The sequence below is a fragment of the Mustelus asterias genome, chromosome 15 (genome assembly GCF_964213995.1).
Source record: "Mustelus asterias chromosome 15, sMusAst1.hap1.1, whole genome shotgun sequence".
In the NCBI taxonomy this organism is placed as follows: Eukaryota; Metazoa; Chordata; class Chondrichthyes; order Carcharhiniformes; family Triakidae; genus Mustelus; species Mustelus asterias.
In genome coordinates this window covers 15,983,618-16,047,923 of record NC_135815.1, presented here as the reverse complement: position 1 = coordinate 16,047,923, position 64,306 = coordinate 15,983,618, and the positions used below count along the sequence as shown (strand labels likewise).

The 64,306-nt window shown below is 43.8% G+C and overlaps 1 protein-coding gene across 1 annotated transcript; it reads right to left on the bottom strand.

Moving 5' to 3' along the window:
* Positions 1-5,044: 5,044 nt before the first annotated feature.
* Positions 5,045-32,109, bottom strand: fam98a (family with sequence similarity 98 member A). Its single transcript, XM_078229561.1, has 8 exons — positions 31,688-32,109; positions 27,134-27,282; positions 25,812-25,946; positions 21,925-22,106; positions 13,740-13,820; positions 10,868-10,984; positions 9,081-9,248; positions 5,045-6,874 (listed from the first exon to the last, which is right to left on the bottom strand). Exons 1-8 carry the CDS (start codon positions 31,723-31,725, stop codon positions 6,119-6,121), a joined length of 1,626 nt encoding a protein of 541 aa, XP_078085687.1. The 5' UTR covers positions 31,726-32,109; the 3' UTR covers positions 5,045-6,118.
* Positions 32,110-64,306: the final 32,197 nt, after the last annotated feature.

Genomic DNA, 64,306 nt, shown 5'->3' with positions numbered 1-64,306 from the left:
GAGAAAATGCACACAGACACGGCAGACTCTGCGCAGATGGTGACCCAAGGTCGGAATTGAACCTGGGTCCCTGGCAATGAAGCAGTAGTGCTAACCACTGTGCTATCGTGCTGCCCCACCTCGACAGAAATACCACCCCGAATTCCTATGGCATTTCAGTTTTATGAAGTTCCGAGGTTTGCTTTGAACGTTGCAAAGATCATTTGGAATCAATGGTGTTGTCAATTTTAGAATACAACACATTGGTGAACTGTTTTGAATAAATTTACAGGAGTTTTAGCATTCTATATTTGAAATTTACAGACTCCCAGGTAAAGTGACCATTTGGACATCTCACACTGCAAATGCTCCGAGATTGCGCTTTTGACATTCATGCTCACAGTTCTGTGAAACCAGGATTCCGCTAAACGGTTATCACAACTTATTGGGAGTTTCATTGTAGACGTTGGTCAAGCGAAAGATGAGAGAGAGGGGAACAAAGTTGTGAGTCAGGACAATCGCGATTATAATTAAAAATAAATAATCTATGTTTTGATACCACATTAAATCAACCATTTCCAATCAACATAATATCCACAACATGAATCAAGAGATTATTGATCAGGACTGGAAGTCCCATAGAATTCCTACAGCACAGAAGACCCATCGAGTCTGTACTGACCACAATCTCACCCAGACCCCACGCATTTACCCTGCTAATCCCCCTGACACTAGGGTCAATTTAGCATGGCCAATAAACCTAACCCACACATCTTTGGACTGTGGGAGGAAACTGGAGCACCCGGAGGAAACCCATGCAGACACAGGGAGAAAGTGCAAACACCGCACAGACAGTGACCCGAGGCCGGAGTTGAACCTGGGACCCTGGATTCGTGAGGCAGCAGTGCTAACCACTGTGCCACCCCATGAATCGACAAGAAATCCCAGGTTTTGAGACAATTTAAAGCACAGAGTGTCCATTGCTGGCCCTTACAGTAATCCAGAACTACTCCCATTGCCATGCATATTCCTCTGTTTCAACTATTTATACATTTAATTACATTTATCTTAGTTCTCTTCCTAAAGCTAAACATCGATGTTGTTGCAGTTATCACTGGCCTTCCCACATTACTCATTGTACACAAATGGGACAGTGCTCATTTTACACTTGCAAAGGTAAAAGCTAAATTAAATGGACAGAAAAATCTCCCCCTTATCAGTACAACTTGCATTTATAGAGAACCACTAACGCAGTAAAATGGCCCAAGATATTATACATGAAGATAGAATTAAAAGCAATTCTTACTACTACAAAAAGGCACTTACTTCATCCAAAAGCGCGTGGAAAAATACACATCAAAATGACGATTTAAATAAAATCCATCTTTTGCTGCAGGTAACAGTAACAAAAGTCACAGCTATTGTCATTGTATGGTGTGGCAGTGAGCGCCCAGGACTGTTCCATGAATGCCTCATCCTCAAAGCCATGAAAGTCCAAAGCAGGGTGTTCATGATGCTTGGTTTTTGAGTTGATGGGCCCCAATTCAAAATGGTGTACTCGAGTATTAATATTTCGGTATTACAAATGCAAATTCTGCATTTCTATTGCTTTTCAAATATAATGCAATAAAATGACTAATTTGGAAACAGCATTAGGATAAGGGCAACATTTCTGTAATACAAACACCAATTATAAAGGTAGTTGAAATTTGACAAAAGTAGAATCTAATTGTGTAAATCAAAGACAATACCAAATTCAAGTGTAGGACTGTGCACAATTATAGAAACTATATTACAGGTGACTAACTATGTTAAAAATTGTTACTTCATAGTAGTACAGAACTTGAGTATTGCTGAAAAAGAGAGGCATGTCGAAGATTTTAATCTTACACTCATCAGGACAGAAATGTAAAGGGAACAATTTATACCACACAAGCTGATGCTCATTGGTTAGCAAGAGGACTATGATTGGTAGAGTCCTCTTAGCAACTTTTCATGCAATGCAAATGGCTATTCTCATTACATCCAGTATTCTTGTGAATCTGATGAGTGCAAGACTAAAAGCTTCGACATTGTCTCTTTTTTGGCAATATTTCAAAAATATCTCTTCCGTATTTTCTATAAATGCAGCTAATACATGATACCAATTAATCCACACTGGACAAAAAACATCGGTTCGCTCTCTCACCCAACACAATCAGGTGTTCCACCTACACGGAACAGATGAACAGCATTGCACTTTGAGGATGAGCCAATCAATTCAATTGTAGGAGTACATTTTTAAAATGAAACACACCCTATCCTCAAGGGGAAGCAGTTGCATTGTCACTAAGCCAGTAAATCCAGAAAGCCAGGGTCGTCCTTTGAAAACCTGGGTTCGAATCACAGCAGATGGTGAAATTTGAAATAAAGCTAAAGAAGACCATGAAGGCTTGGCGATTGTCGTAAAACCTCATCCGGTTTACTAATGTCCTTAAGGAAATCTGCTGCCCTTATTTGGCCTGGACTACGTGTGACTCCAGACACACAGCAATGTGGTCGACTCTAAAATGTCTTCGGAAATGGCCTAGCAAACCAGTAAAGTTCATCAATTAACCTCAAGTAGACTTACGTTAACACTACAATTAAGTTACTATGAAAATCCCCAAGTCGCCACACTCCGGTGCCTGTTCGGGTACACGGAGGGAGAATTTAGCATGGCCAATGCACCTAACCAGCACATCTTTGGACTGTGGGAGGAAACCGGAGCACCCGGAGGAAACCCACGGAGACATGGGGAGAACGTGCTGACTTCACAGACAGTGACCCAAGCCGGGAATTGAACCCGGGTCCCTGGTGCTGTGAGGCAGCAGTGCTAACCACTGTGCCACCATGCTCCCCAACTCAGTTCAATGGCAATTAGGGATGGACATTAAATGCTGATCCTGCCAGTGACGCCCACATTCCATGAACAAATAAAATTTGTATTAATATCTTAGTCAGAGTGGCATTGTACAATACTAAGATTGGTTTGATAACCATGAGAGCTATCGTCTGTTGCTCCATTCAAAGAACTTGCTTCCAGTATAACGCAGATTACTTGTGATGAGGGGCGAAATAATGTCTTTCAGCACAATGTTTGGCACTGCAATGTCCATGCGATGTTTATAAGTAAGCCCTAGACAGAAAAGCCTATGGTTACACCCCATCGAGGTAGGCAGGGAAGACCTGTAATGCTTGGAGAGCTGGCCTCCCAGTGCCAGGCCGGGTCTGAAAATTCTGCCCAAGATGTATTTTGTTAAGACATTTGGGCATTTATTTTAACCTAGATAGTTTGCTAAGGAATCAAATACAAAATCCGAGGGGTGCCTGGAAAGGCTAATGACTGTCACAGGGAAAGATCAACCCAGGTTCCAAGGGGGCAAAGTCTTTTGATGGTTCTGTCCAGTTAGTCACATTCAGGCAATACCTCTCTTTCCAAATAACTTTGCACTTCAGTCTCCATGATAGCTGATCTCACCAATTAACTTTACTCAGTAGCTTCTGACATAAATAAAAATGACTTTTATCGGGGGAAACAAAACTCTCTTTCCACAATGGAATACGAAAATCACAGGAAGCCATTCCACAACCAAATCACTTGCTGGTGCTGGGCAAGATCTTTCATTCGAGATAGTACTGTTATCACGGGTTAAAAGTTCCAAAACTTCACTTGTGCGTCGGATTCCCTTATCTAAAGGGTTTCACCTCTCCACCTTAGCATGCAATTATAGCCCCTAATGTACATTTTAATAACCAGGTTTAGATTTTTTGTAGCAATTTGTTGACTTATGTTAGGGTATAGCTCCAAAGGCACTGGTTCCCCCCCCCACCCCTTTACCTCAGTCCATACTTTGCTAAGTGAAGATTCTTTGTGTATTAGCCTGCACAGCAAGTACAGATAAACCACTTGATTTGTGTACACATTGCGGCGTACCGGAATCTGTCCTCGTCAAACCGAAAGTGCCCGAAAAATGGCTGGATTGCAATTTGAGGGGGGAACGTTGGCCGATCTTCCCGTCCGCCAGCCCAGACCTACACACAGCAGCATGCTTACAAGCCACCCAGCTGATATCAGGTCACAGCGCAAGGCGTCGGGGGGGGGGGGGGGGGGGGGGGGGTGAAATTGAACAAGTTTCTGATGCAATTAACTAAAGTATTTCTGTGTACTGAGCAGGAAATTAGTTCCCACACAAATAAAATTATGCAAGTACACTTGTTAATTAACAAAATGAGTTTTTATTCAATTATCTGTACTACATTAGATTAGATCTACATTAAGTTCCACTGCATTATGTTTTTTTCCAGCCGGGTGGGATTAAACATCGTCAATCTCTAAAATCAAGCTCGAGTCTTAACGGACAATCTTAGCAGGTGATCTTTAGACTTAAATGTAGTTCAGATTTTTGAGCCCTTTTAAAACTGTACAATATTTATATTCTGCTTATTTAAATATCCTTAGCAGCTTATAGTTTTCCCCCACTGCTTCTGGGCAAAATAGTGTTAAATTCTCGATTTAAATTATAAGTTTTTTTCTTTTGAAAAAGCACATTACATACAAACAAACAGATGATTCTAATGGTTGACAAACTCTTTTGCGGGTGCTTTTGGTTCCTACAGAGAAGTCTGTGGGACAGTTTTAACCAAGGTAATCATTTAAATGAGCAACTTAGAAACTGGTGCTAAAGATCTCTTCAAAACGAGACGCAGAAACTGAAAGGAGAGCAAATTAAATAATACTTCCCAGCGAGAATAGCACCAATGGGCAACCAATTCTTATGTTGACCAAGGGCTGTTACTCCCAGCTTACAGTGACCTCTAGTGTGCAATAACTGCCAAAAAAACTCCAGTGAGCTGCGTGTATGAGATGGCCTGTCTGTAACCTATCCAGAATACAATCATGTCAATTACGTCTTTATATTACTCAAAAGGTCACTGTGACTGCAACGGCTGCGGATAAATAAAGCCAACAGGCACATATCAACAGATGCGTCTGCTTAAACCGAAGAGAGATTAGCGTTGAAATCACAACACAAGAATGTGTATGTAGGGTAACTTGTTTCACATTCGTTTTTATTTCCAGCTCTTTGACCAGGGGTTAATATTCAGCCACTGCCTCAGTTTCCAAATGACGAAGTGTGTGCCATGTATGATCCGGCTCACGCCATTGCTTCAACGGGAACAAAAACAATCGAGTGTTTTACAAACAGCCAGCCATTCTTGGACAACGTTCTTGCTTGTCTGTACAATTATAGGCATTGCGCATCGTAATTTAAGGCTGAGCCTACACATTAGCCCTTTCTGTGCTGAATATCCTTTGCAGCTTTCAAATTACACACATTTGCAGGAGGGATGACATACAGTAAACTTCTCAGAAACATTATAAGTTAGAAATACGCAAAAAAACCATGGGTGCCACCCCAACCACAATTTCTCAATTCAGTGTCTGGCTCACGTACACATACAAACACACACACACGCGCTTTCTTTTAAATAAACGGTGTTGAAATCCTCTTTCGATAATCAAAGAATTCCTCTCATCACCCGAGATAACAAAAAAAAACCCCAACAAATCCCAACAGTGGAACAGCAGACAGATATCGCTCACCTCTCACACCATCAGTCACGCCGCTTGTGAAGTTTACAGTCATGTGCAATTACGAGCCAGCAGGAAGTTACCATGCGGCTTAATCTCCAGAACAGAAGAGAAACATTAGCTCTGCAAATGTTTTTGTTGAAAGCGCCGGGTAATTGAAAGGGGTCTCCAGGCTCATTTTGGGCTTAAATGCTAGGTCTGTAGTGCACTTTCAACAAACTAAAGAGTTTTTTAATCCTGCCAGTGGCAGTAACACATGCAGAAAAGCAGAACTCTTGACTTTTTTTTTTGCTGCGCTTCAAGTAGTTTTAAGCCTAAAACCCATTTTGTGAAGAGTGGGGATAGGAGGTAAAAAGAGGATTACAAGCCGTCACTCCCGCTTCCCATTGTTTTGCAAACAATCTGCAACACTGCTGATTCAATACAAGGTATTGGATTTTAGTGGCATTCAACAGTTGGTAACTATTATATGGCTGAGTCGGTGACTCTCGTAGGAAGAAGCCAATATTCAAGACTATTAAACTATTAGCTAGAATACTGCCTACCTTGATAGAAACCAGAAGCATTATACTGTTGGCCACCTTGCTGGAAATATTGCTCAAACTGTCCTCCCTGGTTGTAGTTTAGTCCACCTCTGTTGACCCACCCACCACCCTGTCCCCCACGCCCTCCACGACCCCCACGACCACGACCTCCTCGACCTGCGCCTCGTCCTCCACCCTGATCATGGCCGCCATCCTGATATCTGTTGTCTTGATGTCCTTGGTAACCACCTCCTTGATAGCCACCCCCTTGATAGCTGCCACCACCTCCATGGTAGCTACCTCCTTGATAACTGCCAGCGCCACCTTGGTAGCCACCGCCATGGTAACCGCCACCATGATAACCACCATGCCCCCCTTGATAGCTAGAATCCTGATGACCGCCACTTCCATCTGACCATCCGCTTTGAACTTTTCCTCTGCCTCCTCCACGTCCTCCTTGTTCTGTCCTATCATATCCACCACGGCCCCCACCTCGCCCGCCTTGGTCATATCCACCTCTTCCTCCACCTCCATAAGAGCTTTGGTCATATCCGCCTCTGCCTCCACCTCCGTAAGAGCCTTGCTCATATCCGCCTCTTCCGCCACCTCCGTAAGAGCCTTGGTCATATCCGCCTCTTCCTCGTCCACCGCTGGACTGGACATTGTCTGGTCTCTTCTGCCAAGGTGGCATCTCTGGTGGAGGAGCCTCAATCTCATTTGGCCGGCCGCCTCTATCTGGCACTCTTCCCATAAGTACCTGCGAAAGGATCAAACCAAGGAACAGAGGTCATTGGAGATTTGACAAGTTTCTGAACGATATTAGTCCTGGTCAATCAGAATTTCAGATGCTATAATGTAAAGTGCTTAATATAAACAGCTCATTTTTCCAGCACACACAATCGATACTCAAATAGACAAGATAACTCAGAACAATATAATACAGGATACTGCTATTTGGCCCAAGGGCCTAAGCCAGCTAGTTGTCATATTTGTCCCATTCCTCTGCAAATTTCTCCCTTGCAATTATTTATCTAACTGCGCTTTGAAAGTTGTTATTCATGCTGCTTTAACCATTCTTTCAGGCAATGCATTTGCTGTCACAGCTAATCCTACCACCTTCATAGACTGGCATACATGCATGCCCAAGCATTTTCCTACATTCTCTTTAAAAACTGTATCATTGACTTTACAATATTACTTTTCATCTGTCTTACCAAAATGTATCAATGTACATTCACTGCATCAAATTTCATCTCCACGTATTTATCCATTTCAATCTATGCTCTGCTGATATCTCTTACTATTCTATTCACTGTTTACTAGAGTTCTGGTTTTTAAAAAAAAGTTTATTTGTCACAAGTAGGCTTACGTTAACACTGCAATGAAGTTATTGTGAAAATTCCCTAGTTGCCACACTCCAGCGCCTGTTCGGGTACACTGAGGGAGAATTTAGCATGGCCAATGCACCTAACCAGCGCGTCTTTCGAACTGTGCGAGGAAACCGGAGCACCCGGAGGAAACCCACACAGACATGGAGAGAGCGTGCAGATTCCACACAGATAGTGACCCAAGCCGGGAATCGAACCCGGGTCCCTGGTGCTGAGAGGCAGCAGTGCTAACCACTGTGGGTTTTGCGTCCTCTGCAGACTTTGAAGTTCAGGTCATTAACATATATCAAAGAGAGCAATGGTCCCAACACTCACCACTGAGGCACACCATTGCACTGTGTCCTATGGCCCACATTATATATCCAAGCAGCCACTGCCCCATTAATCCTACAGGCTTCAATTGTGCTGTTGCGTGTTACATGGGCGGCACGGTAGCAGAGTGGTTAGCACTGCTACCTCACAGCTCCAGGGATCTGGGTTCGACTCTCGGTTTGGGTTACTGTGTGTGTGGAGTTTGCACATTCTCCTCGTGTCTGCGTGGGCTTCCTCCCACAGTCCAAACATGTGCGGGTTAGGTTGATTGGCCATGCTAAAATTACCCTTAGTGTCCTGGGATGCGTAGGTTAGAGGGATTAGTGGGTAAATATGTAGGGATATGGGGGTAGGGCCTGGGTGGGATTGTGGTCGGAGCAGACTCGATGGGCCGAATGGCCTCTTTCTGTGCTGTAGGTTTCTAAGATACTTTATTGAATGATTTTTGAAACTCTATATACACATTAGTTGCATTGCCTCATTAATCCTCCCCTTTACAAAGAACTCAAGTTAGTCCAACATGATTTGCCTTTAACAAATCTATGCTGGCTTCCATTTAACTTGTATTACATTAAGAAATAAATAGGAGGCATAATATTTCAATTAAGGAATGTGAACAAGAGAGAAAGCTGCAGGTAATATTTTATTATGCTCCAATATCATTTTAAAGAAAAACAATTTGCAGACAAGTTGTTACTTTTTGCTCTTCTGATACAGTTACTGATTGTATTTATTCACTGCAAGAACATCGTCAGACATTATAAAATCATAGACACATAGGGTGAAATTTTGAAAAGCACAAAATATTATTTAAAACAGAAAGAAATTCTCCTGAAGTCTGGGCCAACATTCCTCCCTTAAATTAAAAGGATTAGAAAAACAAAGCAAATCAGATAGACCAGGCTATTAATCTCAACTGCTGCTTGTGGGGTATCAGGGGGTTGCCACACTTGCCTGTGTAAGTGTCTGCACAGTAATTCACAACAGGAAGTGCTCAGGGACATTTCCGTGAGCCGTTAAATAAATACAAACTCGGGGAGAAGCCCGAACACTAAATACCTGCTCTATTTACCTACCTGAAAAGTTAAACAATCGAATCTGAAGCTCAGATTGATAACTGCATCCATGGTTAGGAGGCAGCAACATAATTAACATTTCAATTCCGTTGGGGACATGACTCACCTTTGTATTGGGGCGCATTTGGTATTCATGATATTAAGCAAGACTCCAGTTTTGCCGTTAGTGACAAAGTCGAAATGTTACCTTATTAACGGCACATGCAGTCTTCTCCCGGATTGAGCCGCTGCTGGTTCGCATAATCTTGGACAGGTCCTCCCGAGCAGCTAGCAGGTGTGCAACACAAATGGTGCTTCTCGAATTCAGAGTTGCACGTTTGGGCTGGTAAACTTTGGCCAATTTTTCAGCTTGGCTCTGCACAAAATGGAACATATGGAAACCAAATCAGTATCAAATGTAAAAATGGCTGGATCACAGTTTGGAAATATACATACTTAGAAATCAATTCAAAATTCCTTGAATATTCAACTGGCAATGTCATTTCTTAGCACAGTGCATCTTCAATATACTGCACCACAAACGGGTAACTGGTAGGTCTGTGCTCACAAGTTCATAATTAGTTCCTGCATCAATCACACCATGCATTAAGATGACAATCTCTTCACGATAGGGAGGAAGAGATGGGAAATTACTGTGGCATTCTGAGCAGTTAGAGTGAAAAAAATTGGACCATGAAAAGATACAAGGGTTGGGTTTTTCAAAGCAAAGCCAGTTTAAGAGAACAAGTCAAATTTAAGAAAGGCTGTTATTAGAAAAAAATGCTGCAATTGCATCAGTGTAATTGGGTGGAAATGGAATTAAGCTGTTTTAAAAAATAAATCAAATGGCTCGCAAAGCTAGCAGTCGAAATGCTTTCAAGGTGTCAACATTACTGCTGCTGAATATTCTTGCGCCTTTCAGGCTTAAAAAGACAGAATTAACTCAAACTAGTAAGGTGAAATTTTCCTTTCCGGTTGCCATATTGTTAAGCGGGGTGAGTTTGAGCTACTCAGAGTGTGTTCCTGTTAGCAGGCTGCCTGCAATCCGGAGATACTAACGCCAGCTACCTCTATCAGAAAGTGACATTTCTAATTTACCAATTCAATTTCATCAACGTATGCCAGAAGTGGGAACATTTGCATTCTCAACCGTTGATTTTCCTGCTCTTTACATGCATGGACAGTCCATGCAAAATTTCTTATTGATCACTATTACACTTCTTACAAGTGCCAACCTTTCCCCTCAGCTTCTCTCTACCCTTGCACAATAGAGAGCACATCTTGTCGAACTGCATTACAGTGTGGTACGGCAGTTACTCCATTTCTGACTGGAAAGCTTTGTAACGAGTAGTCAAAACTGCCCAATACATTATCGGCACCCAGCTACCAGGCATCAAGGACATTTATCACAAACGCTGTCTGCGGAGATCTCTCAGCATTACTAGAGATCCCAGCCACAGACTGTTTGCCCCCCCCCGCCACCTGGGAGGTGCTACAGATGAACTCGAGCCCGTACGACCAGGTTCAGGAGCAGCTTCTTTCCCAGAGCTGTTACCCAGCTGAACTCGGTCCTTTAACATATCCCCAGCCAATGGGCATTGTGCAATATGCATGTATACACTTAATGACTATCGGCACTATTTTATAATGACAACTTGCATTGGCTTTTTCTTTGTATCTTGGGAGGCTGCAAGCTTGCTTTTTGTTGTATTTGTGCACTATACCATGACAATAAAGTTGAATTGAACAAGTTCCTTCTTTTAAGAATTAAAGCAATTGATAGTGTCCAGGATCAGTCAAAATTGTGTAAAAATTCCCCTTAGTACTAGATGAACAGATTGCTTTCCTCCAGTGAAGTCTCTCAATTTATACATTGTAATTTGGAGAAGGGCAGTTTTGTTGTGAAATTACAATCTTCTTGAGAAGTTATTTTCTTAGCAAGAGCAACTTAATTTGGCATAAAAGGGAAACAGGATTATTCTGTAAATCCAATACCTTAGCTCGGTCAGACCAGCCAAACGACTGAATGGTTACATCCATTCGCTTCAGTAACATCTTGCGTCGAATTTCATATTCATTAACCAGGACTTGATTGATGGCTTCTAATTTTTCCTATAAATAAACAGAAGGTAGATTATTTCCTTCAAAATACCACAACAACTACAAAGAGAAAGACTTGGAGCCACTCAAACACTTGCTTTGCAAATAATTTTGGAAATCCAACTGGCTTCACTCAAAGTCAAATGACAAGTAAAACTGACGGTTTTGTACATAAAGATTCTACATCATCGTTCCAGCACCAAAAGCACACGATAAAAGGAAGACAAGCAGGGGCGGCACGGTGGTCAGCACTGCTGCCTCACAGCTCCACGAACCCGGGTTCGATTCCCAGCTTGGGTCACTGTCTGTGTGGAGTTTGCACGTTCTCCCCATGTCTGCGCGGGTTTTCTCCGGGTGCTCCGGTTTCTTCCCACAGTCCAAAGATGTGCGGGTTGGGTGGAATGGCCATGTTAAATTGCCCCTTAGTGACAAGGGGACTGGCTGGGATTGTGGTTGGTGCAGAAATGATGGGCTGAATGGCCTCCTTCTGCTCTGTAGGATTCTATGATTATGCACCAGAGTGGTAGTGAAATAGATTGGTTGGTCAAAGAAGATGTATTCCGCCCACCCCACCATGAGGTGTAATGACACTCATTTGTACACCTGAAAGGGTGGGGTTTAATATTTCTTTTAAAAAACTGACGGGTATTCTGTACTGGATTGTCCTTCTGTAGCTAATATGGCAACTTTTCCCCCCAAGACTCCATTACCAAATAAATTCTCAATTAACCAGCAAGTGGATTGACACATCAGCATGGGACAGCTATGAACAAGAAGCGAGCCATCACCGCTGCCTCGGCAAAGCAGCCAGCATAATTAAGGACCCCACGCACCCCAAACATTCTCTCTTCCACCTTCTTCTGTCAGGAAAAAGATACAAGTCTGAGGACAGGTACCATTCGACTCAAGAATAGCTTCTTTCCTACTGCTGTCAGACTTTTGAATGGACCTACTTGCATTAAGTTGATCTTTCTCTACACCCTAGCTATGACTGTAACACTACATTCTGCACTCTCTCATTTCCTTCTCTATGAATGGTACGTTTTGTCTGTATAGCACACGAGAAATAATACTTTTCACTATGTTACTACATGTGACAATAATAAATCAAATCAAAACCTGCTACCTTCCGACAGCAACAAGTTAGATCAGGGTCCAAAATGGTCAGTGGATTGAACTATTATTCACATGATGTGGAGATGCCGGCGTTGGACTCGGGTGGGCACAATAAGAAGTCTCACAACACCAGGTTAAAGTCCAACAGGTTTATTTGGAATCATGAGCTTGCGGAGTGGAGTGCCTATCACTCACCTGATGAAGGAGCAGCGCTCTGAAAGCTCGTAATTCCAAATAAACCTGTGAAACTTCTTACTATTATTCACATGGAAAGGACAAGAACTCCCAACACCATATTTGGTTTTTAAATATGTACACTAGATTGGGGGGAAAATCAAACACATGCCCATTTCAGGCCTCAAGTATTATGACGCAGCGACAGCTGGCTGCAGTGCCAAGTTTTAGAATCAGTTCATAGAACCAATCATAGGACATGCTGTTGACCCATACCCAATAGTGATTGAGTTCAGTTTGCCCAAACCCACGATACATTGGATTCCTGCAACTAGCAGAGAAAGCAGTGTGGCTAGGATTTGAATCTAAGTTGCAAGAAGAGAGAAGGGCATGCTAATCCATTGTGTAACATGGCTCCCAGTTAGAATATCTAGTTGCAGTGTTCACTGACTGTCTAATTATTTTGCTGCCTTTTCAGGGCTGGGTTTGGATTAATTGGGTGGGATTTTATGGCCTTGCTCATCCCGAAACCATAAAAATTCCACCCGTGGTCAATAGACTTCATAGTCCGCCCCTCGCCCGCTCCGATTCCCGTGGCGGGTGGGACGTAATACTCTTCACCAAAGGTATTTTATCTGTGCACATACCAATTATAAAAAGAGACCATCAGTATTCAGTTCAGAAAAACAGTAATCGAATCATACAACCTTACAGCACAGAAAGAGCCCATTTGGCCCATTGTCCTCGTGCCTGCTCTTTGAAAGAGCCATCCAAATTTAGCCCCACACTCCAGTTTCTTATCCTACAAATTAGTCCTCTTCAGGTACACGTTCAATTCCCTTAGGAAGTTCCTCTGGTCTCTGATTACACCACTGCTTTGGGTAGTGGGCTCCAGATCTCAATAACACACAAAATCCCTCCCCATCAACCCCCTCAGTTCATTTTAAATCTATGACTTCTGGTTACTGCCCACTTGCAAAAGAACGATTCTACCTACTTATATATTCCAGCTTATCCAAGTTCTCAACCTGACTGAAGTTCCTTAGCCCTTGCGTCATCTTGGCAAACCTCTTCTGCACCTCTGCCAAGTCTTGACATCTTTACTAAAGTGTGCTGCCTGAAGCTGTACACGTTGCTACTGCTGAGGCCTAACCAGAGATTTGTAAAGGTTTAGCACAACATCTGTGCTTTATTTTCAATGTCCCAATTTACAAAGGTGTATCCCATGCATCTTTCTTAATCAGTTGATAAGGATGCAACATTATGATTTGAAAGTATTTTCAAGTAAGATGGTTGAAAACAGAATCCAGCGTCAGAAAGTGGTCTACTAGTTTCTTTGGAAGTCGAAATAATGGTATTGCTCACCATAGTGGTTAAATAATATCAATTTAAAACTACTTAACAAAAGGTTCATTGAAAATGGTCACAATTCATTTCCATGTGTGCCTCACAAGTAGTTAACGGTTTCATTACTCACCCAATGAAGTGGCCCAAGTGCTTTTTTCATCAGAGGTTTTCCCACATGATTTCGGGGCACTTTGGACAGGGATTCTTTAAGCTAAAGAAGAAAAATATATTTGAAACAAAATCAAATGGTTAAAAAGGTGAAAGGAAAAGACAATTGGGTACTCTGTTCACTGCGGTGAAGGGTTCAAATAATAATAATGTTGTAACATTATGTTAAAAGAGGTGGTTTGCACACGTAGATTCAAATTAACAGATTATAGGGGGTCTTGCCTATACAGAGTATAATAAAATATGACATCCTTTGTAACACCTTAATGGCATCACCATCAAATCATGTGATTAGCTCTTAAAACAACCATTTAAATTTATAATATTCCTCCCCCTTTACTTCTGTCATCATGAAAACAAATTACTACGATGTTATACATAGGATCAATAATACTTGGCGGCACAGTAGTTAGCACTGCTGCTTCACAGCTCCAGGGACCCAGGTTCGATTCCCAGCTTGGGGTCACTGTCTGTGTGGAGTTTGCACATTCTCCTCGTGTCTGCGTGGGTTTCCTCCGGGTGCTCCGGTTTCCTCCCACAGACCAAAGATGTGCAGGTGAGGTTGATTGGCTATGCTAAAAATTGCCCCTTAGTGTCCTGGGATGCGTAAATTAGAGGGATTAGCGGGTAAAATATGTAGGGATATGGGGGTAGGGCCTGGGTGGGATTGTGGTCGGTGCAGATTCGATGGGCCGAATGGCCTCTTTCTGTACTGTAGGGATTCCATGATACTCTAGATACATTACTATGCATCATTAATTAACATATACAGTCAATAAGAAAGTCAATCAGGATGGTGTCTCTTTCTCTTTGGTTGTATGGGACAGCCTGGAATCTGGCTGCCCTTGACTCTAGAGGTATGATTTGGAACTTCAGTAGACATTTTTTTAAAAACTTGGATCTAATTTGACATCACTCATGCGGTAGAGTAGCTAAGACACAATAATCAGGCAACTCAGATTCAAAGTCTTCTGTAGAGACTAACGGCGTTGGTGCTTCTGGAGATGGTTTGGAGAAATCATTTCAAGATGACAATAAATGGTCAGCATGGCGTTGTCAAACTAGCTCATCTTCGATTTGAACCGTGTAAGAGACTGGACCTGTTTTTGCTAAAACTATGGCCGGTACCCATTTCTCACTTGTGGCATAATTATGGTCTAATACTCAATCCCCTTGTTGAATGAGCCTTGGTTTGCCCTCACTTCTCGTTTAGCAACTTGAGATTGTTGTTGATGCTCTACTACCTCTGGATGCAATGACAAATCAAACGTAGTTCTCAACTTTCACTTTAAAGAGTAGCAATGCAGGTGAACTTTGGGTAGTTGCATGAGTAGTGTTTCTAGAAGATGCCAAAAGCTGCTCACATGATGTGATAACGAACCCCACTCTTTTGAAGCCTTTAACAAATATTTCAAGGATTGTAGAAATCTTTCAGCTAATCCATTGGTTGATGGATAATAAAGTGTGGATTTTATATGCCGAATACCATTTACATTGAGATAATCGAAATAAACTGTGAACCAATATCACTAACAATCTGTTTCAGTTTACCAAATCTTGATTTTCAACGGTTTTTGTAGCAGATCTCACAACTTCTGGCTACTTTGATTGTGCATCAATTATGATTAAGAACATGCAACCATCAAAAGGACCAGCAAAATCTACATGTAATCGTTGCCATGGCATTTTATGTACTGCCAAGGGTTTGAAGGAGACTAGGGTGGCATATTGCTTATTCGTACACAGGTTTGACACTATCTCACTTTTTCTTCAATCTGAGCATCCAGACCTGGCGACCAAAAATAACTGTGCTAATTTCTTCATCCAGACAACCACCAGGCTGTTCTTCATGTAGTTGTCCAAGAACTCTGCCACGCAGACTGGGAGAAATCATCATTTGAATTCCCCACAACAGACATCCACTTTGGAGGGTCAACTCAAGCTTTCTTGACACATGATTTCAAATCAGGATGCAGACGATGCTTTCCAGCTATCGCCCATTTCAATACCATGTCCACTACCTTCCCCATCATGGGATCATTTCTGGCATGTCTCTGAACTTGAGAAACTGTCTCAAGCAAATGATCTCCTAGCAAAAAAATAAAGAATATTAACAAAACTGGTTGGTGGTATCTGCTTAATAGGTAAGGGTAGAGCAAGTGTGATAACGCATCAGCATGCTGCTATGACTGATGAGATTTTATATCGCACAAGTGTGCAGGTAAGATCAGTGACTATCTTTGCAATCGACTAGCAGCTAACGATGGCATGCCTTTATATGACGCTTTACTATTTTTGGGCTAGTGATCTGTCAATGTAAAATGACGACCATATAATGTTGAAATCTTTGCATGCCAAAAATTCTACTCAACGTTAACTGAGGCGACCCTGTAATTGGAATATCTGGATAACATTGTACACCAGAGAGACCTCGTAAAATGTGATCCACTGATCTTTGGAATACAGCTGGTGCAGATGTTATTCCAAAAGGCAATCTTTTACAACAAAAGACCTTTATGAGTAACAATGATTGTGATTCAACAGCTACATTCATCTGTAAATATGCTTGTGCATAATCAATCTTGCTGAATTTCTGCCCAGCTGATAACTCAGCGAACAAATCTTCCATTAAAGGAAGAGGATATTGATCAGCACACAACATTTGATGCATGGTTGTTTTAAAATCACCATGAAATGAACCACCTGGTTTCGTGACGATGGGGGCAGCCTAGTCACTCATTGCAACCAGCTCTAACACACTCGTGTTAACAAGTCATACCAATTCTTCTCCAACCCGGAGTTGAATTCCATATGGCATATGAGACTTTTCAGTTGACTATTGGGCTTTATCTTGGAGTTCCACTTGAATCCCTTTATTGAGCCAAGTGTCTCTTTGAATACTCTTCTATTGATCCAGAAGGTGCTGTAGGTCTGTTTTGACATCAACCAATCTTTTAATAGTATTCCTGTTAAGCTTTAAATTCTCCAATCATGATCTCCCAAATAAAGCTGGAAAATTACCAGAGGCAACTCTGCTTTTGTCTACTCAACTCTATGTTGACCATGATGTAACCTTTTAATGGCACAATCTCTTCCATGTATGTCCTTAAAATCACATCAGCTGGCTTAAAGGAAGATGTTTAAGCTTTTGTTGCAATGTAGTCTCAGGAATTAAAGATACAGCATCACCAGTATGGGCAGTACGGTGGCACAGTGGTTAGCACTGCTGCCTCATAGCGCCAGGGACCCGGGTTCGATTCCCAGCTTGGGTCACTGTCGGTGTGGAGTTTGCACGTTCTCCCCGAGTCTGTGGGTTTCCTCCAGGAGCTCCGGTTTCCTCCCACAGTCTGAAAAACGTGCTAGTTAGGTGCATTTACCCGAACAGGCGCTGTAGTGTGGCGACTCGGGGAATTTCACAGTAACTTCATTGCAGTGTTAATGTAAGCCTTACTTGTAACTAATAAATAAACTTTACTTTAACCTCCATCCTAATAGATTGTCCACTTAACTTCAGAATCACCCAGAATCTATATGTCCACCCTGTATGGATAAAATGTTCAGTTCAAGCTCTTCATCATATTTCGAGACATTCTCTTCTTCAGTCATAATTCTTGCATGTTGTAAATTCTTTGTAGAATGCAACTTGTCTTTCTTCTTGAAGGTACCTAGATTCTTCTTCGGAATATTCTTCTCAAGGGAAGCTGGTCTCACCCAACAAGCTTTTGCAATGTGACCTATTTTGCCACAATACTTGCATCGACTATCATTGCTCCAACACTCACACTTGGTGAATGGCTCATTTTGGCACATGTGACATTTTTGTTGCTCTTTTGACTTCCCAACTTGTGGATCTTCATTCCTGCACCAATTGTAAAGCCAGTTCGATCAACACTGCAATTTCTACTGCTGACCTTAAAAGTCAAAGCACGCTCAGTCAGCCATCTTCTTTGGTCAGCCTCATTTTGGAGACTTGGTCCATCCAGCAAAGCCAGGACCAAAAATTACAATGATTTGATAAAGATCCTCAAAGAGCATGACTCTCCAAAGTCACTGATCATCCGAGAATGTTACAGGTTCCACCAAGGGAATCAAGGGGAAGGTTTCACAGGAAAACTCTTTGGATTAAAACGGAACCAATTTCAACTTTTAACTGGGTGTTAACACATTTTGGGTAGAAGCCAATCTAATGGCTGGCCACTATTATTATTTAACTAATCTTAGAATTATTTCCACTATATTTCAAATGTTTGTTTCATCATTGTTGCTATTGGTTTGGACACCTGGTGAAATGCCTTTTATTCAAATACCATGTAACGTTATATGATCCAAGATTACACAGAGAACTAATGTAGTTGGGCACTGTGTTCTTACACATGTTCATTACTTCCTGCAAATTTAACATTTATTCTTATCGCACTTAACCCGCCACACTCTCGACTATCCCTCCTCAACATCACGTGATCGGCAAATAGTGGATTAGTGTTCTGCGGCTTCGCACACTTCTATCGTGTAATGCCCAAATCTTGTAAAACACCACTTTGTCAGACGTGTGTTGGGCTCTCTCGAGTACATTTATTTGTCACATTTCTGTCGCTCGCCTCAAGTTTCTAACATTAGTGCCATGCCCACATACATTTTTGATATCCCAGACTAGTTTTCAGCCTCAATGGTGCCATGGAGAGCAGCCGAGTTGTCCTCGAGAAGGCAGGGGTGGGCTTCTTCAGCTATTGCAGGCCATGGGCAACAGCGCTCCCAGGAGAGCTCCAGAATTTTGACCCGACAACACAAAGAACGGCATATAAGTCAAAGTCAGCTGAGTGACTCGGAGGTAATGCTCCTGTGCACCTGCTGCCTTTTCCCTTCTCGGTGGCAGAGGTTGTGGGTTGGGCACTAGAAGCCAGGGGAGATGCTGCAGTGCATCCTATAATAGGGCACAATTCAGCCATGGTGTGCCAGATGTGGAGCAAGGTACTGCAAGTTTAAGTGGTGCCAATCAAGTGGGTTGCTTTGTCCTGGATGTGGTTAAGCTTCTTTGACTTTTACTGCAACCATCTAAGCAAATGGAGAACACTCCCACCATACTCCAGTTTTCAGCCCTGTCGGCATGGAGAGGTCAGAGGAGTCAGGTGAGCCATTTACAACAGAATTTCCAGCCTCTTACCTGCTGTAGTAGCAACAACATTTATATGGGAGGCCCAGTTGAATTTCTGGTCCCTATCAATCCCATGGATGTTGATTGTGAGGAACTAGATGGTAATGTGATAGGGAGGTGGTGCTCTCTTGGAGGTATTTTTAGATTTTATAATAGCATAATTAAATTTACTCACAAAAAGGTTAGGGAAGGCAGCTGATGATGGGTGAAGTTAAACTACAATTTAGGCACCCAAGAATCTAGTTCTCCCTTTCTTTTTGGCTACAGAAATGTGGAGAATCTAAAATCAGTTATTTCCAAATGATGAACACTGACGAGATCTTGTTATTCAATGCGTAGCAGCTGTTATAATTTTGCAATAACAGTGCAGGGTATGCTCCCACATGTCTGCATCTTCAAATCTCCCAAAATGGTCTTGTGCAGAGAGTTTTATTAGGTTGAATTCACTTTTAAAGGTTTAAACTCATCCTTCAAGTAGTCCGGGCCATCATTCCAGAGATACCTTGTCCTCAGCATCTGAAGCAAGAGACTACAGCTGCGGGTTTTTGAATGAGGATTTGTTTGGCTGGTTGTACTGCAGAAAGGCCACCAAGGTCAACATATTTTTACATGATCTTATGCGAAAATTCAGATTGTGCAGAATGGAACATTTTTACCCAAGCGGAGGAACCATGAAGATAGATCTCCTAGACTTCCCTCTACACATGCGAGTGTGCTGTCCCTCCTCAAATCCTTGAATTTTCTGTGCCTGGTTCACGACTCTATTCGAGCCATAAAGTAGGTTCTGTTTCTGTCCATCGAGGTTGATGTCAATAAGAATTCATGACTCTAATAGAGGTGGAGCAAGTAGTTTCTCCAGTTTCCTGCCCAATATTTCTCCTTCAACTCTCACCACCAGTAAAAAAAACTGATCACTCAACACACTGTGGAACATGTGAGAACCGTAAATATAGTTCAAAATAATTGTAACTGCGACTTTTCTAAGTAACAATTATAAAGTTCTTATATGAATGCAACTAACCTTCAAGCCTCCTAGTAAGGCCAATCTCCTCAAACAGGGGAAGAGAGATCAGAGTCACAATCAATACAAAATATATTTCTTGACAAAGGTGCTCTCAGATGCTGGGCTGCATCATAACATCAGAATTTTTGCTGTTTATTGTTTAGTCTTTTCAGCTCTTCCAGGAACTATCCTTTATGGAACTCTGGTTCCAAATTCCTCCAGCTACTGCTGAAACCCCACTGTTCAATTAAAATGCTCTTCCTCGAGTGCTGGAAGCAGGGTTTTAGCTCACTCTTGCATACAAATCCTGCACGCAATGGCAGCCATCACAATGTGAGTGCATAACCTGGAAGAACATACCAAGCACCTCGCCAGAGGGCTTTGCGCTTCATGATTCTGCTCTCATTGGGATGTTGCGAACACTGGCAAGGCTGCATTTACTACCAAATCGCAGATGCTCCAAGGTGGTGATAGCAGGTTAGTCGCGCTGTTTATGGTTCTTCCACAATGGCGATAAGTGGGGAATTCCAAGATAGTGAGCCAGCAATGATGAAAGATCAATACATGCCAAAGCCAAGATGGCATAAGACTTGAAGATGATGGTGTTTTCCATACCACAACTACTCTTGCTCTCTTTGCTGGTAGACATCACAAAGCTGGGAAGTGCTGCTGAAAGAAGTTTGATGAGGTGCCGTAGTGCACCTTGTATAAAGGATATTCTGTATCCCAGTAGAGAGAGGTTGAATGTCGAGTGAAGTGGTAGGGACAGGGCACAAACCAAACACATTTCTCCACCCTGATGGTGTTGATGCCAAGAGTTCACCCGTCTTTACCCGTGGTCAGTATTCCATCGTACTGCTGACTTTAGCTATGTAAACTGTGGCGAGGCATTGCGAGATTAGGTAGCAATCCACTCATAACAGTGCTATCCGGGTCCTGCTGCTGACTGGCATTGGTTGCTTTATGGTCAGAATAGAGCTCAAAGTCAAATCACCAGTTATGAGCTCCCAGTCTTGATTCGATACCAGAGGAGAGGCTATTAGTAAAGCAGCTGAAGACGGCTGGACTGAGGATTAAATCAGAGTGAAAGGTTCCATTAACTGGACTTGTATTCCCTTGAATTTAGCAGGTCGAGAGGTGGGAAGACAGAGTTTGACTTTTCCACATCGGTACTTTGTGCATCATATCCACTTGAAAAATCCAGGATTTACCATGGGATAACCAGGTACCAACTTCAACTAAATAGCAGCTGGCAATGCAACAAATCTTTACTGTTGGACACGTTCACAGAAATGCCCATCACTTCAGCCTTTCCAGCCCAAAGCAACGTTTAATCAATGTCTTCTGTACCTGAAAATTCAAGTTTTAGTTGACTCTCATTTGTTGACTGGAAAGTCTTCCACACACAAATGAGCACTAGGATGGAGAAGTTAAATACTCAATTGTGTGGTAGACACCTGAGAACAAGGTACAATAAGGCGAAACAGTGCCAGTCTATCATCTATTGGCTGCTGGAAATGCAGTTTTCCAATTTTAATAGGTAGCTTGATCTCTGTGGCTTTTAAGATCGTTTGAAATGCTCAAGTAAATGCCTCGTTGCACTTGCCTCTTCTGAAATAAACAAATCATTTTGAGATTCAATTGTGGATGTCCCTCAATCCTGATTCACTATAAAATGTGGTAATGAAATTGCCCCCTTATACGTGGAAGATAGAAACTTCAATTAAGGTGCAACTCTTGTTGGATTTGACAGCAGTAGTTAAAACTTCAAACAGTTGTTCAGTTTCCAAGTCAAAAGACACAATCAGAAGAAACTTCTACACAACTGATCTGTGCTCTTTGGTTTCTTTTTAAAATTTATGTAGTTCCTGAAGCGGAAACTCGCATCAATGGATTTTTTAAAAAAGTAATTATTCATACCGGACCAGTTTGGCTGAGTGATTCAAGTTTTAAATGCTGCACATTAGGACAATTTTGTTGTTGTGTGTGTACCTTTTTCTCAATCCCACTGAAGAACTGGAACATGGTGATGTTATCTGGGGGCTTGGACATACCCAGGGTAATGCATATGGATTTCAGCTCCACGAAGGACTGGCTGGTTTTGTCTGTTTGCTTCTTTGGTGGGCTGTTCACACCAAGCATCCGTGAAGATTCAAGCTCAGAAATCAGGTAAGCTACAGGAACAAAAAAAAAATCGGAGAATGTAAGCACGAGATATATACGAATGACAAGAGATATGTGAACGACAAAATTGTTTGCCCGTCACTCCACCCAATTTGTTTTCTTGCCCGAGGCACTGATGCTGTGCAGGTATAGTTCTATGGGTATCAAGTGGTCTCCTTTCATACATGAGCCTGTAAAGCAACCGTCAAGAGGCTGCTTGACATTGAAAAAAAGGTGCACACCTGGCTGCTGACATGCCTTTTCTCCATCCTTGGAACGCAGATGCCAGGATCAGACAAGGGACCAAACCCAGGACTTTACTGATTGGAATACCTCAGTGCTGTACCACACCAGACAGCAAAGTGGATCATATGGGAACAGCATTAAGCCACCTCAGGAGAAGGTTTGAAGAATCCGAATAATTTCTCATTTCAAAAAGATAAAGACAGGGTTTTTCGACCATATGTCCAACCATTTTCTATTATTCAAGAGCTGCCATCTGGCCGATTTAGAACTTTGGCATCAACATAGCTTTGCAAAAAACTGATACACATTAAATTTGATGTTTTTGCACAATTTTCAATTCATTACTTCAAATTGCCACCACCAAAGCTAGACTTGTAACCAGTAGCCATAAAGCGCCTCAGGAAACACAGGCTCTGGAGATTCTATTTTTATATCAGAACTGAAGCAGTATGACCACACAGCACACTCCCAATATAAAAAGGGAAACTCCAGAGACTCAGCTGTAATCGAGTTATCTATCCCAGATTAAATACATTTTACTTATCAACCAGCGTGGTGACAAGGAAGGTAAACAGTGATGTGTGCTGCACTGAGGTCACTAATCTCCACGTCAGCAAAGCTCTTTCATGACCTCAAGCGCCAGCAGTAATAGAACTAGATTTTTCATCCGTAGACTAGAAACGGACAAACATCAAAATTCTGTCCCCAGAAGAGTGTAAACACAAAATCCACACTTGTACTTCTGCTTAGTCACAACTTCGAGTGAAGAAATCACAATCATTGCAAACTGATATCTTTTACAACAAACTTATGATGTTACTGGAGGTACGATAAAAGGTACTGGCTATGTTACCCAGCTAGTATTCTAAAAATGAGTTAAAATTCCACCATTTGAGAATTTAAATTAGGATCTTAAAACCTGGAAACAAAAAGCTGGAGAAATGACCACCTCGCAGCTGGAATACTGTGTGCAGTATTGGTCCCCTTATTTGCGAAAGGATATATTGGCCTTGGAGGGAGTGCAGAGAAAGTTCACCAGGTTGATACCAGAGATGAGGGGTGTTGATTATGAGGAGAGACTGAGTTTGTACTCGTTGGAGTTTAGAAGGCTGAGGGGGGATCTTATAGAGACCTATAAGATAATGAAGGGGCTGGATAGGGTAGAGATGGAGAGATTCTTTCCACTTAGAAAGGAAGCTAGAACTAGAGGGCACAGCCTCAAAATAAAGGGGGGTCAGTTTAGGAGAGTTGAGGAGGAACTTCTTCTCTCAGAGGGTGGTGAATCTCTGGAATTCTCTGCCCACTGAAGTGGTGGAGGCTACCTCGTTGAATATGTTTAAATCACAGATAGATGGATTCCTGATCGGTAAAGGAATTAGGGGTTATAGGGATCAGGCGGGTAAGTGGAACTGATCCACTTCAGATCAGCCATGATCTTATTGAATGGCGGGGCAGGCTCGAGGGGCTAGATGGCCTACTCCTGCTCCTATTTCTTATGTTCTTATGTTCTTTGATCGAGTCTTTTGGGCAACCGCCCTAATAGCTCCTCAGTTGGAGTGTTGTCAAATTTTGCTTGATAATGCTCCTGTGAAGCAGCTTGGGATATGATACCACATTAAAGGCGCTAGATAAAAAGAAGCTGTGATTTGTGTCTACACTCATCCTATGAAGGTACTGGGGGTTCTCAGCACTCCTGGAAGTGTAGCCCAGTACATTACTCCTCTGGAGAGGAGGGGAAGTCATAGAATCACTAGTGCAGAATGAAGCCATTCGACCCATTGAGTCTGCACCGACCACAATCCCACCCATTCCTGTAACCCCTCATTTTTAGCCTGCTAATCGCTGACACTAGGGTTAATTTACCATGGCCAATCAACCTAACCTGCACATCTTTGGACTGTGGGAGGAAATCAGAGCACCCGGAGGAAACCCACGTAGACACGGGGAGAATGTGCAAACTCCACACAGTCAGTTACCCAAGGCCAGAATTGAACCCGGGTCCCTGGCGTGTGAGGCAGCATTGTTAACCACTGTGCTGTGTTGTGTGTATTTAGAGGGAGTGGGTCTGTCGTTGCTTGCTTGTTTTTTTAAAATCCCCAAATGCTCGTCAATGATTGGTTTACTTGACTGGTTTAATTGAATGATGGCAGCAGTCATTTGCAGCAAGGTCCTCATTTGGAATGAAGGCAGATGTGGAGCGCCATACAAGAGTCATCATGAATCCTCAGGTATATCCAGGGGAAAAATATTTGCATTAAGCATAAAATTGAATCTCAGCAGCAGAGAAACCACATGCTTGAGCAACAATTAGCCAGACTCTGCAGTAGAGGTCAGTCTTGTAATCAATTGGAATAGATAAATTAGACCAACCCATCCTCCCAATGCTGGAAAGATATAATTTCTTTGGTTTACACCTTGACAATCTGACCTAAGAGGCAAAACAGACGCTTTTCATTCTTCAGTAATTATCTCCTACCGGTATGACAAAGAAGATAGCAAACTACTGAGACAATATTTTAAAATTGGAATGGGACAAGAATGGTGACTATTTGAAAATAAAGGCTGCCATTCTATCCCAGTTGGCTAATTATTAGCCATCAGTAAGGCACCTACTGTAAAATCCAAAGCAAGAATATACAGCTCACACACTATTTGACATAAGCATCTGTATCAATGTTTTTTACAAACAAAACATAGATAGAACATAGAACAGTACAGCACAGAACAGGCCCTTCGGCCCTATCATCCTGGTGTGCTCCATGTGCCTATCCAATAACCGCTTAAATGTTCCTAAAGTGTCTGACTCCACTATCACTGCAGGCAGTCCATTCCACACCCCAACCACACTCTGCGTAAAGAACCTACCTCTGATATCCTTCCTATATCTCCCACCACGAACCCTATAGTTATGCCAAAGGAATCATGTACAAAGGAATCAGTGCACAAGTTTTTGCAGTGGATTTTAATATATTTAAACTTCTGCACACAGCTCCAGGCACTTATTCCCTAATTTCTTCTGAATATGGTAATCATTAAAAGTCAACTAGTGTGAACTGGAGTCACATGGTGGCTAAAGGTAAGGTCCCTTCCCTGAAAGACATTAGGGAACCAGCTGAGTTCATATGGCAATCTGCAGCTTCCATAGTCAGGGTTATGGCATAAAAGGCAACCTTTCGGCTCACTGAGTCTATGCCAGGTTTCTGTAGAGTTGCACTGCTGTTTAATTCAGGGCCAGCCACCAAAGGTTTAATCAATTCAACTTCCCGACTTGTGATGGCAGGCACCTGAAGTCATAAGCTCTGAGTTGCTAGTGGATAACCACCACGCTAGCATATCTATGTACCTGCTCGCACACAGGTTTTGGGAGAGAAGGCATCTTTAACGCTGAATACCATTGAGCATTGTAACTGTGATTAAGTTTCAAGTCTAATCATTAATCAGAAAATGATTCAAATTCTCCTGCAACTTACTGAGCAGCAAAAGGCAATTATTTTTGTTGAGAAGGCGTTTAGTGACATCTCCAGTGGTTAGAATAGAATAGGGGCAATCCATCTCAGCCAGCAAGCCGCTCATCTCCAGCTGAAACTCTTCAGCTTCTGTGGGGCCTATATAAAGCAAGTTTAAAAAAAATTAAGGAAAATAAAATCACAGGATCTAAAATCTTACATCCAGACAACATTAGAGATTACGGAGATATATTTGCATATCAATTGAAAATATTTTATCCGACTAAGCCAGTCAGAGGATGCAAGCATGACTAACAGTTTTACAGTAAGTCAAAGCTTTATGGGTGCAATGTCTCTGATTATGGGATAGCATAGATTCGAGTCCACATTGCTTTTCTGGCATCTTCTATTATCTTTCTTTCGTGGGATGCAGACATTGCTGGCAAAGCCAGCATTTGTTATCGTCCCCAATTGCTCTTGAATTGAGTGGCTTGTTCAGCCCAAGAGTCAACCACGTTGCTATGAGTCTGGAGTCACATGTAGGCCAGACCGATTAAGAACAGAGATATCGTTCCCTAAAGGGCACGAGTAAATCAGTTGGATTTTTATGACAATCAATTACAATTTCACAATCACTATTATGGAAATGAGGTTTATAATTCTAAAATTTATTAACTGAATGCAAGTTTCACCAGCTACAAATGGTGGGATTTAACGGATGTCTCCAGGGCACTGGCCTGGGTTTCTAGACTGCTAGATTCATAGGATCCCTATATAGTATAGAAGGAGGCCTTTGAGCCATTGAGTCTGCACTGATTGTCTGAAAGAGCATCCCACCTAGGCCCTACCTCCCCGCCCTATTCCCATAACCCCGCACATTTAACATGGTTAATCACCATAACCTACACATCTTTGGACACTAAGGGGCAATTTAACATGGCCAATCTACCTAACCCGCACATCTCTGGACTGTGGGAGGAAACCTACGCAGTCACCCAAGACTGGAATTGAACCCAGGTCCATGACAGTGTGAGGCAACAGTGCTAACCACTGTGCTGTGTTAAACTTATTCCAGTGACATTATCACTATGCCACCATCTCCCCCTTATCTATGTCATCATCTTCAATAACGCAAATTCACTTATTACATACAAGGTTTTAAACTCAAAATAATGATTAGTACTTTAAGATTGCTGTGATTTGGAAACTTGAACTGAATAGACAGTACTTCAAACCAACAGCTCAAAGTACCAGAATAAATATTGCAATTGTGATGACTGAAATTACACTTGGATTCAAATCTTTTATCAACTTGGGTAATGCAACTGGACATTAAACATACTTACTAGTTGTTGCATTGACATTTTCTACCAGTTTGTAGAAAGCTTTCAGTTCCGTTACAAGCCAGGCACATAGTTTAGTATATTCTGGAGAAGCTGCCCCATCACCCGCTGCCAACTCTAGGGCACCATCGTCTAGTAGAGGACCCTTGTATCTGCAAAATAAATGAGATTCTGTGAACATTGCAGAAAGTCTATGAATCCCTCTTTGGATTTTCATTTCCATATACAAAAGCAGTCTCAAATTCCACAAGGTACCAAAACTCTTGGCTTTTGAGCTGACGTTTCATGTTACACTTGCCAACAGAAATAATTAGCTAAAAACGTTTCAGCTCTAACTGTCAATTACAAAGTTGAGTATTTATTAATTGACTGCATTCTGACAGAATCATGTCTCAAATAGGAGAGGATCTTGTTTTTTAAAAAAATGGCATATTGAAGACTGGTGGTTGCTTTCCTAACAGTGATTTTGACTCTGATGGGAGTAACAGTAGACATTATCCAGAAATACTGTTCGCCCTTCAAGGAAAAGATGACCATGTTCATCATCTGGGCTGTTTGGTAGGGCTCCAGAGGTTATGCAGCTAGCTGGTGCAAATAGGGCAGAATAGCACAAATGCTTTCTAGCTCAATTTCCTCTCCTTGCGCTTCCTCTCTGCCTCGGACATGCTATAAAAGGAGTTTGCGCCAGCCGCTGTGATCCTGGGGGAACTTCTCGCAAGACAATATATGAGTGCAGATATTTGAGCACCTCTGGCATTTTGTCCTGCCATCTGATCTTCAGAAGCTTCCGAAGGCAACTGGTGTGAAAATGGCTAAGCTTCTTGGCATGAAACTGGAACACAGTCCAATGTGTAGAGCAGAGTGGGCAGGACTATGCTCCGTAGACTTTCAGTTTGGCAGGCAGACTTATTTCCCTTGGCTCCCTCTTCAGCATGTTTTTCGCTGCCATGCTCTCTGATGCCTTCCAATGATGGTGAACCTAGCACTGAAATCAGACATTGTGCGGATGGCAGACTCTAAACACTGACCAAGATTTCCAAGGACATGCTTTGCAATTTTGTTTTTGTTGATGCGTGTGTGCTGGGCTGCTGGGTTAGAACTGGACATGCAGTGTAACAAGGACTTGTTCTCCAATGCATGTGACAAATTCAGCCTTGCAATTAGCATGAAGAAAATGAAAATAACGTACCAGATCACTTCAGGAAAGCCTCATCTCGAGCACAAGATTTTAACCCTGACCAGAATCTGGTCAGCAGTGGATATGTTCAGTTATCTCAGCAGCACACTCTCTCGAGTTGACTAAATAGACAAGATGCATGCAAGATTCTAGAAATAACAATTTGTTTCAGGGGAGACAAGTCTGTGACATTCTGACACCGTTGAAATATTAAAGGAGTGAACCTGCAGACTGAGGGTGGACATTCTGAATGGCTTCTTCTTGTGGCCAGTTATCAATGTGAAACTTGTTGAAATGAAGAGACCCAGAGTCACACCTCCCCACATTCCTATATGCTCCAGAGACTTGGACAACCTACAGCTAACACTACAAAGCACTGGAGAAGGTACCAGTGCCTTCACAAGATCCTCCAAATACATGACAAGAAAGGCCATCCAACAGCAGTGCCCTCTCCAAGGAAACATGTCCATCATTGAGGTGCTAATCACTCAAAACCAGCTCTGCTGGGCAGGGCATGTAGTTCATATGCCTGACACCAGACTCCCAAAGCAACAGCTCTACAGCTGTGGCAACAGACTACTTAGCAAGACAATAGAAACTGCTCAAGTGATGGCCTCAAAAACATCTTCACAACTCTGGGGAGTTACCAGCTTGTGATCAAGTTCCTTCGGGAAAGTGTCGAACACAAAGACTTTGTCAGAAACACGAAAGATGAAGTCAAGGAGTAGCGAGTGCACAGACCTCCCAACAGCTCATCTACTGGTCCCTCCAAGCACCATCTGCCTCACATGCTGCAATCTGTACTTCACACGTTGGGCTTGTCAGCCATCTCAGAACCAAACGGGAGTGGAAGCAAGTCATCCTTGGTCCCAAGGAACTTCCTAAGATGATGATCGTGCTCATTCAAGTGGTGCAAGTTCGTTAAATTAATCTAGTTTGCAAAACGACTGAGAAGAGAGGTATGAATTTTCCCGATCAGTCAATTTCCCCTTTCTTACTGAGGTGGCATGTCAAGCATTCTTGTCATGTTTCAGCAGAGGCATGATTCAAAAGGTGCTAGAATGGACTTCCAAAAATTCAGAGCCCAACAGTTTATGCAGCATGTCAAAATATTATACCCCTAGTATCTCAATGTGCATATTTAAACTGCTGGCAAGTAAATTTCAAATGGTTAATTTGAGCCAGAATGCTGTAGACTGACACTGCAATATTTTCCTCCTTACAAAGTAGACCCATGCTCCTGATATGAGCTCCCACTTCTGCTAAGACACTCCATGTCCGAACCACCTACTGCGCAAAAAGCACTCTCTTAATCCCTTCTTTTGATCTTAAATGTTTGCCTCGAATTACTGTAGATTTTTTTCACCCCATTAAAACCCCCCCGTTTTAATCTTCTCTACTGTAACTCCCATTAAGCTACCCCATTTTACTGTAACCTAATTTATCCACTCTCTCTTTACACCCAAATCCTCTCACCCCTGATATTGTACTAGTACATTTCTCTGGACGTTCTCCAGGGTCTTGACGTCATTCTTAAAAGGAGGACACCAAAATTTGTCACAATCGTCTAATAATGTTTAACCAATGATTTGGAGAGACTTGGCATTGCCTCTCCGCTTTGTGCCCCTAATTAGAAAACCATTTCAAAAAGATGTCTGCCAAATTGGCCCCCCTGCACCAGAAGATTTGCTTACACAAATTCTCTGCTCTTTCTAAACAATATTTACTATCCCACAGGTGTTTGCGTGCAGTATTAGATGAAGGCTGGCATTGTAATCTGCTTTTGGACATTTTGATTTGATTTGTCACATGTATTGGGATACAGTGAAAAGTATTGTTTCTTGCGTGCAATACTGACAAAACATACCATTCGTAGAGTACATAGGGGAGAAGGAGAGGGTGCGGAATATAGTATGATAAAGGCAAAATACTGTGGATGCTGGAATCCAAAACAAAAAAAGAAAATGCTGGAAAATCTCAGCAGGTCTGACAGCATTTGTGGAGCGAGGATAGAGACCACGTAGCGTCTGAATGACCCTTCGTCAGTGTTCCATTTGTGTTATTCAAGAAAGTGAGGAGTTCGGACGTCTTGTTGAAATTGTACACGACATTAGTAAGGCCACACTTGGAAGACTGTGTACAGTTCTGGTCACCCTATTATAGAAAGGATATTATTAAACTAGAAAGAGTGCAGAAAAGAGTTACGAGGATGCTACTGGGACTTGATAGCTTGAGTTATAAGGAGAGGCTGGATAGACTGGGATTTTTTTTTTTCTCTGGAGTGTAGGAGGCTTTGGGGTGATCTTATTGCGGTCTATAAGATAATGAGGGGCACAGATCAGCTAGATAGTCAATATCTTTACCCAAAGGTAGGGGAGTCTAAAACCAGAGGGCATAGGTTTAAGGTGAGTGGAGAGACATACAAAAGGGTCCAGAGGGGCAATTTTTTCACAGAGGGTGGTGTCTGGAACAAGCTGCCAGAGGTAGTATTAGAGGAGGGTACAATTTGATTTGATTTATTATTGTCACTTGTATTAACATAGTGAAAAGCATTGTTTCTTGCACACTATACAGACAAAACATACCGTTCAGAGAGAAGGAAACAAGAGAGTGCAGAACGTAGCGTTACAGTCATAGCTAGGGTGCAGCGAAAGATCAACTTAATGCAAGATAAGTCCATTCAAAAGTCTGACAGCAGCAGAGAAGATGCTGTTCTTGAGTTGGTTGGTACATGACCTTAGACTTTTGTATCTTTTTCCTGAAGGAAGGTGGGAGAGAGAATGTCCGGGGTGCGTAGGGTCTTTAATTTTGTCTTTTAAAATGTATTTAGATAGTTACATGGGTAAGATGGGTATAGAGGCACATGGGCCAAATGCAGGCAACTGAGACCAGCTTAGGGGTTTAAAAAAGGGGTAGTACTGACAAGTTGGGCCAAAGAGCCTGCTTCCACACTGTAAACGTCTATGACTCTATGTGGGGGTATAATATATTTATACTGACTTGGGTTGTGGAGAGTGTGACCTTATGTAACTGGGTCAGTCCCCTGGCAGTGCCCCACCCTCTGGAATGTCGCCCAGGGAGTGGGGTTGGCAAACGAGGAGTTACAGACAAGACAGTGCAAAAGGTGAAATAAAATGGAGTGGAGGTTGGGGGAGGGAGTGCCCTTTGACAGGGGAACATGTGGAGAGGGAGGCCTGTGGGTGCAGGCCCAGCTCAGCAGCAGGTTATTTATAACCAGCACATGGGCCACTCTGTGCCGGGGGGTGTGGGGATAGAGAGAGAGCGCAGCACCACCCCCGCCCGGTTAATCCGCAGTCAGTGTGCGGGGCCCAGTCCAGCCGGGGAACTCTCCAGAAGGATGAACGCGGCCCAACACCTACCCCAGGTCCTCCAGCGAGTCCAGGATGTCGTTCTCCATGGCGCGGCCCAGGTTTGGACGTGGTTGCCGGGCCGCCAGGTCTGGTCTCCCTCTTCTCCGGGCAGTGAGCAGCCTCCTCTTCACTCTCCCTCCCTCACCACCGCACTCACTGGAGAGGCCTGGTCTCTCCCCCCTCCTCCTCCCGCCCCGGCAGAGGAGCACTCTCTCCCCCCGGGCTGCTCCCTCTTCAGAGGCCTGGTCTGAGCGGCCTCACACAGCCTGGTCTGGCCTCTTCCCCCCCTCCTCCTCCACCCCGGGCCGCAGCGAGCGCCGAGCCTCCTCCCCGGGCCGCAGCGAGCGCCGAGCCTCCTCCCCGGGCCGCAGCGAGCGCCGAGCCTTCCCCCGCTCCTCACTCCGCCGCCTCTCCGCGGCTTCTGCCCGGTTGGCATGTCCGGGTCCTCACTCCGCCCCGGGGCAGCCCTGCCTGACGGTCCGCTTCAAAGATTAGCGCGCCCTTTGAGAATAAAAATCAGAACAATCCTCTCTCTCAAACCAGAAACCCATAGCGTATAAATAATTTAAAAAAATAAACACCGATGGATAAAACAACGGGCCTCCATTCAGGCGGACCATTGGACACTTGGGCACCCTTGACCGTTGCTGCTGTTGCCATGGTGATTATTCAAACTTCCTCACTTTCAGTTTTCTACATTAATATCTCCTCCTGTTATACAGTAAGGTTAGTTTTTTTTATAACTTTGAGCTCTTGTAAAGTTTATTTATTGGTGTCATAAGCAGGCTGACATTAACACTGCAATGAAGTTACTGTGAAAATCCCCCAGTTGCCACACTCCGTCGTCGCCTGTTCGGGTACACTGAGGGAGAATTTAGCAAGGCCAATGCACCCTAACCAGCACGTCTTTCGGATGGTGGGAGGAAACCGAAGCATCGAGAGGAAACCCACGCAGACACGGGGAGAATGTACAGACTCCGCACAGACAGTGACCCAAGCCGGGAATCGAACCCGGGCCCCTGGCGCTGTGAGGCCCCATTGACCCATTTGCGACTCTCATGCACAAAGATGTCTCTCTCCTCCTCCAATATTTAACCTTTCCGTCCGGTTTGAAAGCCAACCCCAGCCGCAACCCTAAAATAAACGCAAAATACTGCAGATGCTGGAATCTGAAACAGAAAAATGCTGGAAAATCTCAGCAGGTCTGACAGCATCTGTGGAGAGAGAATAGAGCCAACATTTCGAGTTTAGATGACCCTTCGTCAGAGTGGGGGTCAGAGTCAGAGAAGGGCCATCTAGACTCGAAATATTGGCTCTACTCTCCTCGGATGCTGTCAGACCTGCTGATATTTTCCAGCATTTTTCTGTTTTTGTTCCAGCCACAACCCAATGGTTATAGAATAATCTTCCCACTTGCAGGCTTGAGACAGGAACATATACTTCTAACATAATCGCTAAGGTAGGGACATGTTTGGCACAACTTTGTGGGCTGAAGGGCCTGTATTGTGCTGTAGTTTTTCTATGTTTCTATGTTTCTAATACCTTCAGATAGAAATTAGAGCGCAGAAACCAGTCATCATGTTCATGCAGTGTTGATGTGCTCCACATGAGCCTCCTCCCATTCCTCTCCATTTCACCCCATCAACATGTCCTTCTATTCCTTTTTCCCCACATAAATGTTTATCTGTTTTCCCACTTGCAAGCTTGAGAGAGAAACCAGGCCATACACTTCTAACATTGTACCTTCACATAGAAAATACAGCACAGAAACCAGCCATCTGGCCAACTTGTTCATGCCAGTGTTGATATGCTCTACATGAGCCTCTTCTCACCCCCTCTTCCATTTTGTCCCATCAACTTATCCTTCTATTCTTTTCTCCCACATATATGTTTATCTATCTTCCCCCTAAGTGCCACCCACGCTTTTATTTAATTTGTCTTGGAATATGAGCGTCACTGCAGCATTTGTTGCCCTTTCTTAATTTGCCCTGGAGCCAGGGGTGGTGTGCCGCCTTCTTGAACCCCTGCAGACCATGAGGTGCAGGTACATCCAACAGTGTCGTTAGGAAGTTCCAGGAGTTTGGTCCAGTGACAGTGAAGGAACAGTGATTATAGTTCCACATCAGGGCGGTGGTGAGGCCATGCGCCTGCTGCCTATCGCTTGTCCTTCTAGGTGGTAGAGATTACCGGCTTTGGAATGTGCTCTCGAAGGAGGCTTGATGATTTCCTGCAGTACATCTTGTAGATGTTACACATCTGCACAACTATTACGCTTCAACTACTCCTTGTGGTACCGAGTTCCATAATCAAGACTCTTTCTGAGTAAAATGTTTCTCCTTTGTTTTCAGTTGCATCCTCAAACTGCAGTAGCTGAAACTCTGTCCTATGGGCTGACATGCAGGAAATGACGTGGCAGCCCTGGGCAGTCCCTTCCATTTCAATAATACGCCTGTGACAGGAGTAGGCCTACAGCACACTCAAGACTAGTTCAGTTCCAAGGATAATGTAAAAAAGATGGAGATCTGTCAGAAGCTGCAGAGTGACATAGATAGGATGCAAGAAACATAGAAACATAGAAACCCTACAGTGCAGAAGGAGGCCATTCGGCCCATCGAGTCTGCACCGACCACAATCCCACCCAGGCCCACTAATCCCTCTAACCTACGCTGCCCAGGACACTAAGGGGCAATTCTAGCATGGCCAATCAACCTAACCTGCACATTTTTGGACTGTGGGAGGAAACCGGAGCACCCGGAGGAAACCCACGCAGACACGAGGAGAATGTGCAAACTCCACACAGACAGTGACCCGAGCCGGGAATCGAACCCGGGACCCTGGAGCTGTGAAGCAGCAGTGCTAACCACTGTGCTACCGTGCCGCCCCTGGGCGGAGAAGTGGCAGATGGACTTCAACCCGGATAAATGTGTAGTGGTCCATTTTGGCAGGTCAAATGGGATGAAGGAGTATAATATCAGGGGTAAGACTCTTAGCAGTGTAGAGGATCAGAAGGACCTTGGGGTCCGGGTCCATAGGACGCTTAAATCGGCCTCGCAGGTGGAGGAGGTGGTTAAGAAGGCATATGGTGTGCTGGCCTTCATCAATCGAGGGATTGAGTTTAGGAGTCGGGGGATAATGATGCAGCTTTATAAGACCCTTGTCAGACCCCACCTGGAGTACTGTGCTCAGTTCTGATCGCCTCGTTACAGAAAGGATGTGGAAGCCATAGAAAGGGTGCAGAGGAGATTTACAAGGATGTTGCCTGGATTGGGTGGCATGCCTTATGAGGATAGGTTGAGGGAGCTTGGTCTTTTCTCCTTGGAGAGACGAAGGATGAGAGGTGACCTGATAGAGGTTTACAAGATGTTGAGAGTTATAGATCGGGTGGATTCTCAGAGGCTTTTTCCCAGGGCTGAAATGGTTGCTACGAGAGGACACAGGTTTAAGGTGCTGGAGAGTAGGTACAGAGGAGATGTCAGGGGTAAGTTTTTCACTCAGAGGGTGGTGGGTGAGTGGAATCGGCTGCCGTCAGTGGTGGTGGAGGCAAACTCGATAGGGTCTTTTAAGAGACTTCTGGATGAGTACATGGGACTTAATAGGATTGAGGGTTATAGGTAAGTCTATTTATAAGCCTAGGTAGGTAGGGACACGACCGGTGCAACTTGTGGGCCGAAGGGCCTGTTTGTGCTGTAGTTTTTCTATGTTCTAAAATAAGTTTGCACTTTTTTTCTGATCTTTGCAACAAGGGAATATAGGGGTAAAAGTCACTAAATTAGTTCCACTATTTCAACTCCAGTCCAAAAGAAATTAGTTCCCTGGCATTCCTACCATCAGAGCACAGTTTCAGAGCTGTGGTTGCATTGGAGCTCCCAGGAGGGCACACGGGTATCAGTCCGTACTGATACTCTGGTCTCCAATGTTAAATCGATGGGAGATTTTCCTCCTGGTATGTTAATCAGCACTAAAAGCTCCTGCAACCTACAAACACAAGAATTAGGAGCAGACAGAGCCCATTCGGCCCCTCAAGTCAACACCATCATTTGATAAGATCATGACTGATCTAATTGTGGCATCAACTTCACTTTCCTGTCGGCACTTTCTTGAACCCTTGACTCCCTTGCTAAACAAAAATCTATCTCACTCAGGCTTGAACATATTCAATGACCCAGCTCCGCACCTCTCTGGCAAAGAGAATTCCACAGAATAATGACCCTCTGAGAGAAAATAAATCTCCTTATCTCAGTCTTCAATGGGAAACAAATATTTTTAAACTGTACCCCCTGTTCCTAGACTGCCAGAAGGGGAAGCATTCTCTTAATATCCACCCTGTCAAGTCCTTCAGGATCTTATAATATAAGTTGAACAATTGATAGATACTCTTTTGAATGTGAATCTGTCATGTTTTTGCCTGTATCAGTTATACTCCTTCCATCTCTACTGACTCAGTAGCGAGAGGATTTGATTCTATCTTTTGTGATGATAGGTTTAGAACCCTTTCTAAACAAAAAAATCTCTTGTCCAAATAATAGACCTCATTTAACCTTCAAGTAACTGAGTTTTTGAATAGTTCATCTCTGGAGAGAAGAATTTCAAGTACATTTTTCAGCCAGTCACAAATAAGATTTCCTTTCTCAGTTTGAACCCTGACCTCTTTTATTATGAGATAACTAGAATGACAATTCACAAGCACAATCTTGAGGGATGTTTCAGACTTTCACTTCTCCTCTGGTGCTCACAAATGGTGCTTTCCTGCTGACAAAATTGCTTATCATGGCCTCATTATTGCCGACAGAGAAAGGACGACAACAACAATGATTTTAATAACAATAATGGCAATATTGTCTTTAAAAAGCAATTATGACAGAGAGTTATGCATGCTGGGATTTTGATCAAGCTCTAATCAAACACAGATGCAAGCTGTAAAGTTGCTGTGAGCTGTGACCTGGTCTGTGAGCTGTGACCTGACACTTCATGTGTTGACCAAATATGGGAAGTTGTTTAACCTGAGTTAGACATGGTGGAGCCACACCCAAATGTGGGATAGAGCTATGTGTTTTATGTGCAGTTTTGGATGAGTGTTATGGAGTCATTTATAAATAACTCCATTGGCTGATCAGATAATGTGATTGATTTCCAATGACACCATTGGCTGAGTGCCAGAGAACTTTCTGGAAGATTAGGACAGTTTGAGGATAAAGGCATATGTTTCAGCCCTTTGTCTTCAGCAATACCTCAGAGATCAACCATCACAAGAGTGCCCAGAAGAACATCTTCAGAGAAGGACCACGAGGATGGAATCTACATCGGGAACGGACCTGGCCATTTCATTCTAAACCGGGTAGTACCTGTTTTCAGTTAAAGAATTAGAGTTAATGTTCAGTGAAGAGTCAATGTTCAGTTAAGAGTTAATATTCAGTAGAAGAGTTAGAGTGTTGCAACTGTTGTAAGTTTGAGTTTGATATCTAAAGTGTTAAATAAACGGAGATTTGTTTAAGTGAATCTAAGTCGCCTCCTGTCCTTTGCTTTTGTCATGCTAACCTGAATGCTTGGAAAGAGTATAACAGTAGCCAAATAACATTATAGAAAAAAACCCTCATTCCTCCAGAAGAACAAATACAAAATCACATAGAGGCATCCTGGATCAAAACGCCAACACCCCCAGAATTATATCATTATTCAAGTCAAAGATCTAAGTGATTTCTATATCATTTGATCCATGCAGGGGTCCCATGCCCGCTGCACAGATCATCAACTTGTTCATCCGGTGATGAACATCCATCAAGACCAAGAGATCCAACAATATGCTGACCATCATGACATGTGAAGCCTTTTGAAGCTCCTGGGATTAAGGTAAAATGTACAAAATCCCTTTTGCTCACAGGATGATGTTTCTTTTTTTAAGAATGGCAAGATCATCCATCAATACTGGGCAGAACATTTCCAACAACTTGTCAACCATGAATCCACAGTGGCAGCTGATACTTTCCAGGCTATCCTCTAGCACTTGGTGGTAGAATGACTTTAAGAACAGAAGTAGGCCCTTCAGCACATCGAGTCTGTTTCGCCATTCACTGAGACCATGGTTGATCTGATGTGATAATCCTCAACTCCACTTTTCACCTTATCCCTATTATCCTTGATTTCCTTCCTGAGTAAAGATTTGCCTAGCTCAGCCTTGGACATACTCAGCAACCCCTCTGGGGTAAAGAATGCCACAGATACTGAGAGAAGAGCTGCAACAAGCAATCGAATGGATGAAAAACAACAAAACCTGTACTCCCATTGGTCTTCAAACCTGGTGGGCTTTTGCGCACAAACTGTAACAATAGTAACTGTCATCAAGAAAGGAGGTAATTGCCATTTTAGTTACCTCGTAATAAAAGAGGGCAAGATTCAAATTGAGAAAGGAAAACTTATTTGGGACTGCCTGAAAAATGTAGTTGAAATTCTACTCTCCAGAGATGAACTATTCAAAAACTCATTTACTTGAAGGTATTATCTGGACAAGAGATTTCTCGAGTTGAAGAAGGGAGGTAGAGCATGCTGTGGAAACTATCGAGGTGTTTTCCTCTTATCCTGAAACACCTACTTGCTGTTGTTGAGGAACTCCTCCCAGAGATACACTGGCTTTAGACCTCTCAGAGGAATTCCTGACATAGAACATAGAACATAGAACATTACAGCGCAGAACAGGCCCTTCGGCCCACGATGTTGCACCGACCAGTTAAAAAAAAAAAAACTGTGACCCTCCAACCTAAACCAATTTCTTTTCGTCCATGAACCTATCTACGGATCTCTTAAACGCCCCCAAACTAGGCGCATTTACTACTGATGCTGGCAGGGCATTCCAATCCCTCACCACCCTCTGGGTAAAGAACCTACCCCTGACATCGGTTCTATAACTACCCCCCCTCAATTTAAAGCCATGCCCCCTCGTGCTGGATTTCTCCATCAGAGGAAAAAGGCTATCACTATCCACCCTATCTAAACCTCTAATCATCTTATATGTTTCAATAAGATCCCCTCTTAGCCGCCGCCTTTCCAGCGAAAACAATCCCAAATCCCTCAGCCTCTCCTCATAGGATCTCCCCTCCATACCAGGCAACATCCTGGTAAACCTCCTCTGCACCCTCTCCAAAGCCTCCACATCCTTCCTGTAATGTGGGGACCAGAACTGCACACAGTACTCCAAGTGCGGCCGCACCAGAGTTGTGTACAGTTGCAACATAACGCTACGACTCCTAAATTCAATCCCCCTACCAATAAACGCCAAGACACCATATGCCTTCTTAACAACCTTATCTACTTGATTCCCAACTTTCAGGGATCTATGCACACATACACCTAGATCCCTCTGCTCCTCCACACTATTCAAAGTCCTCCCGTTAGCCCTATACTCAACACATCTGTTATTCCTACCAAAGTGAATTACCTCACACTTCTCCGCATTAAACTCCATCCGCCACCTCTCGGCCCAACTTTGCAACCTGTCTAAGTCTTCCTGCAAACTACGACACCCTTCCTCACTGTCTACCACACCACCGACTTTGGTGTCATCAGCAAATTTGCTAATCCACCCAACTATACCCTCATCCAGATCATTAATAAATATTACAAACAGCAGTGGCCCCAAAACAGATCCCTGAGGTACACCACTTGTAACCGCACTCCATGATGAATATTTACTATCAACCACCACCCTCTGTTTCCTATCCGCTAGCCAATTCCTGATCCAATTTCCTAGATCACCCCCAATCCCATACATCTGCATTTTCTGCAGAAGCCTACCATGGTGAACCTTATCAAACGCCTTACTAAAATCCATATATACCACGTCCACTGCCTTGCCCCCATCCACCTCCTTGGTCACTTTCTCAAAAAACTCAATAAGGTTAGTAAGGCACGACCTACCTGCCACAAAACCATGCTGACTATCACCTATCAATTCATTACTCTCCAAATAACTATAAATCCTATCCCTTATAATTTTTTCCAACATCTTGCCGACAACAGAAGTGAGACTCACCGGTCTATAATTCCCGGGGAAGTCTCTGTTCCCCTTCTTAAACAATGGGACAACATTCGCTAACCTCCAATCTTCTGGTACTATACCAGAGGCCAACGACGACCTGAAGATCAGAGCCAGAGGCTCTGCAATCACTTCTCTTGCCTCCCAGAGAATCCTTGGATAAATCCCATCCGGACCAGGGGATTTATCTATTTTCAGACCCTCCAGAATATCCTGCACATCCTCCTTATCAACTGTAATACTGTCTATTCTACTCCCTTGCAACCCAGTGTCCTCCTCAGCTATATTCATGTCCCCTTGCGTGAACACCGAAGAGAAATATTGGTTCAATGCTTCACCAATCTCCTCCGGTTCCACACATAACTTCCCTCTGCCATCTATAACTGGCCCTAAACTTGCCCTAACCAACCTTCTGTTCTTGACATACCTATAGAACGCCTTAGGATTCTCTTTAACCCTATCCGCCAAAGTCTTCTCATGTCCCCTTTTAGCCCTTCTAAGCTCGCTCTTCAACTCCCTCTTAGCCAATCTAAAGCTTTCTAGTGCACTACCCGAGTGCTCACGTCTCATCCGAACATAAGCCTCCTTTTTCTTTTTAACCAACAAAGAAACTTTTTTGGTGCACCACGGTTCCCTAGCCCTACCAATTCCTCCTTGCCTGACAGGGACATACCTATCACAGACTCGCAGTAGCTGCTCCTTGAAAAAACTCCACATGTCGGACGTTCCCAGTCCCTGTAATCTCCTAGTCCAACCTATGTTTCCTAATTCTCTCCTAATAGCCTCATAATTACCCTTCCCCCAGCTAAAACCATTGGCCCGAGGTTCATGCCTATCCCTTTCCATCACTAAGGTGAACGTAACCGAATTGTGGTCACTATCACCAAAATGCACACCAACTTCCAAGTCTAGCACCTGGTCTGGCTCATTTCCCAGCACCAGATCCAATATAGCCTCACCTCTAGTTGGCCTGTCTACATACTGAGTCAAAAAACCTTCCTGCACGCTTTGAACAAAAACTGACCCCTCTAACGAGCTAGAGCTATAACAATTCCAGTCAATATTAGTCAAGTTAAAATCCCCCATAACAATTGCCCTATTACTTTCACTCCTAAGCAGGATTGACTCCGCAATCCTTTCCTCAACCTCTCTAGAACTTTTAGGAGGTCTATAAAAGACTCCCAACAGGGTGACCTCTCCTCTCCTATTTCTAATCTCCGCCCATACTACCTCAACAGATAAGTCCTCATCAAACCTCCTCTCTGACACTGTGATACAATCTCTGACCAATAATGCTACCCCTCCCCCTCTTCTACCTCCTTCCCTACTTCGACTAAAACATTTGAACCCCGGGACCTGCAGCATCCATTCCTGCCCCTGCTCTATCCATGTCTCTGAAATAGCCACAACATCGAAGTCCCAGGTACTGATCCACGCTGCAAGTTCACCCACTTTATTGCGAATACTCCTGGCATTGAAGTATACACATTTCAAACCCTGCTCCACCCCACCTCTGCAATGCCGTGCATTGCAGTCCCCATCCATGCATCCCTCACTTTCAGCCCCACTACTCAGGATCCCTCCCCCCCCCCGAATCAGTTTAAACCTCCCTGCATGGCCTTAGCAAATTTACCCCCCAGGATATTGGTCCCCTTCTGATTAAGGTGTAGACCATCCCTCTCATAGAGGTCACACCTTCCCCAGTACGAGCCCCAATTGCTTAAGTACCTGAACCCCTCCCTCCTGCACCATCCCCTCAGCCATGAATTCAAACCTTCCCTCTCCCTATTCCTCTCTAAACTATCCCGTGGTACAGGCAAGAGTCCAGAGATAACCACTCTGTCAGTCTTGGCCTTTAGTTTCCACCCCAACTCCATAAATCCCTGCCTAATATCCCCTTCCCCTATCCTCCCTATGTCGTGTGTCCCCACATGTACAATAACTTGTGGTTTATCTCCCTCCCCCCTAAGAGTCCTGAATACCCTGTCAGACACATCCCGGACCCCAGCCCCTGGTAGGCAACACACCAACCCTGAGTCCCTACCTTTAGTTCCGACCCTCCTATCTGTCTCCTTAATTGTGGAGTCCCCAATCACAAGGCCCAGTCTTTTACAGCCCCTAACCACCTGAGCTTTCTCACTCGGCTCACCCCCAGAGATCTGCTCTCTATGCTCAGTTGATTCCTCCTCAACTGTAGCCTCCAGCACCGAAAACCTATTATGGAGGGGAACCGCCCCAGGGGATTGTCTTCCCGATTGCTTCTTACCCCTCCTCCTGGCATTGACCCAAGCCTCATTTCTAGGAGTTACTATTTCTCTATAACTCCTATCAACTTCCACCTCCGCCTCCCGAATTATGCGGAGTTCCTCTACCTCCCCCTCCAGCTCCTTTACACGCTCCTCCAGAAGCTGCAATCTAATGCACTTCTTACAACTAAAATCTCCTGAAACACTACTGGATTTCCTCACCACATACATCCCACAGGAGATGCAGCATACTGCCTGAACTGCCATCCCTGAAGCCATTACCAGCAAGAAAAAAAGAAAACAAAAAACTTCCCCACACTTCCCCAACTGTCACTCTCCACTGCAGCCCGAGCAACACTCCCTCAGTGAGACACCAACTGTCACTCTCCACTGCAGCCCGAGCAACACTCCCTCACTGAGACACCAACTGTCACACTCTACTGCAGCCCGAGCAGCACTCCCACACTGAGACATCAACTGTCACTCTCCACTGCAGCCCGAGCAACACTCCCTCACTGAGACACCAACTGTCACACTCTACTGCAGCCCGAGCAGCACTCCCTGACATGGTCTTTGTTGTGGAGATGCCGGCGTTGAACTGGGGTGAACACAGTAAGAGTTTTAACAACAGGTTAAAGTCCAACAGGTATATTTGGTAGCAAATGTGCTACCAAATAAACCTGTTGGACTTTAACCTGGTGTTGTTAAAACTCTTACTATGGTCTTTGTTGCCAGATAAATAAAAAAAAAAATCAAGAACAACACCAGGAATTTTGTATTGCATTCATCAACCTGATTAAAGTTTTTTTTTATTCGTTCATGGGATGTAAGTGTCGCTGGCTGGGCCAGCATTTATTGGTCATCCATGAGGGGAATTAGGAGTCAGCCACATTGCTGTGGATTTGGAGTCACATGTAGGCCAGACTGGGTAAGGATGTCAGATTGCCTTCCCTAAACGACATTAGTGAACCAGATGGATTTTAATGACAATTGATAATGATTTTATGGTCATCATTAGACTTCTAATTCCAGTTTTTATTGAATTCAAATTTCACCATCTGCCATGGTGGGATTCAAACCCAGGTCCCCAGAGCCTTACTTTGGGTCTCTGGATTACTAGTATTTGACTCATTAAATTACAACGCTCTGTGACTGTGCTCCAGAGATTTGGATATCTAAGGAAATTCATTACAGCTACTTTACGTTGATTTGACAAGAACTATTGTAAGTGGGAGATCTGACATCTGGATCAGTGTCAATGTTGTGTGATAGACCCCATTCTCTTTACATCCTCCCCAACAGTGTCTATTCACCTCATCCAAAAGTGGTGTGGTAGTAGAGTCTGATACATACAGGGATAATGTGGGACACACTACAGTACCGTCCATCGTCTGTGATGTAAAAAGGCACATGAGCCAGTATAGTGATGGAAAGAACAAAGAACAATACAGCACAGGAACAGGCCCTTCGGCCCTCCAAGCCCGTGCCGCTCCCTGGTCCAAACTAGACCATTCTTTTGTATCCCTCCATTCCCACTCCGTTCATATGTCTATCTAGATAAGTCTGAAACGTTCCCAGTGTGTCCGCCTCCACCACCTTGCCTGGCAGCGCATTCCAGGCCCCCACCACCCTCTGTGTAAAATATGTGCTTCTGATATCTGTGTTAAACCTCCCCCCCTTCACCTTGAACCTATGACCCCTCGTGAACGTCACCACCAACCTGGGGAAAAGCTTCCCACCGTTCACCCTATCTATGCCTTTCATAATTTTATACACCTCTATTAAGTCTCCCCTCATCCTCCGTCTTTCCAGGGAGAACAACCCCAGTTTACCCAATCTCTCCTCATAACTAAGCCCCTCCATACCAGGCAACATCCTGGTAAACCTCCTCTATACTCTCTCCAAAGCCTCCACGTCCTTCTGGTAGTGTGGCGACCAGAACTGGACGCAGTATTCCAAATGCGGCCGAACCAACGTTCCATACATCTGCAACATCAGACCCCAACTTTTATACTCTATGCCCCGTCCTATAAAGGCAAGCATGCCATATGCTTTCTTCACCACCTTCTCCACCTGTGACGTCACCTTCAAGGATCTGTGGACTTGCACACCCAGGTCCCTCTGCGTATCTACACCCTTTATCGTATAGCTCCTCCCTACATTATTTCTACCAAAATGCATCACTTCGCATTTATCAGGATTGAACTCCATCTGCCATTTCTTTGCCCAAATTTCCAGCCTATCTATATCCTTCTGTAGCTTCTGACAATGCTCCTCACTATCTGCAAGTCCTGCCAATTTTGTGTCGTCCGCAAACTTACTGATCACCCAGTTACACCTTCTTCCAGATCGTTTATATAAATCACAAAAAGCAGAGATCCCAATACAGAGCCCTGCGGAACACCACTAGTCACAGGCCTCCAGCCAGAAAAAGACCCTTTCACTACCACCCTCTGTCTTCTGTGACCAAGCCAGTTCTCCACCCATCTAGCCACCTCCCCCTTTATCCCATGAGATCCAACCTTTTTCACCAGCCTACCATGAGGGACTTTGTCAAATGCTTTACTAAAGTCCATATAGACGACATCCACGGCCCTTCCCTCGTCAACCATTCTGGTCACTTCTTCAAAAAACTCCACCAGGTTAGTGAGGCATGACCTCCCTCTCACAAAACCATGCTGACTATCGTTAATGAGTTTATTCCTTTCTAAATGTGCATACATCCTATCTCTAAGAATCTTCTCCAACAACTTCCCCACCACGGACGTCAAGCTCACCGGCCTATAATTACCCGGGTTATCCTTCCTACCCTTCTTAAATAACGGGACCACATTAGCTATCCTCCAATACTCTGGGACCTCACCTGCGTCCAGTGATGAGACAAAGATTTGCGTCAGAGGCCCAGCGATTTCATCTCTCGTCTCCCTGAGCAGCCTTGGATAGATTCCATCAGGCCCTGGGGATTTGTCAGTCTTTATATTCTCTAACAAACCTAACACTTCCTCCCTTGTAATGGAGATTTTCTCCAACGGTTCAACACTCTCCTCCGAGACACTCCCAGTCAACACATCCCTCTCCTTTGTGAATACCGACGCAAAGTATTCATTTAGGATCTCCCCTACTTCTTTGGGCTCCAAGCATAATTCCCCACTTTTGTCCCTGAGAGGTCTGATTTTTTCCCTGACAACTCTTTTGTTCCTAACGTATGAATAAAATGCCTTGGGATTCTCCTTAATCCTGTCTGCCAAGGACATTTCGTGACCCCTTTTTGCCCTTCTAATTCCCCGTTTGAGTTCTTTCCTACTTTCTTTGTACTCCTCCAGAGCTCCCTCCGTTTTTAGCTGCCTGGACCTAACATACGCCTCTCTTTTCTTTTTGACCAGTCCCTCAATTTCCCTGGTTATCCACGGTTCTCGAATCCTACCCTTCATATCCTTCTTTTTTACAGGCACATGCTTGTCCTGTAGCCCTAACAACTGTTCCTTAAAAGACTCCCACATGCCAGATGTGGATTTACCCTCAAACAGCCTTTCCCAATCAAGAACTGCCAATTTCTGCCTAATCCCACTAAAGTTAGCCTTCCCCCAATCCAACACCTTACCCTAGAGATGTGTGAAGACCTAGAATGAAGTTAGTTCCACACCCGTACAATTTACTGTATTAACTGTATAACTGTATACTGTTACAAGTTGTTAAGAAAGATTTGCGATACTCAAAACTATGAAGTCTACTTCCTGGTGTCTGAAGCAGGATTCTTCATGATGGCAGGATCTGGGAAAAATCCTCATCCTCACACAGATGCAGTAAAACTAAGAAAAAGGACACTTTTAATGGGATTCTGAGCTGAAACAAACACCTAAATGAAGCCACAGATGCAGAGAAAATTGACCTGAAAGAAAAGGCTCTAGAGGGATAAGTGGCTGGAAGCAAAAAGGCAAAAGCTTTATTCCAGCATAAGACCCCATTGAATATCCCTTAGAATTCCAGCTTCAGCAAGCAGGGCTCACTGTTTGCAAAGGTGAGATGTATTTTTTTCTTAAATTCCAGGTAAGCCCGTTCTGAGAAACCCTTTTTCATTCATCCAGTCAGAAGCGCCATTTGAAAGAAATATGTCGCTAATCCTGACCCCCCAACTCCGAGTCTCAACACGTGGCTCCTGATTTTATAATTAATTAATTAATTTTGCTTACTTTCAGGTAGCTCGCAACCATCCGATTTCCTAATGTTATGATCCGGCAAGTGCCGTGTGACCCAAATCCCCAAAAGCGAAACTTGACTAGCGATCCCAACTATTTTCAATTTATATTTTACCACGAGCAAATATGTGTACTGAAGTCAGCAGCCACAAATTCCAGCAACACCTTTGGAGATTTTACATATTCAATTTAAACATTTATTAACAAAGGGAAAGAAAACGTAAACACGCAACATTATATTTACACAGTTAAAATTAGTCAAACATAACATTTCCCCAAAATATTCTTACTTGGTTAGACTCAGAAATTTACATCCCTTTAGACAACAGTCCTTGTAGATTATTAATCCATAAAAATTCCAGTAGTGTTACACAAGGCAGAACCCACAGTTGCAGTTAAGAAGGGGCACCACAGGACTTCTCTCGCTCCCACTCGGCTGTGGAAATCCAATACTTGAGAACAAAACCCTGCTCCCCGAATATACAGCCATTTCTATGGAATACTGGAGACTGCTCACTTTGATTCTTTTCACAGCATTAGTCCAGCACAGAACACATTCCTGGAGGGCTTACATTGCCACTCCCAACACAGCTCCCAACCTCTCCTTAAATATGTTTTTTTCTCTCTCTTCCATTGTCCTTATCTTTCTTTGACATTTACCTTTATCTGTTTTTAAAAAAAATGTTCTCCTTATCGCCACCACCTTTAGGTAAAAAAATTAAGAACTTTGTTTTATTTATTTATGCCACTTTACCAGCTAGAAACCCCTTTTTACTTCCCTTTGAAATTTAACAATTGAACCTAACAAACCACCTATATCTCCTAATGCAAATTTCTACCCATGTCTTATTTACCTGTAGAACATCCAGCTTGGTCCCATTCACTTCAGGTGCCTGCCTTTCACACCTATCCGAATTGATGTCCTCATCTTTGTAGATACTCAGTTCCCAGCTTAATTAAATTACACAGACACACACAGATACACCTTTAATCCTGCTTTACAGAATATCACAGTAGACCCCAGATACACACACACACATACACACACACACACAATCTTAATCCTGCTTTACAGAATATCACAGTAGATCGCAGAAATGTTAAAAATTAACATTTTTCCCACACTAAACAGCAAGTTGCACTTTGGAAGGACAAACCAAAGTAGAACGTACAGGGTAATTGGTAGGACTCTGAAGAGTGCAGTTGAACAGAGGGATCTGGGAATACAGGTACAGAATTCCCTAAAAGTGACGTCACAGGTGGATAGGGTTGTAAAGAGTGCCTTTGGTACATTGGCCTTTATAAATCGGAGTATCGAGTATAAAAGTTGGAGTGTTATGGTAAGGTTATATAAGGCATCGGTGAGGCCGAATTTAGAGTATTGTGTACAGTTTTGGTCACCTAGTTACAGGAAGGATGTAAATAAGGTTGAAAGAGTGCAGAGAAGGTTCACAAGGATGTTGCCGGGACTTGGGAAGCTGAGTTACAGAGAAAGATTGAGTAGGTTGGGACTTTATTCCCTGGAGCGTAGAAGAATGAGGGGAGATTTGATAGAGGTGTATAAGATTTTGATGGGTATAGATAGAGTGAATGCAAGCAGGCTTTTTCCACTGAGGCTAGGGGAGAAAAAAACCAGAGGGCATGGGTTAAGGGTGAAAGGAGAAAAGTTTAAAGGGAATATTAGGGGGGACTTCTTCACGCAGAGAGTGGTGGGGAGTGTGGAATGAGCTGCCGGATAAAGTGGTGAATGCAGGGTCATTTTTAACATTTAAGAAAAACTTGGACGGGTTCATGGATGAGAGGGGTGTGGAGGGATATGGTCCAAGTGCAGTCAGTGGGACGAGGCAAAAAATGGTTTGGCACAGACAAGAAGGGCCAAAAGGCCTGTTTCTGAGCTGTAATTTTCTATGGTTCTATGGTTCTAAGTCTGTGATTCTTTTCTGTGCATCCCAATTCACAATGCTATACTGCTGACTAAATTAAGTCACATAGGCTTATTTGGAATCACAAGCTTTTAGAGCACTGCTCCTTCATCAGGAAATGTCATCACCCACAATGAAGGAGCAGCGCTCCAAAAACTTGTGATTCCAAATAAATCTGGTGGACTTTAACCTGGTGTTGTGAGACTTCTTACTGTGCCCACTCCAGTCCAATGCCGACATCTCCACACCATAAATTAAGTCAGCAACTAGTTGATTCACGAGCTATTGTGCAATCTTCTTTAGGCAGAAGTGCATTGCTACCACTGTGGAAAGCCCGCCAAAAATTGGCAAGCGTGGGAAGATTCATTGTTCAACAATGGATACTGACATCAAGTTTTTGCAGGATTTATCTTGTTCCTTCCTTATGTACCAACTCCAGAGATTCAGTGCTGTGTGTGATCTGAAATCAATGGTGATAGTGCTGGAAGTTTTCTGAAATGAGTAGCGTTAACACTATGGGCGGAATTTTTCCGTTCTGTCGCCACAGGAGTTGTAGCGGGCAGGACAGGAGCATGCAAAGGTCCGTTTGAACATGGGCGGGATTTTCCGGTCTTGGAGCGAGTGTGGCTGGAAAATTCTGCCCATGTGTGATCTAAAATCATGATGTGGAGACGCTGGCATTGGACTGGGGTGAACACAGTAAGAGTTTTAACAACACCAGGTTAAAGTCCAACAGGTTTATTTGGTAGTAAATATCATTAGCTTTCGGAGCGCTGCTCCTTCGTCAGATGGAGTGGAAACCTGCTCTCAAACAGGGCACAGAGACACAAAATCAAGTTACAGAATACTGATTAGAATGCGAATCCCTACAGCCAACCAGATCTTAAAGATACAGACAATGTGAGTGGAGGGAGCATTAAGCACAGGTTAAAGAGATGCGTATTGTCTCCAGACAGGACAGCCAGCAAGTCCAGGAGGCCAGCTGTGGGGGTTACTGATAATGTGACATAAATCCAACATCCCGATTTGGGCCATCCTCATGTGTGCGGAACTTGGCTATCAGTTTCTGCTCAGCGACTGCGCTGTCGTGTGTCGTGAAGGCCACCTTGGAGAACGCTTACCCGAAGATCAGAGGCTGAATGCCCGTGACCGCTGAAGTGCTCCCCCACAGGAAGAGAACAGTCTTGCCTGGTGATTGTCGAGCGGTGTTCATTCATCCGTTGTCGTAGCGTCTGCATGGTTTCCCCAATGTACCATGCCTTGGGACATCCTTTCCTGCAGTGTATCAGGTAGACAACGTTGGCCGAGTTGCAAGAGTAGGTACCGTGTACCTGGTAGATGGTGTTCTCACGTGAGAACACGGATGCCATCATCTCACGTGAGAACACCATCTACCAGGTACACGGTACCTACTCTTGCAACTCGGCCAACATTGTCTACCTGACAATCACCAGGCAAGACTGTTCTCTCCCTGTGGGGGAGCACTTCAGCGGTCATGGGCATTCAGCCTCTGATCTTCGGGTAAGCGTTCTCCAAGGTGGCCTTCACGACACATGACAGCGCAGAGTCGCGGAGCAGAAACTGATAGCCAAGTTCCGCACACATGAGGACGGCCTAAACCGGGATGTTGGATTTATGTCACATTATCAGTAACCCCCACAGCTTGCCTCCTGGACTTGCTGGCTGTCCTGTCTGGAGACAATACACATCTCTTTAACCTGTGCTTAATGCTCCCTCCACTCACATTGTCTGCATCTTTAAGATCTGGTTGGTTGTAGGGATTCGCATTCTAATCATTATTCTGTAACTTGATTTTGTGTCTCTGTGCCCTGTTTGAGAGCAGATTTCCACTCCATCTGACGAAGGAGCAGCACTCCGAAAGCTAATGGTATTTACTACCAAACCTGTTGGACTTTAACCTGGTGTTGTTAAAACTCTTACTGTGATCTAAAATCAGCAGTGATAGTGCTGGAGGTTTCCTGAAATGAGTAGTGTTGACACAATGCGTGATCTGGAATCAGTAATGTGAGTGCCGTGCTGAGTCTAAACTCTGAAGTGTCAGCATTGTGCATTATTATCTGAAATTGGTAGTGTTAGTGCTGTGCATTGTCTGACCCCAGAGTGTTCCTTCTTCTCCTTCAATGAAATCAGTGGTGTTAGCAGTATTTTTCTCAAAGCTCTAGGTTGCTCGACAATTACTGGATCAAATTACATATTATGCAGAACTTGATGAGTTAAAAGCGCGCTGGATCAAATTACTCCTTTCAGGCAAAATGTGGGATGTGCATTGCCCACCCATTTTCAAATGTTGAGAGCAAATTTCCTTTTATTTCCATCACCTTGTGTCACCAAAGGCAGCCAATCTAATTAGCCAACTGTCAGGTACAAGATAAAAACTTCACTCAATCAACAACCTCACCAACTGCTGGAAACCTCCACAAAGCAAGGTTCACAAATTCAACAGAAGCCCTCTCTTTTTTTATTAATGGCTATCCCTTTGTGGTTTTAGTCTGTGATGCTTGTGATCCCTGGTCTATGTTGATTCCTTGATGGTTAACCAGGCAAAGGCTTCGATTTCTTGAGAAGGAACTGCAACACAAAACACAAAAGATCATTGCCTTGTAGAAAAACAAATCAACTTCCCATTTGAAGGGGAGGAGTGATGTATCTCCTTCTCCCAGGGAATGATTCTGTGAAGCACCTCCGGGCATTTTCCCACATGTCAGCCGTGGCTCAGTGGGGTGGGGTCTTTGCCACTGAGTCAGGGAAGTCAGTTCCACTCCAGAAGTTTGAACACAAACTCTTGGCTGACACTCCAGTGAGGGAATGCTGCACTATTGGAGGTGCCAACATTCGCATAAGAGGTTGAACACAAGCTCCATCTGTCCTCTTGGGTGGATGCAGAAGATCCCACATTATTGAGGAAGAGCAGGTGAGTTATTCCAGTGTCTTGGCCAACGTTTATCCCTCAACCAACATCACCAAAACAGATTACCTGGTCATTTATCCCTTTTTAAAAAAGTTTATTTATTAGTGTCACAAGTAGGCTTACATTAACACTGCAATGAAGTTACTGTGAAAATCCCCGAGTCACTACACTCCAGCGCCTGTTCGGGTACACTGAGAGAGAATTTAGCATGGCCAATGCACCAAACCAGCACATCTTTCTGACTGTGGGAGGAAACTCTGGAACACCCATAGCAAATCCACGCAGACATGGGGAGAACGTGCAGACTCCTCACAGACAGTGACCCCAGCCGGGAATCGAACCCGGGTCCCTAGAGCTGTGAGGCAGCAGTGCTAACCACTGTGCCACCGTGCTGTGCCACATTGCTGTTTATGGGAACTTTTTGTGTACAAATGGACTGCTGTGTACAATACAGCATTGTGTCATTGGAGGTGACCTTACCGGCTCATCACACCGTTTGATCAGTGTGGTGAACTGGTAAGATTGCACGAGAGGTGAAAAACTGGGTTCGCGCCTGGTTTCTCGCCTCTCGCGATGTTACCGGCCCGATCTGCCGACGTAATCAGCCTTGCACCCAGGAAGTCTGTCACTGGCGTCCCGGTGATCTTGTCCCTCTCCTTGTTAGTGAGAATCAGATTGTGGCTCATTTTCTGAACTAAGTGTCATAAAATTTGATTTTTCCCCCCACTAAAAAAATGGGTCTGAAACTCTCCCATTTTAACTCTCGTTTGGCACTTAGAATTTTTTGGTAGGATTGCCCCCACTGAATTTTACAGCACTGAAAGAGGTCGTTCAGCCCATCATGTCTGCGCTGGCCATCAAACACCAGTCCATTCTAATCCCATTTTCCAGCATTTGTTCCACAGCTTTGCAGCATTTCAGGAGCTCATTGGAAGTGACAATACTTCAAAAAAAAAGTTCTTCATTGGGTGTAAAATATTTTGGATCATCTTAAGATTGTAAAAGGAGCTATCCGCAGGGATCTGTGCTAGGACCCCAGCTGTTCACATTGTATATTAATGATTTGGAAGAGGGAACTGAATGTGTTATCCCCAAATTTGCAGATGATACAAAGTTGGGTGAGTAGGTGAGCTGTGAGGAAGATGCAGAGATGCTTCAGTGTGATTTGGACAGGCTGAGTATGTGGGCATCTGCATGGCAGATGCAGCATAATGTGGATAAATGTGAGGTTATCCACTTTGGTGGCAATAATAGGAAGCAGATTATTACTTGAATGGGTGTGAATTGAGAGAGATGAATACTCCACGAGACCTTGGAGTCCTTGTGCATCAGTCACTGAAAGTAAGCGTGCAGGTAGTAAAGAAGGCAAATGGTATGTTGGCTTTCATAGCGAGAGGATTTGAGTACAGGGATAGGGATGTTTTGCTGCAATTGTATAGGGCATTGGTGAGGCCACACCTGGAGTATTGTGTGCAGTTTTGGTGTCCTTATCTGAGGAACGATGTCCTTGCTATAGAGGGAGTACAGCGAAGGTTTACCAGGTTGATTCCTGGGATGGCAGCTCTGTCATATGAGGAGAGACTAAGCCAGTTGGGATTATATTCACTGGAGTTTACAAGAGTGAGAGGGGATCTCATAGAAACTTACAAAATTCAGACAGGGTTAGACAGGGTAGATTCAGAAAGAATGTTCCCAATGGTAGGGAAGTTCAGAACTAGGGGTGATAGTTTGATTTCTAAAGGGGTAAACCTTTTAGAACTGAGGTGAGGAGAAATTTCTTCATGCAGAGGATGGTGAATGTGTGGAATTCACTTACCGAATGTAGTTGGGACCAAAATGTTGTCTGATTTCAAGAATAAATTAGATGTAGTTCTTGGGGCTAAAGGGATCAAGGGATATGGGAGGAAGGGGGATCAGGATGTTGAATTCGATGATCAGCCATGATCAAAATGAATGGCAGAGCAGGCTCGAAGGGCCGAATGGCCTACTCCTGCTTCTAGTTTCTATGTTTCTATATAAATATGTGGTGTCTTTCTTTTTCCTTGTAGGTGGAAGCTTTTGACATGCCACAAGTATGAAGCTGAATTCTCAGTGTCAGTGCCATAGGTTTCATTCAGTGGAGCAAATTGAGCATTACTTAATATTGTCCCAGTTATTTGATGGAGATTCACTTGCTTCTGAGAGTACTTCAGCTCCCACTGTCACAGTCCATGTGGACAACAATGTGTTCCTCTCCAGGTGAGGGGACCACCTCATAAACAAGCTCAAGGTCAATTGACTAATTTACAATAAAGTTGACTCACATATCACTTCAGAATTATGAGTGGTATGTTTATCCTAACCCCCAGTGCACGATAAGTTAGCTTGTATCTGAGCAGACAGTGTAACTGTAGGCCAGTACATCAACACATAAAGTGGAATTTAATCTTGAGTCTGCTATCTGGATGCAACACAGCTTGCTCATTTGACTGGCAAGGGCTGCTTAGCTGGGAATTTATGGGGTATGTGGAAAATTATTCAGATTTCATTTCACTTGCGCATCATATCATTGAGACCCAATAAAATCTGGCATTTAAGCTACTAATGGAGCTGGCAGAGGTCCAGAAGGAGCAGGGTAGAAGTCATTGTTATACATAGTTATTGGTTAATGAACTGTTAAAGAGCACTCTGCAGCCGCAATAGAAGGTATCACATGTTGGAGGAGAATATTGCAGTAGGAGTCAGCCAGACAGGTCAGAGGACCACCTGCATTCTCCACCACCCAAAGTGAAGTGTCTTCCATCAGGGAGTAAGTCATTCTTCATCACCCTCACCGAAGAATACAGTCTAAGGAGCCTACACCAGCAGAGATGTACCTCTGTACCCAATGTACCAGATTTCTTAGATATTAGAATCATAGAATTCCTACAGTGTAGAAAGAGGCCATTTGAGCTATCGAGTCTGCAACAACTCTCTGACAGAGTATCTTATCTCCATAAACCCACACATTTACCATGGCTACTCCATCTTATCTATACATCATGGGACACTAAGGGGCAATTTAGCACAGCCAATGCACCTAACCTGCATATCTTTGGACTCTGGGAAGAAACTGTAGCACCCGGAGGAAACCCAAGCAGACACGGGGAGATTGTGCAAACTCCACACAGTTATTCAAGCCGGGAATCGAACCTTGTCCCTGGCACTGTGAGGCAGCAGTGCTAACCACTGTGCCACCATGCCTGTGCAGATATCTGTAGCAGAGCAACATCAGCCATCCATCAGTTATATAAAACCTTGGTTAGGTCGCATTGCATGCAGTATAACGTGCAGTTCTGCTCACCACATTATCAGAAGGATGTGGAAGCTTTGGAGAGAATGCAAAGAAGGTTCACCAGGATGTTGCCTGGTCTCGAGGGTGTTGGCTATGAGGAGAGGTTGAATAAACTATGATTGTTTTCACTGGAAAGACGGAGGCTGATAGTGGTCTACAAAATTATGAGAGGCATAGACAGGGTGGATAGTCAAAGCTTTTTTCCGAGGGTGGAAGTGTCAATTACAAGGGGACACAGGTTCAAGCTGAGGGGGGGAAAGTTTAAGGGAGATGTGCGGGGGGAAGTTTTTCACACAAAGAGTGGTGGGTGCCTGAGGTGCACTGCCAGAGGATGTGGTTGGTGGAAGCAGGTACATTAGCAACATTTAAGAGGCATCTGAATGGGTATACGAATAGGGAGAAAATAGAGGGATACGGTCCGAGTAAGGCAGTGGTTACTTTTTTTAGTTAGAGCATCATGATCGGCACAGACTTGGAGGGCCAAAGGGCCTGTTCCTGTGCTGTACTTTTCTTTGTTCTTCTTTGTTTATTACTACTGGCAATGGTGACACCAGCTGCAAACCAATGATGCATTTGGTGCTTTATGGTTTGTCGTTGCATAAAAGAGATCATGAATGCTTTGTTTCAATATGTTGTGTTTACATTAAGTCAGCATCGGGATGCAAAAGGAAATAGAGGATCAGAGATAATTCACCAAAGGAATGTAAGCATGTTACCATTCCTATTTCTGTGGGGATTGGTTAGCTCAGTTGGCTGGAGTGTGCTGCAGAATGATACTAATCGTGTGGGCTCTTTCACTCTTCCAGCTGCCATAGTTCATGGAGGGATGTCTCCTTGTCTTTCCCCATGCATGATGTGGAATGGTGCTCCTCAAGCTATAAATGTGCATGTCTCCCTCTTATAGAGAGAAGTGCCTATGGTTCCTTATGGACTAGGGCTTATTACCAATTCCTTTTGGCAAAACATTCAGGGGATTATTCAAGCTGTCCAAAGGTACCAAATTATGCACATAAATGACAATTTTCCAAGTTGCACATGCTAGCCCCTTTCTCAAAGTTGGGTATTTAGAGGCAATACTTTTTCCAGTTCTTCTAAAAAGGGCCCAGAAGTTTCTTCTGGGGAACGATTTGTCGCTAACCCTACCACTGTATTTTCTGGGCCTGAGATGTGCAATGTCGGATAACGTGGGCACATTGTTCATGGAAGATTGTGAAGCGTTATTTGTTTGGGACAAGCTTGGCGTGAGTCAGCAAGATTTGCTTTGGACGATTCAGATTCCTGGCAAAGTGAAACCAAATCTGGGATAGAAATGACCACTTCAAGACAGCCAGAGTTCATCTAAGGCAGATCAATTATAATGGCAAAGAGGGGGAAATCACAGTTAACAAAATGAAAAACAAAATGGATATGTAATATTGGAAAGATAAAAGAAAGGCATGAACAGGCCAGAAGGAGGTTGGAATATGAAAACAGAAAGATTGATAAATAGACAGTAGATTTGAGCTGTAACTATATTTTGATTTTGATTTGATTTGATTTATTATTGTCACATGTATTAGTATACAGTGAAAAGTATTGTTTCTTGCGCAATATACAGACAAAACATACCGTTCATAGAGAGGGAAATGAAAGAGTGCAGAATGTAGTGTTACAGTCATTGTTAGGGTGTAATGCAAGGTAGGTCCATTCAAAAGTCTGATAGCAGCAGGGAAGAAGCTGTTCTTGAGTTGGTTGGTCCGTGCCTCAGACTTTTGTATCTTTTTCCCGATGGGTGTATGGGGTCTGTAATTATGCTGGCTGGTTTGCCGAGGCAACGGGAAGTGTAGACAGAATCAATGGATGGAAGGCTGGATTGTGTGATGGATTGGGCTACATTCGCGACCTTTTGTAGTTTCTTGCGGTCTTGGGCAGAGCAGGAGCCATACCAAGCTGTGATACAACCAGAGAGAATGCTTTCTATATTCTGAATAACACAGATAAAAATATGGTGCAGGTTGCCACAAGGAGTTATGATTTAATAGGTGAACATCCAGGAAACAGTGACCATAAAATGATTAGGTTTGATTTAAAAGCTGAAAAGAGAGAGGACAATTAAAGATAAATATATTTGATCATAAAGAAAGCAAATGTCAACTGAAAAGCAAGTCAAAACAATGTAAAGTGAAATAGTGTATAGACAATGGAAAGTTTCTAAAGAGGTAATGATTTTTATGGGAGAGACTGGACTGTGTGGAGTTTGCACATTCTCCCCGTGTCTGCATGGGTTTCCTCCGGGTGCTCCGGTTTCCTCCCACACTCCAAAAAGATAAGCCATGATCTTATTGAATGGTGGAGCAGGCTCGAGGGGCCAGATGGCCCACTCCTGCTCCTAGTTCTTATGTTCTTATGTTCCAAGGATGTTGATTGGCCATGCTAAGAAGCATGGAGTTTCTAAGCTACTTAGTTTCAGGGAGGCTAGCAGGGTAAATACATGTGGTTATGGGATTAGGGCTTAGGTGGGATTGTTGTCAGTGCAGGTTCAATGGGCCAAATGGCCTCCTTCTGCTCTGTAGGGATTCTTTGATTCTATGATGGACAGAATCTTATTACCTCAGTTTTTAAATGTTGGCCAGGACCATCGATCACAGTAAATTCTGAGGTCTTCCCTTTCGCCACAGGGGTGACAAATCAACCTCTGAGAGTCTCGTCCAGTTAGTTGTGGCCAGTAGGCTGTACAAGTGGAGTGACCGAGGCTGTGTGAGGTTAAAAGCGGGAAGAGGTGAGCACTGCTGATGTAGAAAGAAAGATGAATGCTTCAAAAATCAGCATAACTAGATGTAACCACCGCTGCCAGGCCATTGATGTGGAAGGGGAGTCCTCCATACTTTTTCCTGCGACCTCAGCTATGCCCTCTGGCACTCACAGCTCCGGTGAGGGGGAGGGGAAGGAAGTAAAGAAGGCCTTGCTAGTCCCCAAGCCTGTCACCAGGAGGCCAGCTTCAGTCATATGCTGGGTTTTGGCTTCAGTTTGTAGACTGTCCACCACGGATAAGATACTGGCAATTTACCCTTAAGTGGCCAATTAATTGCTCATAATTAGTTACTTCCTGCTGGGTAGCCACTACTGTTCAATCCCTGCCTCCAGCAAGATCCTTCAGAGGCAGGCACGTGTTGAGGAGCTGCCTCTACATAAGATTTTCCGAAATTCCACACCTTCCTGCCTCCAAAGTTGCATCCATAATACTGATAAAATTCTGCCTGATGTGTATGGCACTTGCATATTGTCAACCAAGCACTAGGTGGCACCCTGATGACAATAAGGATTTAGCTACATTCTTCCATTCGCTGGGTTTATTGTTTTTGGATAGAATCCTCTAATGCTGTGGTTCCCAGTTATTTTTTCAGATATTTAGATTTACTAACTTTTTGTGTACTCCTACACGAAGTTTCTTTTTTAATTTCCCCTCTAATGACCATACCTTTTAAATGTAAATCATTAAAATAACACATTACAGGTAAAATATCTCTGTATTAATAATTGCTATGTTTTAACTAACTATTGATGTGATGGGTGAGCTTGATTGTTGCAGCATAGGTACAAGCAGCTGAGAGAAATGGCTGGCAATTTCAGTCACAATTCGTTCTCAACAAACGTTCAGGGCAGGATTTTCCGGCCTCGCTTGCCCCAAGACCAGAAAATGCCGCTTGTGGTCAATGGACCTTTGCATCGTCCTGTCCCACGCTTCCCGTGGCAGGCTGGACGGGAAAATTCCACCCACAGTCATAGTTTCATTCATAGATACAAAAGTCTGAGGCCACGTACCAACCGACTCAAGAACAGCTTCTTTCCTGCTGCCATCAGACTCTTGAATGGACTTACCTTGAACTAACTTTCTCTGCACCCTAGCTACGACTGTAACACTACATTCTGCACTCTCTCCTTTCCTTCTCTATGAACGGTATGCTTTGTCTGTATAGCGCGCAAGAAACAATACTTTTCACTGTATGCTAATACATGTGACAATAATAAATCAAATCAAATCATTCCAGTGAGTGTTGAAACTCCTTTCATTGACACCTATTAACTTAAGAACTCTTTCTATTTACCTCCTGGTTTCTGCTTCCTGTCACCCGCTTGCTGCCTCTGTCCCTGACCCTCCTGTTCACCACTCCCCCAACCCACCCCTAACCGCCCCCCCATTTGTCACATCTCCCGACGTTTGTGTCACTGTTCCCTTGACCCTCTGGTTCGCCACCTCCCAACCCTCCCACTCACTGCCACCCTCCCTTGACTCTTCCTGCTCGCCATTCCCTGATCCTTGCCACTCACAAATTGTCCTGCCCACTCCCTCCCTCCCTCTCGCGACCCTTCCTGTTTCCTCACTCACAGTGACATCTCAGTAGGCAGTCAGCAAGTGGGAGGCAGTGTGGGTTGAGGAGGAGGACAGGGCGAGGGAGAAAGAGAGAAAGGGTTGGAATAGGGGCGGCGAGTGGGAGGAAGTGGAAAATCAGGATGGGATGACAAGTGGGAGCGAGCGGGAGGGAAGCAGTGAGCTAGAGAATTAGAGAGATAGCAAGTGAGAGGGAAATCAATGAGTGGGAGGGTCAGGGAGGTGGTGAGCGGGAAGGAAGCAGCGAGTGAGAAGGTTGTGGAGGGAAGCAGTGAAGCGGCAGTTTTAAAATACGAAGCACACACAGTAACTGGACTAAAATTAAACTGGAGGCAGTGCTATTCAGGGAATATCAATGGTTTACAAACTGCACTAAAATCAAAGCACCCTATTAGAACATGCTATAAACAGGGGATACCTGCACCAAAACAAAATTTTCCTATACACACCTAAGTATCCACATCCTGCACAAAAACCCATTGCCCCATCCTTACCAAATCCAACTCGAACGGTAGTGGACCCTACAGCAGAGGCCATGGGGTGGGCCTATCTTAGTACTCAAGCCTAGTGTTGCCCCCCAACTCCTGCCCAGCACAGATTTTTTGGGGACCACAAGTTTAAGATCACTCAAAGGACAAAAAGAGACTTGTCGCAGCCAGGTGTTAAGACATGGGTAGAAAGAATTCATGGAAAGGACATGGGGCTAAGTGACTCTTTCAGATGACCAACACTACTATGCTGGCTGTCTAGATTCTAAAGGAGCAGTAAATAAATAAAGTAAAGTTTATTTATTAGTCACAAGTAGGCTTACATTAACACTGCAATGAAGTTACTGGGAAAATCCCCTAGTCGCCACACTCTGGCGCCTGTTCGGGTACATCGAGGGAGAATTTAGCATGGCCAATCTACCTAACCAGCACATCTTTGGAGTGTGGGAGGAAACCCACGCAGACACAGGGAGAACGTGCAAACTCCGCACAGACAGTGACCCAAGCGGGAATCGATCCCAGGTCCCTGGCGCTGTAAGGCAGCCGCGCTAACCACTGTGTCCCCGTGCCGCCCTGTAGCAGTACTTGCAGGAAATCTGCCCAATTACGCATCTGGAACGCTGCAGAAATCATCTACTACGATTGCAACAGTTTTGGAGATGGGGAGGGGAAATAGCTTTTAATTTTTCTTTATTGTCTCAATAGATCCCGGTGTGATTTGTAGTGACACTACAATTAAAACTGTTTAATTTTTTCTTAAAAAAAGAAAATCACATGTTGAATTAGGGAGTGAGTTAATAGCCTATAATCTAATTGAGAGTCTCAGAGGGCTTCATAAACTACGAAAGTGATGCCTGAGTGCTTTATGGGCATCTGCTGAATGGGAGGCTTGAATCACAGCCTCAGCACTGCTCTCAAAATCCATACTTTCTCCCATTATGCATTAATAAAATGAAGATAGGACAAAGGATCATTAAAATTACATTAAGTCTGTGAGAGACTATAGCAATGTCTTCAGCACAGACAAACAGCGTCACCCTATTAGTAGGAACTCAGAAGACAGAGAAGAAAAATGATGGCTGAAAGTGTGCCACAGGGCTGTAATGCACATGGCTTGGTTCAGAGGGTACTGTAGTCATAAGAGAAAGGTCCAAGCAATTTACACAGTAACCAGATCCTGAGAATTGCATCTTAGAATACACTTCAGTGCACATTTATTTGTCATGTGTGTTACTCTTTTATTTCTCGATACCTTTTCCTATAATTTTGCACTGGAGTCTTGCAGCTTCTGTAATGTGACAAAAAGAAGGTGGGAGCTTAAGCACTGCTGTTCTGATTTTTCCCAGGAGCTATACACAAACGACTGGCATCAGATGAAGAGGAAGTCAATGTGAAGCTTCTTCAACAACATGTCAACAACAACAGTGGTTACGGACTGGAGTTATAGAATCCCTACAGTGTGGAAGGAGGCCATTCGGCCCATTGAGTCTGCACCGACAACAATCCCACCCAGGCCCAATCCTTGTAATCCCACGTATTTACCCCACTAATCCCTCTAACCTACGCACCCTGGAACACTAATGGGCAATTTAGCATGGCCAATGCGCCTAACCCACGCATCTTTGGAGTGTGGGAGGAAACCGGTGCACCCGGAGGAAATCCACACAGACACAAGAAGAATGTACAAACTCCACACAGGCAGTGATCCAAGATGGGAATCGAACCCGGGTCCCTGGAGCAGTGAGGCAGCATTGCTAACCACTGTGCTACCGTGCCACCCGTTATGTTATGGGAAGTTAGAGGAGAGTAGGGGTCATGATACAAGCAGGGGTTCTCAACTGGCGACCTGTGACCTTCCAGAGGTCTGTGAGAAGGTTTCAAGACATCTGCCAATTTTTAGGTAAAGGTAATACTTTTTTTTGCACGCATGAAACGTGGCATTATCAGTTCTTGAATTGGAGAGCCCGCAGTGTGATATAGTCAGGTTCCTGGGAAATGGATATTGATTGGAAGCTTCAGCAGCTTCGCAATGTTCGGAAGAGGTTTAAACAGTACAAGGAAGGGAAGGACATACAATGAAGATGGACACTGGCACATGGGGATAGTCCTAACCTCACCAGGAGATAGGTCATGATTTCTAGGCAAGTCGCAACTTCCCTCTGAGTTGGTGTTTGATACCAGTGTTTAACAGCTGGATGAGTTGTGTCTTTCCCCTCCCTACCCTGCAGATTCAGCCTCTGCCACAGGCTCTCCCTTCTGTCCCGATTCCAGGTGTGCTGGCATTGTTACCTAGTCATCTGCAGATGGCCACTCCAATAACTTGGAGACAAGACATAGGGCCCACAGAACTGGGAATTAATGCGAAGAAGTTTCGCCATATCCCGTATCAAAGTACCTGCTCTTACCAGGAGGTAAAGGAGAAAATGCACAGACTGGCAAATAGCAGGTTCAATTAGCATCTACAGGAAGAGCAGGCAACATTTAAAAATCTTTGCCATGTGCTGTGAGCATAGCTAGCTGGGCCAGCATTGGTTGCCCATTCCTATATGCCCTTGAGAAGATGGTGGTGAGCCGCCTTCTTGAAACACAGCAGTCCTTCTGGTATAGGTGCAGGTACACCCACAGTGCTGTTAGGAAGGGAGTTCTAGGAATTTGACTCAGCGACAGTGAAGGAATAGTGATATAGTGATATAGGATAGTGTGTGGCATGAAGGAGAACTTGCAGGCGATGATGGTCCAATGTGTCTGTTGCCTTTGCCCTTCTAGGTGGTAGATCTTAGGGTTCAAAAAGGTGCAGTCAAAAGAGCCTTGCTGAGTTGCCATAATGCATCCTATATATGGTACACACTGCTGACGCTGTGCACAGTGGTATAAGGGTGAATGGTTAAGGTGGCGGCTGGCATGTTAATTAAATGAGCTGCTTTGTCCTTGATAATGTTGATCTTCTTAAGTGTTGTTGGAGCAGCACTCATCCAGGCAAGTGGAGAATTTTCTTTGGAAAGAATCAGGGGCTGGAATTTTCCGACCGTTGATGCCAGCGGGATTTTCCCATCCCGCTGCAGTGAATGGAGATTTGGCTTGTTGCCAAAATCTCTGTCTTCACTGCAGCGGGAGCGTGGCATGAGCGGGTGGTGAGATCGCGCCCGGGGTATCTGATCCTTTGTTCATTAACCTGAGGTAGACAATGCTCTGCTGATTGCTGTTCGCAGCTGTACCTATGTTCACCTATTTAAGGTTGGGGTATCATGCTTGGTTGTGGGCTGGGGTAATTCTAATACACTTTGATGTTTGGCATGTGGTCCCAGCTGACATTTATGTCCATCCCATTTGGTTCACGTTTATTACATGTTGAATGCACGGAAATGGACATATTCTCAGGTTATATAATATTTTCTCTGCTTATGTTGCATGTAATGGAGCTATTTCAGTGTGAGCAAGATAAATTACAAAGAGCAGGAAAAATAATTGTAAGTGCAACACAATGAGTATCTGATAGGACTAAATGTTTAATTTAATCATCAGCTTCAAAACAGCAGAATGATGACAGATTCTTTAGTCAAGTTCAACTCTCAGGGATGAAGAACATTGAGGAGGTGTGAGTAAAAACAAGTGGTTAAAGTCAACCATTAACTTTGTAAAATTAAGCAAACACGAAGACAGCTATTTGAATGTTGGTTTTATTGGACTTTATCGCACTGGAAGAGGTGATACTCTTTTTTTTTGTTCATTCGTGGGACATGGGTGTCATTGGCTGGCCAGCATTCATTGCCCATCCCTCGGTGCCTTGAGAAGGTGGTGGTGAGCTGCCTTCTTGAATCGCTGCAGTCCATGTTTTGTGGGTTGGCCCACAATGCCAATAGGGAGGGAATTTCAGGATTTTTGACCCAGCGACTGTGAAGGAACGGCGATATATTTCCAAGTCAGGATGGGGAGTGGCTTGGAGGGGAACTTGCAGATGATGGTGTTCCCATGTATCTGCTGCCATTGTCCTTTGAGATGGAAGTGGTCGTGGATTTGGAAGGTGCTGTCTAAGGATCTTTGGTGAATTGCTGCAATGTATCTTGTAGATAGTACACACTGCTGCTACTGAGCATTGGTGGTGGAGGGAGTGGATGTTTGCGGAAATTGCAATCGCACAATGAAAGGTTTGAAGTCAGATTTGGAGGATGCAGGGGGTCGCGTTAGTGCAGGTAGTCAAATCAGGGAGTGGGTAGGGGGCAGGTCAGTGGGGTGAGGGATTGAGTCAGGTAAGGGAGGTGGTTGGGAATGTGGGTTGGGTTGCACTATCAGTCGCTGAGTCACATCAGTGATTGAACAATGTAATAATTCTGGTGTAAGTTAATGGGTAAGTAACGTGAATCTAGCCTAAGTGTCCAAGACTGAGATTGGTGTTGGAAATATATGAGGAGGGCTCCAGGCAGCACAAATCTTCCCACCTGAAGTTTCAACTTCCTGGGCAATTATGGTGTATGTACACACGGCATGACCACCTCAGGGTCCCGATGCACGCCGGCAACTTAAATTCAGTGCATTGCTTCTCCCGATACAATCTGGTCCAATGTGTTAGGAAAGGACACATAATTTGTATAACAAGGGAAGGGCCTCAGAAAAAAAAAGGTTGAGAATCCTTGCTCTACAGTGTACACTCTGTGCAACTTTTACCCTGAGCTGAACTTCAGATAATTGAAGTAGTTTCACATGCCTTGGAATGAGCTGAAATGATCCTGGCCAAATTCTGAGCAAATCTCACATTACTCCCACAATGTTTTATATTTAGATTCCCTTAATCTCTTCTCTTGGAATTTTAGCTTTTTATCAGGTCCTCATTAAACCGTCATCATTTTGATTTTTATCTGACTATTTGAGGTTCCCTTGCACAGTCTGTGCTTTAATGCCCGTGATCTGATGAACATATATAGATTTGACTAAGAACATTGAACTGATGATTCGAAGGAAAACTCTTTTGCATCCAGCCTCCTAGCACTGATGAGGGTTTTATAACCCCCTTTGTGCCTCCTTCTTAGCACCTCACCAGATCTGTATCATCCAGCAATAGATTTCAATTCTCCCTATATTATAGGGTGCAATATATATTGTATATCTTGAAAAGAATATATATATATGCACATGTTTCCTTGA

Bases quoted from the DNA above. Each gene is read 5' to 3' on its own strand.
- fam98a (XM_078229561.1), bottom strand. From the start codon at position 31,725: ATGGAGAACGACATCCTGGACTCGCTGGAGGACCTGGG. The intron at 27,283-31,687 runs GTAGGTGTTGGG...TTTATTTTGCAG, and splicing joins GACTCGCTGGAGGACCTGGG to ATACAAGGGTCCTCTACTAG. The intron at 13,821-21,924 runs GTACACACACAA...TTTCTTCTTTAG, and splicing joins TCAGTGGGATTGAGAAAAAG to CTTAAAGAATCCCTGTCCAA.